The sequence below is a fragment of the Lytechinus pictus genome, chromosome 5 (assembly GCF_037042905.1).
Source record: "Lytechinus pictus isolate F3 Inbred chromosome 5, Lp3.0, whole genome shotgun sequence".
Taxonomy (NCBI): domain Eukaryota; kingdom Metazoa; phylum Echinodermata; class Echinoidea; order Temnopleuroida; family Toxopneustidae; genus Lytechinus; species Lytechinus pictus.
In genome coordinates, this window is record NC_087249.1 from 22,402,900 (window position 1) to 22,463,582 (window position 60,683).

Consider the following 60,683-nt stretch of genomic DNA (forward strand, 5'->3'; position numbering starts at 1 on the left):
TACAACGTTGAACGACACTCGCACGATGATCGCCCGACCGATGGTACGACCCCGGGTACGGTCTGATGCGAGTGAATCGATCGTATTTGATCGCGTTCGGATTTTGAACATGTTCAACGTTCAGATGTGACCAGTCACGACCACCTCGAGTTTGTGCGATCGTCTACAACGACTGCGAGTGCTCGCAAGACACCAAGGGATCGATCGTGCAACAACAAGAAAAAACTGTTGCAGGTGGTCGTAAACAGGTCGTACGTCAATTGTGAAAGGGGCTTAACACACCGTAATGTACAGTATGTAATGTGAATGGTAATAGAAATGTGATTCAGAACGATGTTAAGGCAAAAAAGGTGTTTCTGTTACATTATATATAAATTTATTTAATGAAGTCTCTTGGAAACAGTTATAAGATACACTTGCACTGCAGGTAATAGAGATGAAGTTCTTACACATCAATACACAACTCAAAGGAATATGTCGAAGCTATCCCCACTTTATCTGTATTTTGAATCTATGGCCTGTATTCCTAAATCAGGTTTATCTTCGAACACAAAATTAGTGTCATATGAAAGATGAATAAATTTTCTACAAGTTGATATTATTCATAGGTGATGAAAAGGTAATTCGGCTGAGATCTTAATAAGAAAAATGCATTATGAAATTGTTCCCCCAAAAATGAAAATTTGCAAAATACTTGATTTACCATATATCTAAGGAAAATAAAGGAATTGTCTTGAAACTTTCTAGAAAACTTTCCTATATAATAATATACAATTATTAAGAAATTGAGTTGTTTTTTACTGCATTTTACAGACTTAAATGTACTATATTGTCACTATCTTGACCACCCTTTTCAACATATTGATTAGTTTTTCTAACCTACACCTTTTCAATCCTGGAGTCGTATACTGAATGAATTTATTTTGATCTTCTGAAAACTTGAATATTGTCCCTTGGCCGCCACCTTGACGGCCATCTTGGATTCTGACAAAAAACTCTTAACAGAACTTTTTAATTCGACGTCATAGGAAAACAAATTACAAATGTTTTGAGGGTATTCTGATTATGAGAAATTAATTGAGTGGGTTATCTTTATTCTTTACGATTTGAATTAAACAATTCTGACACATTAAAGTGCCAAAAATGACAAAAACCTCTGTTGACCAATGTAAAGAAGGGGAAGGTCTTTTTGGAACATTGAGATGTGTATGGTTGTGTTATTCATCTATTTAATATTTTCAAAAGTAGAAAATGTGGTGACGAATCAGTACCACGGAAAAGGCCTCCTGTAAATTGCATTTTATAACTTGCAACAATTAACTTATATCATGTCCAAATGTAAGCTTTATGGTTCTTAGGGAGGACTTTGACAGACACGCAGTCAATCTTAGAAGTCATTGGCAGGCTCATGTGCTAGATTTGGGCGATCTTTTTGAACTAAAACTTTGTGCCAATGTGATCTTGGAAGATATATTCCCGATCCAGAAGTTGTAAACTTTGGACTGGAAAAGCAATTTTGCTTGCTGCAAAATTCAAGAGATTTTATTCTCTTTGAGAAAAAAAACCACGGAATTTTCTTGGTTGCCATCCGGGCAACCATGATGGCAGTTTTGGTTGCCAACGTCACCCCGGCAACCGCTGATTTCGAGCCCTGCTTTGGAGTGGGGATGGTGGATGGAATTTCCCTCACGTGTGATCTGTTCCTTCTCAAGATTCCTCCGCTCGGCTTTGATACTTCGTAAGACCTGGGTTCCTCACAGACTTTGGATGCTTTAGCTGGTATCCAAGTGTGTTATCTTGGATGTATAACTCTCACTGGCTGTCCTACATGCAGAGGTGGTAGATTAGAACTTGCATGTCGATAATGCACTTCCTTCACCTTGTCTTGCATATTCAAGAGAAAATCAGTGGTAGTAGAATCTCTCGAGAAATAGTGACTTGATAATGTGGTTCTGATGGGTCTACCAAATAACATTTCTGCTGGTGATCTCAAGTTACTTTCGACTGGTGTTGCTCTCAGGTTCATCATTGCTAGTTGACTGTCTTGGCCAGTCTGAGAACATTTTGTCAAATGATTCTTGACTGTACGAACCATCCTCTGAGCTAATCCGTTTGATCTTGGATAGTGTGGAGAAGAAGTAATGTGCTTGATATTCCACTTCTTTTCTTCTGCTGCCTTGCTTGATGTTTCTGGCATGTTTCACTCTGCTTTATCAACTGGTCGATGTCCTCGTTGATGTTTGACAAGAACTCTGTCTCACGAGCAAGTCGTCTGGTACTTTCGATTCCCATGTGTCCTAGGTGAAGCTGTCCAAGGATATCATTCCTCAGTGACTTCGGTACGATGACTTGACTTCCCGTGAAGAGTACTCCATTAGATAATCCGATATTATCTCTATACGACCAATACTGCCTAAGGGATTTCAATAACTCTTGGATTGTTTCAGGCCAACTCAGGCCAAATATGCCATACTGATCTGGGAATTGGATCACTAGCCGTTTCTCTCTGAAGTTCTGTCCTCTTGTGTTTTCCGAAGAGTAATAAGTCGATCGCATATGCGAATCTTTTTCCTCAGAGCAGATGGATTTAACTATGACACCTAACGGTACATCGCATGCTTCCTTGGGATTAGGAAGTCGACTCAACGAATCGGAAAGAATCATGTCGTTTCCAGGTCGGTAATTGATTTGACACATGTTTCCTTGGACTTTGATTATACGCGATCGCTGTAGATGTGGCGTTGCACTTGTAAGAGTTTTTTTTTCCATATAATTTCCAGTGGTCTGTGATTGATTATGACTGTGAATTCTTTCGCGAACAGATATTATAGCAGCGTTTGATACCAAACATTAGGACTAAGCTTTCACTCTATGTTTGAGTAGTTGGAATGTGCAGTGGAAAGACTTTGGATGCAAACGCAACAGGTTACCTTCCTGAAGCAGGCATGCTCCTAGATCTTTCATTGATGTATCTATCTCGACAGTTCTCTCTCTCTCTATGGGTCATAGAACTGTAGACATGGACCTGATGATACTGCACATTTCAGGCTGTTCAAGGAATGTTCATGATCATCGTCCCAGATAAACGGTACTTCCTTGTGGAGAAGTTATCGAAGTGGTGCTGACTTTTCCCACAAATTAGGAACATATGCTGCTAGGTATTTGAACAATACTGGCCATTTCTGAACATCCTCTTTGTCGTTGGGTAATAGTACTTGGGTAATGTGTTGGCTTCTACCTTGCTAGGATCTGGGTAGATATCTGATCTAGTGCACTTGGAGCCAAAGAAGTTGATAGCTTCTTTCTTGATTGTGCACTTGGAGCTGTTGAACACTGAGTCTTCTTGCTTTGCCGTCTCCATGAACAAGTACATATTCTTGTTGTGTTCCTCCACGTTCCCTGATAGCAGAAACTGGTAAAAATGACGTCATAATTACGTCAGTTTAACGACGAGTGTCACGTCATTTTGACGTCGTAACATGACGTCTTATTGACGGGATCTTGCACCCGCGAATAACGTCATTATGACGTCGTATATTGACGTCATTATGACGTCTCCAAGAGTGACTACGACGTCTTAATGACGTCTTAGCAACGTTTTTACAACGTTTTCCTGACCAGTATCAAGGGTCAGATTGACGTCGTGTATTGACGTGATTATGACGTCTTCGAGAGTCAACAACGACGTCTTTATGACATCCGTGCAACGTGTTCCTGACCGGTTTTAGACGTCATATTGATGTAATTATGACGTCTTTAAAAGTCATCTACGACGTCTTAATGACAACTTTGCGACGTATTCCTGACCAGTTTCAGACGTCATATTGATGTAATTATGACGTCTTTATAAGTCAACTACGACGTCTGAATGACGACTTTGCAACATATTGCTGACTAGTAATAGATGTCATATTGACGTCGCATATTGAAATGAATATGACGTCTTTTGGAGTCAACTATGATATCTTAACGTATTCTGACGTGATAATGACCTAAACATTAAATTCTACATGCAATGTACATACACACATCCCTTCAAAGACCTTGTCATTGAGGATTATCTATATTTGGTGAATACTGAGGTGGTCTGACAATGTCCAGCATTCCCAGTAACAATATAATGATCCTCCATGCCAGGGCCTTGCATAACTTGTCTCGGTCTCAAGAACATGACCCCCCCCCTCGAAAAAGAATATATACAAAAATGGAAAACGAAATCAAATACATGTACGCATTTCAATTACGAAATCGTGGCAAATATTCTATTAATAAATAAAAGTTGCATAACATATTACCAGCAAAAAAAAAAGGAATACAAAATGTTGAAAACTCTAAATAGATTGAAAAAAAAAACACTTTTCTATGAAAATGCAGTATTAGGGTCAAAGGAATGAAATTACAATGTTTGTTATACCAATACATACAATTGTACATGTATAAATACATGTACACATTAATACATAACAGAGGCATAATGATCTCCAAGAATAAAGCTTTTTCGTTGAAATTGTAATTAAATATACCTTCAACTTTAGACAACTATGTAATGTAGGTAAAAATAGACTGTATGTAAAAAAAAAATACCCGAGTTGGAATAGTTTCAGGATTTATGGAAGCTCGCATTTGGGTGAAAGAATCATACATGTACATTAATTCTTATGAAATGTTTGGGTTGTATTACACTATCACTTAGGGCCAGGGGTAAAAGACAGTAGTTGCAGCAAACAATTATTTCTTCGGAAAGTCTTTTAAATTAAGGTTAATTGTCAAAATATTGTACATAATCTAGATCTGGGCCCTGTCTTACAAAGAGTTACGATTGATCCGATCAATCATAACTCTATGGAAATCCATCAGTGTCATAATTTTTTTCTACGAAAAATTTGCACAATGTCCTTTGTATGCAAAGAGAAACGCAGCGAATTTTTGAGAAAACAATGAATGCATGAACATACATCATAGCTAGAAAATATTTTGAACAAACATGCTTAATAGATGTTAACGTTGCTGACCGTCCATGGTTGCGATTGATTGGATCAATCATAACTCTTTGTAAGACGGGGCCCTGGTAAATTAATGTAAACTTGTATCTTTGTAAAATCATGAATTTTGATCTTAAAATCAATAATTCTGATGATCACTAACACAGAAAAGCATATGTGGGACAGGACAGTGTATTATGATTGATTTGAAAAATACCAGACGTTTGATAGAATTACATGCTTATTTTGCTCATTTCTCAGCAATTACACATTTTCTTCCCGAGCTTTTTGGCACACATCTTTTATATATACATACACTTTGCTGGTAATTCTGTTGGATTCTGTTCGAACTCATTTTAAGATAGTTACTACTAGAGGTGCGCTATTAACTTAAGGCAACTATGTAATGTAGGAAAAAATATACTGTATGTAAAAAAAAAAATACCTGAGTTGCAAAGTTTTCAGGATTTATGGAAGCTTGCATTTGGGTGAAAGAATCATGCATCAATAAGTCTGATGAAAATAGTTTGTGGAACTGTTGTATTACACTATCACTTAGAAGGAAAAGACAGTAGTTGCAGCAAACAATTATTTCTTGAGAAAATCTATAAAATCAAAGTTAATTGTCAATATATTGTACATAATCTACATCTGGTACATTAATGTAAACTTGTATCTTTGTAAAATCATGAATTTTTTAACTTAAAATCGATAATTCTGATGATCGCTGTAAACACAGAAAAGCATATGTGGGACAGTGTATTATAATCGATTCGAAAAATACCTGACATTTGATAGAATTACATGCTTATTTTGCTCATTTCTCAGCAATTACCCGGTACGCATTTTCTTCCCTACATGTAGCTACATGTACGTAGGCTTTTTATGTGAGCTGAGAGATTTCATACCAGATTTCCTTAGCTTGATAAAGTTCTTATGATAGTCTGTGTATCAGCATAGTATGTGTTCAGTGTTTTGAACCCACTGGAGATTGTGCATCATATCTTTATGTATGGAAGTCATTTTGCATCTGCGGTCTCCATGGTTTTTTCAGGATCTATGTGTTGACTAGACCAGTCCCATATTGATATTTTCGTGCTATGTCACTTTGGAAGGCCGTCTCTAATTGGTCGACTGGTGAGTTGGCAGATGCACAGCCCATCCCACTTTTCAATTATATCATTACGTAATCTCTAACATGTCTAAGATATCCACCAGATCAAGAGGCCGCTTGCACTCGGCTAACGCATGTACACAATCCTCTGCTTCATCATTAACTGGATCTAAACAAAGCCCAGCATACCTAGATCATATTGATACAGTCGTTCAAAGAGCGGTGGCCGTGGCAATGGAACGCGAGACACAAAAACTCAATGATGACATGGATAAGCACGAAAATAAATTGCGTGAAATTCTTGATGAAAAGCTCACTAGTCTACACGTTCTTGAAATATCTATCGATACTAAATTGAAGCAACTCCGTGATTTTGAAAAATCGGTTTCTGATAACATGACTAACACCATAATGCTTTGTCAAATAGGCTTGACCACATCGAGCAGTACTCCTGTCGCAATAATATCCGTATCCGTATGAGATTGTTCGAAATGTAGCAAAGCAGATTGGTATCGATCTTACTCCATGTGACATTGATCGATCCCATCACCTTTGCCGACCAACTAGCAGTCATGATGTTCAACCCAAAGGATCATACCCCGGCGTGGCCCTGTAATGCCAACTTAGCAGCTCCACCAATCAATGTGAAATTCACTTCATACAGGCCGAAACAAACGATGATGAAAAATAGAGGAAAATGAAAATGCTCAGGAACAGATGACTGGGTGCAGGCAGGCAAGGCAGTTCAGGTGGGATGAAAATTTATTGGCAGGACACCTTCCGTTTCAAATTACAGCATCTGCAAAAATAACAGAAGAGGAGAAACATAAAAACTTTTTCTACATAAACTATTTATTAATCTTCATTAAAAACTAGATGGTTTCAATATTAATTTCCAATTTATTTTAAATGATTAAAAAACGATGTGGGGTTTGTTACATATTTCATACTTCAAATATTAACATGTTAAGTCAAGTCGGGGGGGGGCATGATGCCCTCAAGACCTTTAACCATCTCTGTATATGGAAGGAAATTTTAGAATCAATTTATTTGACACATAAAACATATTATTTTTTTATAATTACAATTTTAATTCATGCCTTTTTTATGTGTTTTAAATGGTTATGGGGTAACCAGGACCGAGAATTCGAACTTCGAGGCTGAAATACAGCCATTCCCTATGCCTGATTTGGCTTAAATTCAGGTCAAGGATCAATTAAATATATATTTTGCAAAAAAAATCTGACAAATTTTGAGGTGGAATTAGTTTTCTGGCATCGCGAGATCGACCAATGCAAAATTTTATTAGCGCCAATTTACCATCTAAACTTGTCATTGAAATTAGAACGTCCAAACCAATCTAGTACCAGTACTAGCACAATGAATCAATCAGCTATGCATGTGCACCAATTCTGTATTTCTTGCATACGTACGTCACTCGAGTTAAAGTTCATGTCATTGCGTTATATAGCGTGGGAATTGTAAGAGAGTGATCCTTCAAAATTTTTACCTTCCAACAATTAACATTTTTTAAGCCTTTGTATGCATTTAGAGTACAAAAGTTTACAAATTGGACAAATTAAATGTTTGCCCCAAAATTATTGTGGGAAGGGTGGATTTTCTAGGGAAATCCATCTTAGTGTACAAAGTTCTACAGGCAACAGAGACTTGTCTAGGCTCCGTGAATGAAAATACAATGAAAAAATATCACAGAGTCCTCGAAGTACAGTCAGGACCATTAACAGATTATAAGGTGCCCCGAGTTTGTGCACACCCAAATCTGCGTGATTCTGATAATAGAGATTCCCAATGATCCCCCCCCCCAAAAAAAGGCTTTACATCTGAAATAGCCTTCTAACTTACCTACTGCCCGATGCCTCCTATCATGTAGGGCAGCAACGAAGGATCTCCACTCCTGGCATCCAGCAATTCTGGGCCTTCTTCTGGAAACTCCCCCAGGCCAGGTCATATTCACTGACTTCATCTCCTCCTCAACTCCTCATGTGTGACACCGAGACAGGTGGTTTTGTGTCTCCCTCTCTTTCTCCTGAAATGTCAAACAGATCTATTCATTAAAAATCTTACTCAAAATGGTGCTTTTGGTAGAAAAATAATGAATATAGGGCATTTCATGTGACGGCCTTAACCCTTATTAAACTGGGGGGGGGGGGTCAATTTGACCCCCCCCCTCAACAAATTTCATCACTACGCTGTCGCGCAAAAATTTGTGATCGCGCCGCTCACTGACTTTTTACTTTCAAGTCTCGCGCAAATTTTGAGACCAAATTTGTGACGCCCGGGTACGCGGTTACGACATTACGCAACATTATGTAAGTGCATGTCAGACCCAAAATTGCTCATAAACATGATTTCATGTACAAATCCAATGCAAGTTGTGTATTTAGCCAAAATTCATAAATTTATCATTATTTCTACTTTTAGTGATTAAACTTAATTAATTTTGCCTTGTTTATGATTAGAATTAAGTCTAGAACGATTTCCATCGAAAATACAATAAAAAACAAAATGTAAAAAAACAAAGAAATAGCCTACATGATTTAAAAAAAAATAAAATAGGCCTACATAAGAAATCGGTCTTGGTACCAGATTTTTTTTCATTCACAATTGTTAGGAATGCTATAAAGAATATTTTCACCCAAAAAATAGCATTCTAGCTTTATTTAGTGAATCAGAGCAAAAAGTATGATTTCATGAATAAATTAGCATAATTAATTCATATAAAATAAAAAAATATGAATTCAGTGAAATTTACCAATGCAACTACGTAGATTACGTCATTCTCTACCATCATGCAAATTTTCGTTGTGATCGTGCAATCCACGGCCGAGATCTTATAAGGGGGGGGGGGGGCAATAATACCCCCCCCCCCGGGAATGACAAGAATCAAAATACCCCGGTAGATTTAGGATTTAAAAAATTGTCAGTACGGTATATCATCGAGTTCGAGGATCTACATTATTTATACATAGTATGGTTGGAACTACCCCTTATCGACCACCTAATCTTCTCAGCATCGTATCTGCGAAAATATTCATCAATTTTACCCAGTTTTAGTCTCATTTGTGCAGAAAATTGAGCAGATCCGATTCCCATGTTTCGCTCGGGACACTGATTCAATCCGCGTATATATCGACGAACAACGAATACGACGATTTTACATTTGCTCATTTGCACCCGTCTTTTGAAACCGACCACCCGCGATACACTAAGTTTACGGCCGATTCTTGTCGCGGTGGCGAAATATTTTTACTCTTCCAAATCAGTTCTATGATGTCAACATGCTAAATGATCATCTCACTACTTCCACTGCGAGCTCCGGCACATGATTCGACGATTGACGACGGATATTTGTTCTAAAGCCGTTTCCTATCGGATTTCTTGGTTTTTCAGCGGGAATTGGGTCTGGTCAATACATTTTTGATTAATTCTACTAAATTTTTACTTTTTGTTGCTTCTTTTTTTTCTCGTAAAATCGATTCTTACCGTTCCTATGGACACTGCGCCTACTCTCCCGCGCGTATCGTTTGTAATACGCAATAATTTTAACGCGCGCAAGGTGGTCGGTTTCAAAAGAGGTGGTCGATATGTGGTAGTCTCACCATACATGTAGATCTGGTACAGTTACATAAACTGAACTTTGTGAAATCTTGAAATCTACACTGAAAAATGTTCAAACTGAAGATCACCAACACAGATAAGAGCACGTGGGACAGTTATTAATATTATTGCTCTGATTAATGTCGGCCCGACGCTTGCCTTGGCTCGAGTTGACCCGAATCCTGTGCTTTTTTTGCTTATTTCGCACCCGGGGGGGGCACTCAGTATATAATGCATAGTGGGTATGTGCCGCGGAGGGGACCCCCATTTTCACACTCAAATTTTCGTTCCGAGGCATAGCATTTTTGTCTTATCGAGACAAAAAACAAAGAAAGCCGCTCCAAGGCATAGCACTTTGTTCTTATCGAGAAAAAAAAGAAAGAAATCCGCTCCAAAGCTTCGCATATTTTTCGTTACGCCGTTCCGGTCGCATTGATCTGCTGCAATTTTGGTGAAAAGCGACCGCCGAGCGCTGTCCGACCATCGTCTCTGCGCTAGCGCACCCAGCGGAGGCCGCGTATAGCTGCATCATGCACGCATGCCCGTTCCATAGGGGTACATATACGCACGTACTCGCACGCTGGCGATCCGTTCCAAGGACCCCCGTTTTCACAAAATTGTAGTTCCGAAGCCCGTTCCGAGGACCCTCCTTTTTACAATAAGCCCGCTCCAAGGCCCCCGTTTTTTGTCTCGCCCGCGGCACACCCCTACCACTTTTTTGGTCGAGTGCCCCCCCCGGGATTTCGCAGCAATTACACAATTTCTTCCAGAATCCTTTGGCACATACGGTATATTATTTATAAATATAGACAGACACTTTGGTGGTCATTTCATTGGATTCTGTACGAACTCATTTTGATATCGTTACCACAACTGGCATTTACCTTAAAGTGTGCACTGTGTCTGTGCAGACTTGGGCCCTGAGCCCACCAGCGCAGCCTGTCCTAGACTCCTATTCAGCATGCCGGCGCTCGGGGCAGCCACCCCGGCCGGGCAGTGTCAGTGCACGAAATCTAAAGCCAAAGGCAAGCCGCGCTCCGAAAAGAAAATCTTAGAAGATGGTTATCTAACTTACTGTTTGGTCTCCTGCGAATGCCTTCGAAGTCGTTATCCAAATCTGAACCGTGTTCTTAAAGTAGTAGAACTATTATTAACGGCCATCTTCGACTTCGTCGCACTTAATTCTCGATCCAAAATTAGGCTGCAACATTTAACGGCGAAAAACGGGCGCATTCCTTTTTCAAATTAAATGGTTGCGAATTGCGACTGCGCCAGTTGCATGCAGTGCAGCGCGCATGCGCAGGCTCGACGCCCGGCGGCGAATTAATTCTGCGGATCATGAATTTTTTATAGGGGGTGAGCCAGGGGGGCGTGCATGGGGGGGGGGGGGGGGGTGGTGGGCTAACTAGATAAGGGGGTTTGCATGACACCGGGGCATGACACCACTTGCGAAAAAAAGTTTTAAAATAGATACAAACTTCTTTGACATATAAAGCTTCCTCTTGTTTGGTTTGGTTGGCAACCAGCTAAGAAATGATTATTTTTGCCACTGCTTTTGAAACTTTTTTTCTTTGAAGAATTATATACTCTACCTAAAATAAAAAAAATTCTGTACTATTTTTTTTTAGTTTTACTTTTCCTTTTATAAGTAGAAATAGCCTTGCTAACATGGCAAGGTTGAAAAAATGGCAAAATAGTATGTGGCTTTGAAATTAAACTTGTAAATTTCCTCGTCGTTGATTGGTAAAATTTGATGTCATAATCACGTCGTAATGTGGTCATATGAAAACGCAAATTTCTTTGTCGTTGTTTGGTAAATAAATGATGTCATAATCACGTCATAATGTGGTCATATAAAAATGCAAATTCATTTGTTGCAGATTGGTCGATAAATGACGTCGTAATCACGTAATAATCTGGTCATATAAGAAAGCAAATTTACTTGTCGTAAATTGGTCAGTAAATGACGTCGTAATCACGTCATAATCTGGTCATATAAGCGAGCAAATTTACTTGTCGTAAATTGGTCAGTAAATGACGTCGAAATCACGTCATAATCTGGTCAAATAAAAATGCAAATGAAAGTTGCCATTCTAAGTCGTCAAAATGACGTCGTAAGAACGTCATAAATACGACGACATGACGAGTATTACCACTTTACGATCAGTTAATGACGTCATTACGACCGTGTCTGCTATCAGGGTTGATCTTGATCTTGTCCTTCAATTAGTGTGCTGCGCTTGCGTGGTGTGTCTATGGTAGGTTTAGCGATGTCCTTGACATGAAGCATCGCTTTTCCTTTGAAACTACCAATAGCATCGAAGTGCTCTGGAAATGCTTGTTCGAGATCCTTATCACTTGTGATAGGTGTTTGTTTAGGTTTAGGGTTAGGTTTAGGTGTGTCATAATTGTACATTGAGTGAATTGTGATAATTCCAAGGTCAGTGCAACCTAACAACCCAAGGATAGCTGAAACCTTGACATCTGGTACATAGAATGTCTGTGTTGACCATTTCGGACTGTAACATTTTATGTCAAGTGTACCTTTACATTTAATTGGAATCTCACCATAAGCTTCAAGTTTTACTGGTGTTTGTTTCACTAATGATTCCCACTTTGAACTTTATATTTCCTTGGCGTACGTACTATGACAGTCTTAGTACTTGCACGTGAGTCAACTCTTAGGTAGAGCTTATGTTGACCGACTCTGTGGGCATATGTAAATGTTAGCAAATGCTACTGTACCTTCTGAATTTACAACTGTGTGTGGCCCATTGGTGTGTATTGTGTCAAATTATGCAAAGTTGGATAGACTGTCTTTAGACTGATAATGATCATGATCTGTGATAGTATCGTGTGCTGTGTCCATTTCGCTGATTGGTTAGTTCTTTCGACATTTTGATTTTGATCGTGATTTCTTTTGTTTTGGTAAACGATCATCAGATATCATGTCAGATCTTCGGTCATCTGAACTAAGTTATGGTTTTCTAATTATGATCACTTTTTGACTGGCGACAGAATTACCCCCAATGACTTTTACTGACGTGGAGAGCCAATTCCATTAATATTGACCCCCTAACGGTTCATAGTTGTCTGAGAATGATAATTGAGGTTTTTTCCTTCATTATGAAAGCAAACGGAACAGAGTTGTAAACATAAGAGATATACAATAAACAGAATTTCGGCTCTTCATAAATTTAGAAAAGAGTTAGAACGTGTTGGAATATAAACCTGATTTTGGAATACAGGCCATAAATTCAAAATACAGATAAGGTGGAGGTAGCTTTGACATGTTCCTTTCAGTTGTGTATTGATGTGTCAGAACTTCATCTTTATTACCTGCAGTGCTAGTGTATCTTATAACTGTTTTCAAAAGACTTAATTAAATAAATTCTTTATGATGTAACAGAAACACCTTTTTTGCCTTTACATCCTTCTGAATCAGATACATTTCTATTACGATGCACATTACATACTGTACATTACGGTGTGTTAGTCATACCTACACAATCGATGCGAGAGGCTGATCCAAGCTATTGTATTATTTGAATGACATACCATTCATCACTTTGCAATCGTTTTCATGGGTGTGACTGCCACACTGAGGTTGCTTTTTGGCATCACTTTAGCGCAAAATCGCTTAATACATTCAGCATATTTTCCTTTTATCTGAAGCAAATGAAGATACTTATGGTGGCATGAAGCCTGCCAATATTCTCGTTGATACATCCTCTTTCATATCGAATGTTGAGATTGTGAATTTATTACTAACATTCATGATAACTCTGATCAATAACAGTGCATGTGCATTTTTTTTACCAAAAACATACAAATTTTGGCAAAAAGTCTTAATTCTTTCAAAAACTATATCAACCTACTTTAAATCGAAGAATAAAGGGATTGTAGTAAATTCTAACAACAAAATAATATATAATTTCGCATTTTATTAAGGACTATCTCCATTTTCTGGGTTAAAAATGTGACAATATACATTAGTGTATCCAAGTCTCCGATATGCAGTAAAAAGCTAAATTTCTGAAAATTGAATTTTCAAGTTTGAGACATTATAAGTTTGTGACTAAAAACGATATCAATTTGGAATTTCGTCCGCTTAATAGTTGTATATTAGGAAAGTTTTCTAGAAATTTTTGAGGCGATTCCTTTATTTTCTTTAGCTTAATGGTAAATCATGTATTTCGCAAATTTTCAATTTTTTGGAAAACATTCTCAAAATTGCACTTTTCTTATCAAAATCTCAGCCGAATTAGCTTTTCTTCACCCATGAATAGTATCAACTTGTAGAAAATTTATTTATCTTTCATATGACACTAATTTTGTGGCAAATGAATGTTTGTGTCGGAATCTATGTACGAAAAACCAAATCCCATGAATATGGCGGCCATTTTGGACGCCATCTTGAATTTGAACCCCATGGGACAATATTTCGTTTTGGGAACATCAAAATTCATTCACTACACATCTTACGGATTACAAAAATGTAGATTTAAAAATTATATCATTCGGGTGCATGGGAACCCTATCTCCCTACCAGACTACTTCATGCATGGCTGATCGTCAACAAAACGGAGTGTCGAGTGCCCGGGGTCGAGTGAGTTTGAACGCTAGCCTGTAAAACCTCTTCATTTTATGAAATTATTGAAATTCAAGCCTTATTTCAAATTACCAGAACTTTCTTATTTCGTGACCATTTTCTGTAATTGAGGTATCATATTAAAGAGCAGATATTGAACTTTTTAGAAATGTGGTTTTCTGTTTGAAACCCAGATACAGCCCGCCAAATGACTTTTTGGTATCCCCTCTTCAAATTGTTTTTGCTCACTCATGCGTGAATGAGAAATAATCTAAGTAATATCAGATGAAAGAGGAGATTCTAAGCTTTACAATGGTAGGTCATTTGTCTATTGTATTTGTGATTAAGTTATGATAAATCATCGATAAATCTCGGTTTCGATTTTTGTGGGTGATTTCAAGTTCGGTGTTCTGTGTTGGTGTTGGTGTTGAGAGCGTAAAAAGGCCGCTGAACCGAGCTCCAACACCGAGCTGGGTTCAGAGGAATGATACCGATTGCGTTATCGATAGCACATGACGTCACGCCTCTGCGCTGCGCTGCTAAATCATCTCAACTTCACGCGAGAAGTCTCGACGACGAAAATGAAATCGGAGAGAAATGCATTAAAATTCTCATCGTACAGAATACCAATGTTTTAATTAATTCAAGAATTCGAAAGAGTGAACATTATCATTCATTAAAATATATACAGCTCAAATGATTTGTACTCATCTTAACTGTAAAAGCTAATTTTACGGGGATGTTTCATCGTGTTCGCCGCCTGTTCACGAGCTTGAGATTGCCAACACCAACACCAACACCGAACTTGAAATCATGATTTTCCCAATCCCTGGGGATTGGTGTTGGTGAATGGGGAAATTGCACGTAGATCGTCAACACCAGCCGCAGTGCTGGGTTCAGCAGACGACTTTCAACACCAGCATTCAACACGAACTGCCGGAAATACGTCATATTTTCCGAGGTCAATCCCAACACCAGCCTGATTTCAAGTACGGTGTTGTAGCTGGTGTTGGTGTTGTTACAACACCAACACCAGATTTCAACACCGTACTTGAAATCACGATTTGATTAAAAATAGCGGCAATCTGCGAATCCCAACCGCATAGCACTGCAGTATGCGCCAGTGTGTTGTTATCGTATTATACTGATGATTCGATGTTGCAATTATCGCAAAGTGTAAGCGCGCCACCTTGTGTTGGTCTCTTGGCCATGGTTATTAAAGACAGTTACACGTAACCTCAAAGTTGTCTAGTATATTTACTTCTTTTATATTAAGTTGTGCCTTATTAACTCATGGCGTGGTGGCAGCTGGATTGTATCCACCCATCGAGTATAAATAAGCCTTCCCAAGTTAATTTAACCCTATAAATTGGGGCTAGGCACGCCGTGTTCTATCGGTGGTAGACGAGAGGTTGGGTTTCTTCCCGAATATAAATTTGTGTAGTCCCACATATACCATGGCCAGGGCCGCGTTGACCGCCGCGGCAGCCGTTCACGATGCGTCGAGCTGGCGTTCGGCTAGCAGGTCGTCGCAACCAGGGTTGCGCCAGTTTTCTGCTAGCAAGCAGATATTGAATAAGCCTTGTTTTTGTGCCCGCACAATTGATAATTCGCGGATTAATGTTGAATTGAAGAGCGGATCACAGCTCAATTCTCGCTACCCCAAATAGCGATTTCGCCGAGATCCGGGAAAATCCCTGTAACGTGCATTGCATTATGGGGTAGCTTTTTCGGTATTACAACTTCCTGTTCGGAAGTCCAACGCACTGTTTTGCCATTTAGATCAACAGTGCCGTCATGCACAACAACACAACGTAGCTTTCCGTCGCTCGGAAAGTCTTTCTGCTAAAGTCACTAATTCTACCTGACGCTTTCCATTGCACGGTATTCATCCGTCAGTTAAGATTTTTTTAAGTTCCGAAACTGATTTTTATCCATTTTGTGGTCGACGAAAAATTGAACGAAATGAATGCTGAATATATTAAGTGTCTAGTTGAATACGATCGTGATGTCAGGCCGGTCGCTAAATGCAAAATTTTAAGATATTCATTATTTGTTGTTTTTTATAACCAAATAAAAACATGAATAAAACTTATTCTCACGTGAAATATATTTTTTATTTTTATTTATAATTCAAATGGAATCAAAACTGACCAAATGTAATAAAAAGTATTATACTCTGTACATATTACGCTGATTGGCATCGATTTCAGCGTGGTGGAAAACTCAGTATCGCGAACCTCGCGCGAGCATGACTCTAAACCGGAAGTGGTGATGACGACCCGACGGAGTGAAAATTATCTCGTCTCGCACATTATGAGATTTTTGTTCCTATTTGGGGTAGCGAGAATTTAATCACTGAATCTGTAGCAGATGATATTGGTGTCGAGATTCTTGTTGATGATTTTGGTTTTGATGATTATTTTGTTGATGATGTGTCCATTGTTAGTCTCGTCGGTCAGACCCACATTGTGGGTGTGGCTCAGTTCACATTATTTTACGATGGTTGTGAACTTTGGTTTGATGGTGTGGTAGTCCAAGATGATTACTTGAGAGGTTCTTGTAGCATTGTTGCTGGGGCTCCATTCATGGAGCAGAACGATATTTCGGTTCGCCCCTCCAAGCAGTTGATCATGTTTGGAGACGGTGCTACTTTCTGCTATGGTTTGTCATCTCGAGCAGCTCCTCCATGTTTTCGTGATGTTGATCTCGCCGGCATACATACGGTTACGAATCTCATTCTAAATGATCAGGAACGCGAGAAAAATGAGAGTCCAATTGATGATAGTCATGGAATTCATAATCATGTTACATTAGGGACCACAGTCACACCAGTAAACACTAACATACACAAAGAAGATGATGGATATGAGACGAGTGATAGTGAGATAGATGAATCTGAAAGTAATGATTGTAAATCTCGGAATGAAGACCGAAGAGATGAGACTAGTGATGGTGAGGTGCATGAAACTAACAAAGGTGAAATGACACCATGCAATGTAGATGATGGTTATGAGAGTAGTGATGGTGGAGGTAATGACTCTAACATAGTTCATGTGAAACAATGTAATGCAGTTGATGGATACATGAATTGTGATGGTGAGGTGAAAATAACAAACAGTGCTGACATGAAAGGATGGAATGAAGAGGTTGAGTATGCAACTAGTGATAGTCTGGTTCATGAAAGTGACCAATGTGATGTGAAACAATGGAATGAAGAAATTGGATATGAAGCTAATGTTGATGTGGTTGATAAAGCTAATGGAGATGATGTGCTTATTGGTCACATGAGAGATGTAAAAGAAACAAGGAAAGATGATGTAGGGTCTATTGTTAGTGATGTAATTGGTCAGGATACCGATGCCAATGTGCCTTCATTGTTCCAAGAGTGTACAGTTACAGACACTTATGAAAGCAGTTCATGCTCTCCTCCACTTTTACGTTTGAGTGATTTCAGAACTTCTTCACTCCATTGCATTGATTGTTGGCATGGTAATATTGCCTTTACTACTCTGAGTGGATTGAGTTGCTCTCCACTTTCTGCCGATGAGTTTCAGCCTTTGGTAATTTGGGATTGTTGCCAATCCAATGTGACCTGCAGTTTTACAGAGTCCCTTGATTTGGATCCTAGTCAGAACCATGGTCCTTGCTTTTTGTCAGATGTGACAATTTCACCTAACATGACTTTGCCTGATGTAACAGTTTTGCCTAACTTATCTTTGCCTGATGTGACAGTTTCGCCTACCTTGACGTTGCCGGATGTGACAATTTTCCCTAACATGACTTTGCCTGATGAGACAGTTTTGCCTAACATATCACTCGATATGCTACTGGATCGCTGCATAGGTAGCAACCTTGTCGTTGACCGTGGAGGTACCGTACTGCCTCTTGATCACATGTTTGACACTTCTAGTAGTGTTGATACTGTGTCCGTTACACCATCGGCCGATTCGGTGTTACCCTTCAACGCGAGTAACCGCCACAGAGCAAACACCGGGGTAACCGCTATGCCTCCGTGCCAGGCTAACGTCAGCAGCAGTAGCTCTACTACGCAAGTTATCCGTCCGGCGCGGGTACAATGTTTCGTGAACGGGTTGATCCCGCAGAGCTGTAAGTCGTTCATCCCGCCAGCATCGTATCCTACCGAATGTAAGCACTCACCTAGCATCCCAGTCTCTAATAGCCATGTTCATTCAATCCGGACTGTCGTCGCTCCTCGTACTCGCCCTCCAGATCAGCCCCTTGCTACCCTAGAGCTTGGTCCTGCTGATCTGTCTGTCCTTGAAGGTGTTCATCATTGTCGTCCTCCAGATCAGCCCCATGCTATACCAGGGCATTGTCCTGCTGATCTGTCCAACCCTGAAGGATGTCTTCACACTCGTCCGCCAGACCGGCCCCATGCTACTCAGTCAGACTGCAGGTCCCAAGAAAGTGGCTTCTTTCATCCAAGTGATATTCATGACTTGAGATGTTTTGCATATTTAATGAGCTTGATGCGGACCAAAACACCTCTTTTCATTCGGTCATTGCTGCTCTAATTGTGCATCGAATTTCATGAATTTGGTACCATTGTAAAGAAAAAGAATCATTCTTTCAGGTCATGTGTTTGGATTTATTCAAAGATTTTGTAATATAGGTTAAAATTTTGATCTAAAATATGCTACAAAATAAATATTTTCACCTGACAAAAGCTGCTATTTTCACACTTTATTTTTGTTTGAGCCCAAATGATTTTTATATCATGATAAAGCTGAATATGTATGCTTTGAAATGATATAGGTTTCAAAATAAGAATTGGTTTAATCGGGTCAAGATCACACTTTTCATTTGCCAAGTACATAAAGCAGCTTGAAAACAAGAATACTGCACTCTGATTGGTCAAAAAGACAACACAATGGCAAATTCCAATGGTTCCAGTGCCTGGGTTCGTGGGAAGGTCACACTTCCCATGTGGTAATCTCCTCAAATACCCCGCGCCTGTTGTTCTGTGAACCTTATCCAGCCAATCAGAACTCTGGAATTCATGCAAGTACAAAATTTCAGAAATCTCGTCTTGTACCTTGGTGGGAAAAGTGTGATCTTGACCCGATTAAAAGGTGCCGCATATCAAGAGTGGCATTGTGAGAAAGTACAGAAGTTCAGCTTTATGGTGATATAGATATTATTGAGGCTCAAAATAAAAAGTTTTGCACAATTTGCAAAAGAAAACAGAGGAAGAAAATTCAGTTTTGAGGCACATTTTCAGGCCAGAAATTCACTTATTTAACAAAATATTGTATACAAAATAAATGACCAATATGAAAGAGTAACTTTTACTCTATCTGATGGTGCAATAATATTTCATTTAACTTGAGGTTAAAACAGGTAAATTCTTAGAGAAAGAAAATCTCACGAATCACGAGATTTTGCAAGGAGGAGGATTCAGCCACGAGATGATTTGGATGAATCTGGCCTTTTTGCTCATTAGCATAGGGACCTGCGGTCTGACTGTACTCCAGGGTATGGTCCTGCTGGTCTGTCTATCCCAGTGGTAAAGTTTCATAGACCGTATGATGTTGGTCCCTACCTAGGACTTTTCTTCATGATTCTCGCCTATCAACGCTCCAGAGACATTTATTGTTTGATACAGTGTTCGCTCGCCTTGCTTTCAAGACCTATGATTACGTAGACATACCTTCTTTCCATGGACAGTGATTACTCTACATCTTTCGTGAGCTTGGACACTGTGCTTTTATAATTGGACTGGCCATATTATGTGATTATGAAGAACATTCTATCAGGACTTTTATACATTTCATCACTTGATGTTGTTAGCCGATATGGACAGCATGCTTACTTGGTTTTATATGTACGTTTGTGTTATGTTTATTTGCAGGTATATTTCTGTTCAATCAGGAAGGTTAGGAGTGCCATGTAAATTTTATGACTTGTAATTTTCTGTCAGGATATTTTATTATAATTATTTGCAGGTATTTTGGGGTTCAATGATTTTTTTGTATACAGTATAGTATGTTATTTTGATTGATCACAATAAACAGTTTCATGATGTAATTTGTGATGTGCTTTGGGTGAGTGATTCTGCCAGTTATGAGTGTTGTTGATTTTGTGGATGTGTATTTTTATGACGTTATACTGGACAGGTGATGATCATCTGACATTTGCTGATTCTTTAATGTGTGCCTACAGTGATATTTGAGAAGATGATTTGTGTTGTTTTGATATTAGTTAGTATACTTTTGTTCTGAATAATGATTTATATGCCTTGTTTTCAGACATTGTGTAAATTGTGTGTATCATGCATTATACCTAGTAATGTTACTCAGTTCCTTGTGTCAATTTTATGTAGTTAAACAGTCATACGTTGTGGGTAAGTGGCTGTTTCCTCTATTTGATCCATTTCCGTTTTTGCAAGTATTTTCTTATCTCATTGAGATGGTATGAGACTGCTCATAATTCAGTAATTTTTGTCCTGTTTTTTTTGTGCCATCCTTTTTTATCGTACACAGATGTTTTTGCTGTTTAGGGTGACACCGTTCAACTGTGCATTTAATCTATTTGCTATGTGGAAACTTTGCACTGAGGTCATTGTATTGCTTTTTGTCTTATTTGCCAATATGCATGTTTTCTTTTTTAATGCAGGTTTATGCTTGTTTAATTTGTGTCGAGAATTGGCTATTAGTGCACAGCCTTAATTGAGCCTTGTGTTTTGGAGTAGTTTTGGGTCCAATTTTTGCAATCCGCTGTCTAGACGGGGATAATGATTTGCTGTCAATCCGTTTGTGAGCCCACCTATGTTTTTCGTCAATTTATATGATGGAGAGAGATGAGAAGTGGTGCTGCCATTTGATGTTTTTTTTTATTGTGACCTTTGTTGTGGTATGCCTGTTAAGTATTCAACTTGTTATGATACATTGGTGACTAGATTTAACAGAGTCTTACACCAGTGAAGGTCTAACCCTTTTTATGTAATAGTGATTTAATTACGAATCATCATGATTTTGTCATACAGTTTTTATTGTAAAAAGATGGGAAAAGTAAAAGGCAGTCACGCCAGTGTGTTGTTATCGTATTATACTGATGATTCGATGTTGCAATCGCAAAGTGTAAGCGCGCCACCTTGTGTTGGTCTCTTGGCCATGGTTATTAAAGACAGTTACACGTAACCTCAAAGTTGTCTAGTATATTTACTTCTTTTATATTAAGTTGTGCCCTATTAACCCATGGCGATGTGATTATGTAAAGGGTTGGGCCATGGCCCCCAAAAGTTTTACAACCAAGAAAAAAAAGGGAGGAAAGAAAAGCAAAGGAAAAGTGTAGAATATGATTTTATCTACTCAATATAATGTCAAAAAATATTCTAAGTTAGATTCACATGAAAAGGCGATTTTTTTTTCGGTCGCTTCGCTCACTCGGGACTTATATTAAGCAGCTTTTTAGCACATGCGCCATACTGCGCCCCTCGTTTTTTTTTACTCTTCACGCTACTGCCGCATAGTGCGTAACAATCATAAAAAAGAATCCTGTTCACGGTGGCGTACAGACCAAAAAAAGGGAATGGAAAGAGAGAAGGGTAAAATATATTATTCTCTGGATATCATGTCAAAATCTATCACAAAATTTGATTTTTGTAATAAAAGTGTCAAAATTTCTGCTCGCTCGCAACTTCTTTTTTAAAAGATAAGTTCTGCCTAATACGCAATATCTGGCCCTCTTATGATTTTCGCCTCATTACACCATTATGCCTGTTCATACCATGGTACAACCGGGGAATTTTTGGCTCTTGCCCCCCCCCCCCCTGGCCACCGACCCCTGTTACGCCCCTGACCGTTAGCCTATTGTCTGATGCTTTGTTGGAAAAACGAAATACCTATTTTTCAACGATCTGTCGAATAGGCAGAAATCATGCAACTTTTTCTCGTCCATGCGTCATTCACATTTTATGCATGAGATCTGATATGGAAGAGGAAAATACGTATATTTAAGTTATGAACTCTGTTTTCCGAATAGAAAGCAGTAAAAGCCATAACAACTCAAATGAAATTGTGGCACCACCACTTTCACTTGTTCTAGGTCAGTCATGCATGCATTATGAAATTGGCTTCAAATAAACATAGAGAATCATATTTCCATTGATATACATTACATGAAGCAAATTTATGATTATGACAGCAAAAAATTTCACTGAATTGAGGTTTCGTTTTATTTTTGGGACGAACTTTATAGGTTCCTGATTCTATCTGCTTGAAAATGGTACGAGATTCTCTGATTAGCACGACATCAAATGAAAAGACAAGAAAACGAAGATAACAGGTAATTTCATAAATACACATGACAACATTGACGCGCCATGTGGACTTTAATCACTTCATTTCATCATACCCCATTCAAATCATTACATTGTTATCTTTATCATAATAATGCATCAAAAAGACACTTTTGAAAACACAATCCTCCGGAAAAAAGAGAAGAAAAAGAAAATGATTTGTAAAATATAGTTGAGAGACATGAGAAATATTTTGGGACATGCCACAGTTTGGAGATTGGTTCATGGATAGAATAAGTAAATAGCATTTCAATGATAGCATTAATGTCACTTTAATTTTCAGTATCTAGGCCATGATGAGGGGCCAATGTACTCTTAAAAGTATGTTCACATACTACTATTTCATCGATGACAAGACTACACAAACCATAATATGAAACCAGACCTGCTGCACAAATTGCATCCATGATCAACAACGAAAGAAAAAAAATTGAAATGATCAGTATCAAAGCATCTTACAGGTGGAAGAAGGGTAACAAAGTGGTATAAAACGTGTACACAGAGAATTCCAGCAGCTTCATTTGCTTAATAAATAATTAAAAAATATGTGTAACTCTCCTACAGATTATTGACCTAGTCTATAGCAAACCATGAACTAAAAGTTACAACTGATTACTTAGAGTTACAATTGATGACTTACAGTTACAATCGATTGGATCTCTTCATGCTACTGGGTACAAGATTAATTTACCCGATTTAGAATGTTGATCATCATTTATCCTAATTTCATTCTGCAGGAAAAATAAAAGTGTACCGGTTACATGTACATGTACATCATCACGAAAGCTGCTCAACAGTGGTGTTATCATCACACCAGTCAATGTTCTGAGCACCAAATGCCATTCCAGTGTAAAATTCATGGTGTCATTGGTAATCAAAATAGCACATTCTTTTTTTTATTTCAGCACTATTCAGTGTTGTGTTCAAATATTACTGACACTGACTAGTCGTTTTTAACACCGTTTTTAAAGTGCAGTACCATCTCATGTTTTTGCACAAAAAGTACTAGTAAATCAATACCTGGGTACTCTTGTTTACAGGTAGCACAATGACAGTTAAAATAATGTTACTTTGTATTCCCTTTCCAGTATATCAAAGCAAAACATGGCTTTCCCCATTAAATACTATATAATATTTCACTATAAATACTCATCAAATAAAACACCTGAAGCCCTTAATACACAAATCTAGGCAAGCGATCTGCACTTGATTTGGATGCTTGATTACCCATAAGGATAAAAGTAATCAGGTAAAAAATCAGCCAGACAATGGTTCAATGCTTTGTGTTACGATGCCTTGATTCCTCCTTAACCAGAGCTTAACAAAACTAGCAATATCAATACTGATAGACTCTCTCCCTTAGCTGATCCCTCCACTATTTGGAGATTCCTAGGGTCCAAGGAAAACAGATTTGTTCCATATACAGTCATTCTGGCTTAGGAGGTTTGAACCATATCAGAACGGAATACGTCAATTTTGTGGAGAAAATATCCCATGAAAAATGAACTGTCTATAAATATGGTAAATCTATTTCGAAAATAGATCCTGTAAAAATACTTGCCCAAGTGTAGAGCTCAAAAAAAATTGTGGGGAATGGATATACATAAGAAAGTCAAACAAAAAATATTTCAAATGCACGACTTTATCTTTGTCGACATCATGAATTTTGCTATGCTCTAGAAAAAGCAACGAAACATTTTCCTGGTCCATAAAATATGCACAATACAAAAAAATTGGAAATATTGAAGGACAAAGGTTATACATGTATTTCTCTAGAACTTACAGACAGAAACATGATGATGATACTTTACCAAAACTTACCTATGTTCAATTCATATTAAATCTTATTTATATGATCATATGCGGGCAGAAGGTATTTAAGAGAGTGGATTTTCTTTGCAAATGAACAGTTTCTTCCCAAACATTTGTTTTTACTCAACCTCCATATTGCACAAAACCTTACTGAGAGAGGAAGAGGGGGGAAAACATTAAGAAGACAATTATCATTATGCTTTATACAAGGAAAGATTAGTCATAAATATTACATGGGAGATCTCTTGTAACAAAGTCTGTTGCTTAGAGAAGAACATATATTTCAACAAAACAATTATCAGCTTTAGAAAGTTTACAAAAACTTTTGACTTTCATACAACTTTTTCAGATTTTCACAAGGAGAAAATGATTATTGGAGATAAAGAAATATTTTTTTTTTCCTGAATAAATGACTTGGGGTCAATGTTCTTATGCTTGGTGTAATAACATTCTATTCACTAGTAATCTAATGAAAATTATTCTATATAAATACTGACCTTATGAATATTGCTACTATTGTGTGTCTATTCAACTCTTACATATGGTGACAGGCAATTTTAGGAGGTATGAACAAATAATTGCAATATAAAGCTATCGCAGGAGATACACAGAATTATACACCTGTATTTGCTTCCAGTTGATATAATAAAATTATCAACAGGAGTAATAAGCAAAGGAGTCAAAAGTATGAGTGATAGAGTAAAACACAAGTACTTTGGGACTTATAAGGTATTAAATGTACTTGTAACATACATGTATTTTTAATTGGTTGTATGATAACTGATTTCATCACGTGTGAATGTAATGATGTAATTCATTTTAACTTAATGTAAATTAATGCATCTACAAGTTGTATGTGATGATCAATGTAATATATAGTCTTCTCACATGTACATGTAATTTATAATTCATCTGTGTGCATTTGAGTACCATATAACTCTAGCTAAGGTTTTGATTTTAAGCTAATAAACATGCCAATTATATTTATATAAAACTGTATCCAACTTACAGTAAACAAACGCTAGTCGACCTTGCCCTGACATCAGCACACCAGTCTTATTTCATCACACATTCTATCACATGTAGGCAACCTCTTACCCTTCACCTATATATGAGAATGGGTCACAATGCAATATTTGATGTGAATATTTCCTAACGTTGTACGCTACTTGCCCCCAGACAAAAGCCAAGAAATGATCTTTTGATGCACCCCAAATTTGTGAGAACATCAAATAATAGTGGGAAGGAATGAACTCTTGCGCCGTGAAACATTCAATACAAACACATTGGCATTAACAACGTTACTTGTAATTGTCCCATTCTAACGGTTGTACTTGCACATGGAACAATACTGGTACCTGCATGCATGGTTGTCGATCATAGGGGGGAGATGGGGGGGGATATATCCCCCCAATATTTTAGGTGGGGGGATGGCCTGTGTAACCATCCTCCACACAGTCAAACACATCATAACATTTTTGATGAATCATATGAAAAGTGTGATCACAAAGACAAGGAAGGAGTACAAGATGATCGTTAGTTATCATGATGGTAGCATTTACTGTACAAATGATGACCATCATTTTTTTCCTCTGAATTTTCTTATTTTTCATTGGTATTGAATGAAACTATTCATTAAAAAAAACTGTTAGCAACAGATGGGTAGAGAAAGAAAAAATCTAGGGTGAAATAGAATATTGCTATTGTTTAATTATGATATTTTTCCTCAACATGACATCACCCCTCCCCGCAGCCAAGCACATGGGGTGTACCCTGTTACCACCCTTTTGAATGTCACGTCAATTTTAGCATTCTTTGTCCAGGTTTATGATGCAAACGAAGTGGAGATTGTCCAAACGAAATTAGAATTGAAATGTAAAAGGGTGTATAAAAGGACAAACAACCATATGAATTAACAAGAGTCCTCAAAATGCTCATTTTCAGGTGAACTTTTCAAAAGTTTCAGCTCATGATTCGTGCTCAGATTATTGATCTTTCCTTGCATGATACTTAAAACTTAAGTATTAAGGACTGCCCCCCTCTCCCCCACTGGCATACAGATGTGGGGGTTGGGCCAAGTATGCCAACCAAGAAGAGAAAGAAAATGAAAAGAAAAGGGGTGAATCAAAATCTATCATGAAATTAGATTTTTGTATTAACAAGGTCAAACTTTTTGCTTGCTCGCAGCTTTTCATAAATTTGCCCTGAATCCTACAAGTACATGTATATAGCCCGGTGGGAGGGGGGGGGTCCCTTAGATCTCGGCCATTGATCGCGTGATTGCCCATGAAGTAATCTCCACAAAAGTCAACTGTACCAACATATTTCAATTTTTCAATTATTTTTTCAATTTAATCAATTATGCTAACTAATGCATTAAAGCATAATTGCCTGTAAATCTTTTAATATAGCCCCAATGCTGCTAGATTTTGTATGTTGGTGATTAATGGCGATATGAAATTTTTTTCTTATGTATTTGTTTTTTATATTTCTCATGTATTTCTTTGTTTTTTCAATGGAAATCATCGGCAACACTATCAGTCATAGAATAATCTATTGCTTTTTAACCAGTAGAAATAAAAATGATACATAATATATGAATTTTGGCTACAAACAGTATTTGCATAGGATTTGTACATGAAATCACATTTAGGAGCAATTTGGGTCTGACATGCACACAACGTACCCCAACGTCGCGATTCAGTCTTGAAAGTCACGCAAGACTGGTAACAAAAAAGTCGTGAAACGTAGAGGCGAGATCTCTTTGTGTTACAGTTCTATCATGAAAATGTTGAGATGGGGCTGTTTTTACCCCCCCCCCCCCCGGGCTGGATAGGGTTAAGCCATGTCTAGCCCTCTAAAAATTATGGATTCATCATAACACTAACCCACCCTAAACTAAGAAAAAAAAATCCCTTACAGCGAACAATATTTTGTGTCAGTCATTCCCCCAACCATGAACATCTATTGACACCCATGCATGAAGAAATATGAGGGTTTTGAATGAGACATCACACACAATTGTCGGAATAGGACAGGAGAGAATGTTTGGAAGGATGATATGCTGTGCATTAGTATGCCATAGAGGGCAGTATTTCATAATCAAAGGTAAAGTTTCATGCATTCCCTTACAGATTTTAATGGTAATCATCCTGTATTCACTAGCACTAGAGTGGCACTAGATATTCATTGTTCATTTTGTTGTTATTTAAATTTTGATGTCAGCTGTTGTTGCTTTATTTCATTTCTGGGGCCTGTTGCATAAAACTTTTGCCATAAAAAACTCTGGCAAATTTTTTGCCAGAGTTTTTAAATGTGTTATTTTCAATGGCATAATTTTGTTTGCCAGCGTTTTTTTTATGGCAACAGTTTTATGCAATGGGCCCCTGGTCCTTTTTTTTTGGGGGGGGGGATGCTGTCTTTTTTTTTTATTCTCCTACCTGAACACTGAATATAAATAAAATATAGTGTATGCAGACCACAACCCAAGTATCACTGTACACCAATAGTAAGCGAATGGAATATCAGCAAGATTTCAAGAACAATTCTGTGGGGTGTGAAAACAAATTTGCATTAGGATTTTGGAAATTGTGCACTTTTTGTGCTTGATTGAAATGAATCCAATGACCGGGGTAATAATATGCTGTAACGCGCTTTGGGCCATTCTGGGAAAAGCGCTTTATAAAAATTTGCTATTATTATTATTATTTCAAAGACCTATGAACTTTGCTTGCAGTGAGATGGGGATTATAATTACCAAGTATTGTATTTTTCTTTAAAGACAGTTACATACATGTACTTAGCTCACCATGCACCATTTTACAAGAAGGAAGAAGCACGAGAAAGTCTCCAAAATATTCAAGCAGACGTGTCTGACACCAACTTTTTCTTGACTTGCTGTCATGCTGCCAGCCAATAAGATGCAAGGATCTTCAGTAGCTTGTAACATTTATAATATACATGTAGTTCATGAAATGCTTTCATGGACTTGATAAGCATCGAGAAGAGGGTGGGAATGTCAGTGAGCAGCTAGCTGGAAAAGGGAGATGCTTCATGAACTGATCTGTCAATGGTTTCCACCGAATCAATGTCATCTGTTTGGCTTAGAATATTTGTCAATGAAAAATCACAGATTAAAATAGATGCTCTGAGAAATGCCCCCTAGCTGAGTGTATGGAGTTATGCAGCACCCGTGTGAAAGGGGGCCTGTTTATCTCAATAATTACAGGCTAATTAGCGATCAGATAATTGACTAGCTTACCCCCACCCCTCAATTACAGTGATCTGATTTCTTAACTTCAGTTCTACTAAATATGGGAGTTGATTTTTAGCTGATGAATTAGTTCAATGATTTCTCTCAAGGAACTCTGCAACTGCAAGTAATTTTCATTTCAGAACTTTAGACACCAGGAAAGTGCTGTCTTTACTTTCAGTTTAATAGTTGAGTAGCTGTGCAAAAACAGAAATGGCCGTTTCATCAAGAACTTAGTAGAAGCTGTAATTTTATCATTACAGTATTACCATGGTAACATTGCTCAGCAGCCAATGAAATCAAGGTTTCTTTTTAGTCAACATAATGGAAAGTTTTTTGTGAAACAGGGGTACCTGGACTTTCCGCTTTCTTAAACCAAGATCACAATATGAACATGATGATCAAGGAAGTTAAAAAAGTGAGCCTGATAAGTGCTTGAGAATTAACCTGGTACATGTATGTTTACTCATTGTTAAAGATTAATATATGTAGCAACAAGTATAAAACGTGTCTCTTGACGCCTGCCTTAAAAACAAAGAGACATACATGTAGATATAGGTAATCACCTTCAAATTTGCTTTTCGAAATTACTGAGTGGTAGGAACATGAATGTGGCATTTGTATATTCCTTTTGCCCTCCTTTCTAATATTTAAAATGTACAAATGCACAAACTCCTCAACAATTAGCAACAGAACATCCTCTAAAAGGAATTGAGAGCAGTTTTAAGAAGGGCCTAGATGAAGGATTCACACACTATCCATCTTGTGTGAGAGAGGAATGGAGAAATACTCTTGATTATCAATAAAATATTTCTTGTGTACAGCAAAAGCTAGTCTACATATCAGTGGATCTATAAAAGGATGATTTACATGAGAAACTAAAAAAAAAAAAAATTCTATCCATATAATAATGATGATAATAGGCATTTATTTAGCGTTGTCCAGCAAGAAACAATATATTCAGAGGCGCACGATTATCATAAATCCAAGGAATTAATCTTGAAGGGTACCCAGTCACTTCACCCGGGTCGAGTGCAGTATAATGCAGAAGAATTTCTTGCTCAAGGAAATGAACACCATGGTTGGGATTTGAACCCATGACCCTGTTTGGGCAGCAAAAGTCCAAACCACTAGACCACGATGCGTCCAGGTAAGAATCACATCGTAGAATCATGATTGAAAAAGGAACTCTATGAAGTTGGACGACAAACAATGCATGATAATCTCCCAAACACGAACGCAATCATTGTACAAATAACAGGAATAGAAATCCACAGGATGATTCAGTTGGTTGTGACTCCGTGTAGCGTTTACATGTTCAAAGTATAAATCAACAAGCATGAATGATGCACATCCAAGTTTGGCTTGATACAAGTCTCAAATACCAGCTGATGAACTTACACGTACTAACACATTATAAAACTAATAGCTTACGAATCCTTGTGTATGGTCACAATGTAAAAATCTCCTCCAAGCTCAGTTGGCACTATAATAATCACTCCTTTCTCGGTCTCAAGCTCTGCTTGATAAATAAATGCCACATACGCGGGGTCAGACTGCTTTCTATCTTGCTTCCAGGAATGGCAAATGTTATCACTGAAAGTGCTCCACGCAAATTGTTTCCACGAGATGATAACGATGATGATGATGATGAGTTTACAAAATGCTGTATTATTTCACTAGTAATGTAATATCCATGTTCATAGTTTATCAATCAAAGTCACAGTCTGCCACAAGGAAGGCAGTACACAGTCCAAGAAGTTTGTTATTCTTTGTAGATAAACTGTTTTTTTGCATTAAACAACATCCTAACCATCCTCCTTAGGCGGTGTAAACCATCCTAATGAAAAAAAACAGCATTAATTAAGATTGTTAGAAAATGCAACAAGTCAATGACAATTGAGATGTATTAAATAAATTTTTCATCGACCAGTATTCCATGCAGGTGTTTCGTTACAAAAAGCTACCACCGGACATTCATTTACTGGTCAAAGTTTACACCTAGATCAGCTTCTACTTCAGCAGAAGGGATAGGTGTTTTCTTTTCCGACATGTAATGACTGTAGGAAGGATCTTTCTCTTGGTTCAAACAGTAATTGCTATTTAAGAGACTATTCTGAGAGTGAGTTTGCAGATCGCAAAGGGAAAGACAAAAGCTGCAAGCCTCCATTGAGATTATAGGCAACTCGTCACCCTGCACATCCAAAGTAGTATACCATATTTGAAATATGTTGTTAGCAAATTTTATCATACAATATCCCATTTAGTTTAAAATCTGAAATGGCCTAAAATGATTAAGTAAGGTCTAATTGCCAATAGCAAGACAATAACTTTTTTATCTAAAATGTATCAATAAGCACTCTGTGAATTGTTTATTATCACTAAAACAGTACACATTGTGTATCGCATACAAGTGTTGATATAAATTCATTCAGGATTGTTAAAGATAACACCTTACCATTCTTTTCATGAATTTGGACTAGTGACCTGAAAGACTGCTGCGCCCTTGCGAGACTATATTGGCTCTGTGAAAGAAGGTGAAAGAGCAAAAAAAAAAAACTCAAACATACATCATAATTATTAACAGGATAATATAATATCTACCCCAAATGACATTTGAAAAGAAACCATTAATGACACCATTCAAACAGTAAATTGGGAAATGACATTTTAATTGCTTAGGTTTTACAAACCTACACCGAGGTCCCCTGTAAAGACAAATGTTTCGGATGGAATACAAATATGAAAGAAATTTCTGATTGCAGTGTTTTGAACAAAATGTACTGACAACAATGAAATGGATTGGTCATTGTCATTTAGCAATTGTTTGCAGATCTTTTTTTCTCATCCTCTCCTCTCCACTCATTCTCCTCTTCTTTTGTCTCCTCCCCTCCACTAATTTTTCTCTTCTTTTGTCTTGTCTCTCCTCTTCTCCTATCATACTTCCTTCTCCTCTTCTTTTTCTTCCCCTACCATGTCATTATCAACACTAAAACCATCACCATCATCATTATCTCCTCACCTTGCCAGCATCAAAGTGTATCCTGGCCTTTCCCTTGACTAGCGTAGCAGCAATCTGGAGGATGACAGCCTCGATGGTATAGGCGCTGCTCCACCCCTGCTTTGTCAGCAGTTCCATACATATTGCACCACCCCCTAGAACGTATCCACCCATTAAGATGGGCCAAACCACCCGAACAAATGGAGGATTGTAGGGGAAGTGCTCCTGCATCAAAGGGTTGGGGAGACAAGTGGAGAAAATATGAGAGATTAACCCTTACTTAACTGGGGGGTGCATCAGTTTGACCCCCCTCAACAAATTTTGTTATTATGCCGCCATGCAAAATTTGTTTGACCTCGCCGCTCGCAGACTTTTTCCTTTCAAATCTTGCGCATCTTTTGAGACCAAATTTGCAACGCCCAGGTTACGGTTACAAAATGACACAACATTTGAAAGCGCATGTCAGACCCCAAATTGCTCAAAAATGTGATTTCGTGTACAAAGTCAATGCAAATTTAGTTTTTCAGCCAAAATTCATAAATGTATGATTATTTTAATTTTGTTTGTTTAAATGGATTTATTTTATGCTTTTCATGATTGCATTAGGGTCCCCGACAAAGTTCATAAAAAATAAAAAACAAAGGTTTGAAAAAGCAAAGAAATACATAAGAATTTGAAAAAAAAAAAATACATTAATTAATCATATTCAGCAATTTTTTGTAGATATTTGTTAGAAACATAAGGATTGATATTTTCACCAAAAATTAGTATTCTACTCGTAATATAAAGTGAGTTAAAGGCAAAAACAAATTTAGGGCAAATTTCATACGCTTATTTCCATTGTCAATTGATACAAAAGTGTCAACAATTAATTTTTTGAAAACTTTACTATATAGTCTTGTAGTTTACATCTGGCTCTGCGCGCATGCAAATCACGGAATCATGGGCCAAGGTCTGAAGGGGGGTGTCACATTATAATGCATGTATTTTAGGTATAGAGGTCTGGAATAGCCCACTTAAATTAGGGTTAAGGCTGGGCTATAGGCCGGGGCGAACATCCAGGCATTTTAAATCTTGAGCCCTAGCAACTGACCGGCCAATGAAAACGATGCACTGGCACCCCGTACAGCAACACAGCGTTTTGGCATGCCTACAACAATGCATAATACACAAACATCGCACTCATACTTTGTGCTGAACGTTGTGATAATCAAGTTTTTCGGTCTTTCTGAAATTTTCAGTGCTGTTTCCGACATTGTTTCATTGTGTTTCTTATACTTTGTTTTTATCACACTAAGGCCAGTGCCGTCGTCATTAAGCGGATGTGAGGTCACTCTGCCCCTGCCTTTATGGCACATTTATCATGAAAAGGCAGAAGAAAATGTATTATCTCATTAAATCGTCAAACAGTGATTACCACTCTATATTATAAACCTCTTTTTAATATTGTAAAATAATCCAGTCATCTAATTGATAAAAGGCAGAGTCATATATTTAAACATACCTGACACACAACAAACTAGGGTCATTAACAGAAGCAACAGGTACATGTATAATAGTTAGCAAGGAAACTACCCACTGCCACATAGTAACAGGCAATGTTAACTTCTGCTATGGCAAAATTTTTGGTAAGCTGAAAAAGTCAAAACTTTTTTTTTCTTTGTATGTTGATCACTGTGTTATTTCCCCATGCCTCAATGGAGAAGGAAACTATTTCAGTTACTATTCCATACAATTATTAAAGATTTGAGTGCCAAATGTGCTCATAAATTGAACTGCTACTGACCAAGTTTCATGTCACATTTGGCTATCAAATCGAATGGGGCGCTGCAAGAAACTTGTAATCAATTGCAAATCTTATTTGGGATAGCCAAATCAATCATATGTCTGGCAATTAATTGCAAAATCAGCGATTACTTGCTGATCTGCTTCTGGGGCCAGTTTCATGAAGGACTTGCAACTGTTGTAACTTTGCCATAATGGCAACTACCATGCTAACACGGCTCAGCAGGCAATCCAATTCAAGGTTACCATGGTAGTTGCCATAATGGCAAAGTTACAACAGTTGCAAGTCCTTTATGAAACGGGACCCTGGTGTTAAACTGATTTGTTGATATATCAATTATTAAAACAGCAACAGAAGTTTGCAATTGATTGCATTTTTGTCTTGAAACACCCCCAAATATGATCGTATAATTCTGGATGATGTGGTTCCAAGTGTTTTGATCTTACATGGAAGGTCATATTGAGGAGTATATGATCCTTGCCTTCTTTCTCTTTGAGTTTACATAGGTCTGCATGGAGGAGACTATCAGAATCAACTCTGTAAAGAAGAATGGAGGAAGGTGGTCAATTTCATCAGGGAAGAAAGAATTTTGGCATTCCAAATCACTAATCTTTCCAGATGATTGCCAAATTATTATCATTCTTCCATGTAAAAATACACAACTGAAACAAAGAATGTTCACAAACACAAAATATGAGGAAATCTGTAATTAAGCATTAATTAATCAACAACATCCTAGAAAAAGCAATGTGTAAATGAACTGTTTTCCTAACACTCAAAACATTATGAGGAAAACGTCCCATTTTGTTTTTATAAAAGTGCATAGAATAGAAACTGTACTATCTATGAAACATATGTTTGCTAGTAATACACTCTCGCCTGCATGCAAACTCCAAAACAATTTCAGCAGTATGGAGGCTTCACCATTTTTTCTTTTATACCCATGTATTTTGTCATGAAAAGGACGACCCAAACTTGATGTTTCGAAGAGAATTAGCAAATTTTGGAAAAACAGATTATTTTTACTCTATCATGGTGTTGTATTGTTTGCTTATTCTCTTGAAGACAGTAAGAACATTGCCTAAATGTCGAGTTTGGGTCATCCTATTCAGGACAAAACACATGCCAACAAAGAAAAGCCTCCATACTGATTTCTTCTTTGACATGGAAACCTTCAGAAGTTACTTCAATTTTCTCAAACTTAAACTTTATTCAGGAAAATAAGTCATTCTATTCTTTTCAACAGAAATATTTATGTCTCGATTTCAAAAATGCCCCCAAAGAAATTCTGCACACGAAAATATATTCTTCCAACTCAAATATTTGGAAATGTTTTAATTCAATGTTAAGTTGAAATAAATCAATGAACAAATATGCAAAGTCTGTATCAAGCATGCTTGCTTGTTTAGGGACCTTTTCAAAAGTCAGAGCCACGTCTTTTGCTTGAGAATCTCACAAGCAAACTTTATCATAGACAAAATAATATGGAATGTAGAAAAGCCAGTAGGAAAGATGCTTATTACTCAGGGTTCCCAGCTTTTAAAGAAATCCAAATTCCCTGGTTTTTCCCTGATGATTATTTAAACCCATTCCCAGTTTCTAAGTTGTTTCAGTGAATTACATGTATTTTCAGTATGAAAACAATAATGTAAAACTAATAAGTACCATCATAGCCAGTCATTCAATGGATGTTGTTTGATATGCAACAAAATATAACACAGTCTGACTGAGTATCGTGCTTTCGACTTTTGGGCTAATCAAAATTCCCTGATTTTTCCCTCATTTGAGGCATTTTCCCCTGATTTGAGGTATGTATTTATCAAATTCCCTAATTTTTCCCTGACTGGAAAAAGGTAAAATAATTTTCCCTGATGGTCTGGAAACCGTTAGTGCCCTTATTGTGGGATTGCTGCTTAAGTACACGACACAGACTTTTGACACGGTACCTTATTATAATTATCCCCTGCATACACATTCTCAATACCAATAATATCTAAAAGAATTATATAGATATTTCTTTTAAAGCTTAACAACACATCAACCAATGTGTGTTATAATATTCCGACATCTACCACAGATGAAATCTTACGTGTATATCTTGACCATCCAGTCATATAAGCTATCATTGACCAGATCCACCGAGTACATCTTTTTCTTTCTGTAACTGTCTGATCTGTAGATGTCTTTCAGTTCCTTCATCAGCCTATCTGTAGCTCCAACGGATCCTGATACAGAACCCTGAAATAAAAAACATTTAAAAATCATTTAATCATTTAACATTCAGCAACAACATACATTTCATAACCAAGTCCACCAACCCCCTGCCCCCCAACATGACACACAAGTTGAATCAATCACTTATAAGTATATCAATTAGACAGCAAAAGTACACTTGAAACCCTCGCCACTGGCCCCCGAAACAGCATAAACCGCAATTTCAGACTGCTACAGTGGTTTTCAAATCACACTCATACCTGTCTGATCTCATTCATGTGTGAGTCCAGTTATAATCTAAGATCAAACATCAATCAGTAATCCATATCCCAAGATGCTGGCAAACAAGAAATTTTAGCCGCTGCTCCAAAAAGTATAGTCAACACTTTTCTAAAATTTTCACTATTCACAATTGACTTATTTGATTTGTACATTCCACTGAAGAACACAGAGATTAGAAAAAGGAAAACTAAGAATGGAGTGGTGGTGATCTGAAACACTTCATGATAGGTCCAGCCACGTTTTACATGTAAGGCACAACCATTTACATGTATTGCTCAGAACAGAAATAAAAAAAATCTTTAGGTTAACTTCAAAAAATAAAACATATGAAAGCAGTGGCGTAATGAACCAGAAATTTTGAGGGCACCAGATATGCCGGATGGAGAAAAATGCTCTGATAATTATGATGCCAGCAAGCAAGCCAAAAATGACCTTCTTAATACCAAAATCTATTTTTTAATATACTTTCCCAGTGAAGTGTTGACTCTTGTTCTCCCTTTTTTCCCCTTGGTCTTGAAACTCTTTCTGGGGGGATGTGCGCCAGTGTAGGAAAGGTTGAGCCTACATGTACTCAATGACATCAGCTCGATACTTTTATCAGCCGTCTGCGGCTTGTGATTGGTCAGTTGCACTGACCAATCACAGTGTGATAGTTCCGGCACCTTCGGCACGCAGCTTACACTATAAAAGGCCATGCAGAGGCAATTTTCCACATTGCCTGACGAAGACTAGCAGGTGCAGTCGAAATGTCATAATGACAACAGTTTGCTTTATCATGAGACAACAGATCAACTCCTACAGCGAAAAATACAACTATTCAAAATATTGCCTGCAATAACAAACCTTTAAGTAGTCTTTCCTTTGATTTGATTTCAGTCTCGCTAACACTGCAAAGTTTTCTTCATCTATTTCCTTGTCTTCTTTTTCCTTCTCCACTTTGCTGCAAAATGAAAGAAGAGGAATAAGACTATGAACAAAGTCAGGAGTTATGATAAAATAGTAACATACAATTCAGGAAGTATGGTTTGCTTTGTGTAAATATAAAACTCTCTAGAAATCCATTCCTAGAATATGAAAAAACAAAACAAATTCTTATACTTTCTAAGCTCTATTTTAATATCAGTCTACCAGAAAGTAAGAGGAATAATTATATAATATTGACTGGCCTTGAAATATGTCGCCCGCAACAGAATCATATTGGTCTGAGTCTTTAGAGGAGGGCAATATGGTTCTTTTAAGGGCGACATATTTGATGTTTTCCGAAAGAAGAGCCAGTCAATATTATTATTATTACCTAAAGCTGTACAATGTGTAATTCAAGCTACTATTCGGAACAATTAATATGCCTGTTGCTTATCACTACTTCTGATTTCAGGTTATTCACGACCTTTAATAGCGAAGTAACCTTTAATAAGCAATTGTGACATAATTGTTACCTTGCAATCGCGCATCATGCATGGCGCGCACATACACTCAACGCGTAGAAATCTTGCGCTTGGGTTACGTTTGTGTATGCACTGGCCGCGCATTGTCTACAATGCGTTGTACTTTGTTTCATTAACTGGTTCCAGCCAGATTTCTGAAATACTGAAATTAGCGATCAAAATCGGCTCCAACTGCGCAAGCGCATTAGCAGAAATATGGCCAATATTGCCCTCTATTTTGTACAGGATTCCGATGAGCACAGCCCGGGGTGGGCAACATGGCAAATGTTCCCCTCGTTAGTCTCGGATTGAAAGTAGCGGGCGAAATATTACTTTTATTTATCTGCTAAAATGCCTTGTATAGGTAATAATAATTTTTATTGGTGTGAATTTCAATATTCTACCACCCCAAACATCTCAGCTCTTCACTTCAAACGTCTGCAGAGACCTCATTGGACAGAAATCTACTTCATACTACATGTTAAATATCAAAATAAAGGCTACAGCACACCTTACGACCAGTCCACGATCCGATTTTGGATCAAATCCATTTGCATATTTTCCGAAAATGTGAATGAAAAGCATTTTTTTACTTAGATTCAAATTAACTGTACGAATACTAATCTAACAATTGTGTATTGGAGAAATGACCAAATTTGTTTCGAATCGCAGCCAATCGTGCGATTGCTATGATGTCATTACGACTTGATTTTTGATTTGCTTTTATTCTAGTATGGATGGTAGCATAGTCACAGATTTTCACGTAAGTATTTGCACAAATAGAACTTCAAAGATTCAGATGTTTCATGTATCAATATTCACATCAATTTTTCTATTTTATTCCAAAATCAGACCAATCTTAAGGTGTGCAGTGTCCTGAAGAGTTTATATTTCCAATATATTTGACATACAAGATACGTTAATTCCCCATACCGTTTATTTCGACCTACCAATTTCTAAAATTTTGTTGAATTTGTTGGTCAAAATTTTAAGATTTAGTTTTAATTGTATTGCCAATTTAGGAATTTTAAGGATTTTTATTTTCATACATCTTTTAATGCATTGCATGAAAGGAAATTGATTTATTGAAATGGACTCGGTATGTGCATCACTTTCTCCCAAAGTAGGCCTACTTTTAGCATATTTCTTTGAGGACTCAGTATAGATATTTATTGGACCAAACCAGAAAATGTGGGCGATTGTTATAAATGGGTTTTACCCAAATAAAGTCTTACCTCGGTTCATCTTCCATTTCATAATGATCTAAGCAATCATCGACCTCATGAACCTCTTCCTCTTCTTCATCATCATCTGGCATTTCCTCTTCGTCTGCACTGACCATTTCCTCATCATTTCTCTAAAAGAGTGAGAAAAAAAAACATACTAACCACTTTATCATTCTTTCTCTTTGAAAAGAAAACCAATGGAATCAAATTAACATTAAATAACTTCCTCAGAATTTATCTGGTAGATTAAGAAAAACAAAAGCTACATTTACATGTAATTCAAATCTGTGTAGGTTTATTCACACATGGCATGACAAATCCTGCAAGAAACCCTGCAATATTTTTGTTTGTATATCACAGGTACGGTATAAAGTCAATACTGCGCTGGCAAAAATGAATACTGATATAAATGGAACAAGTTCATTCAACCAACTCTGGATAAAAACCTCACTTTGTTAATGGAAATGCATGCTTATACTATCATCATATGTAAAAGTGTGAGCTAATTTGCTGCGTGATGTGTACATCATGAGCTGGAAAAACTTTTTGCAGATAATTTACACTATGTGTGAGCAGACCGTAACAATGAAAGGAACTACTGGTCAACTTCAATTGACACATAACCCAGAAAGTAATGATGTCAAACATCATACAATAACTCATTGGTCCAGGGATTTTTTTCAGGAAATGAAAATTGGTGTTGTTTTTGTTGGATCTAGTGAAAACAAGAAATTGGGCTTTAAAAAAGATGTATATGTACATCTTTTTTAAAGCCCAATTTCTATGTAGGAGAAATTTCTTACACGAAAAAAAAAAAAAAAACACACAGAGAAAAAGGCAGTGCATTTGTGTACCGTATGTGTATACACCACATACAACATTAACATAAATGTAAATCAAATACCCAGACCGGACCCAAAAGTGAAATTGACAAATCATACACTAATCATAACTCTTAAACTGTAAAACACTGTCATTTAAGGTTTATGTATAATTACAACTTGTCAATTTTTGCCAAAGAATAGCTGACAATATCTGGCTATGAAAATACATGTATGTAGGCTCATTGTGCTTTTCACTGGCCCCAAGACCGCGACATCATTCTGTATTAACAGCGTTGTGATTCCATATAGGTTTGTACACAGAAAAACTGAATTTTTTTGCTTTTCAGTTTACAGATTTGGTTTTCTTCACTTCTATCACATACAGTACATGTAGAGACCATAAAAAGCTTTTCCTGAATGCTTAAAATTTGTTGAAATCTACAGCTTTTTGGAGTTGTTCTTATGTTTTATTTCCAGCTTATTTCACACAGCAAAGTCACAATCTGGAAACCAAGAAAATAACCTTTTCAACATACAAACCTATGTAATTACAACCCTCCTTTATAAAGCCTGTTGTCGAAATCCGTTCATTTGAGTTTAAAGCAATACTCAGCTCAGCCTTTTAATTGTGACTCGTGTGACATTAACACAAAATTTCAGCTTCTTTTAAAGGTTAATTGCTTGAAAATCATACATTGCAGACTTGTTTTTTTATTCATTTTAATCAAAGTATTGATAACACACATTGTCCTTCAAAAAATTTGAGTTTACAGCAGTTTTTGTACATGTAGGAGATATATCAATTTGTTTGTTGTGACTCGCGTGACGCGACACCATTGAAGATTCCTGACCATATTTGTCTGTAATATCCCCAAAAGATAATCACCAGATTTTGATAAAATTTTCTGAAGAGTATTTATAAACATCTGGAACTTTGTATTAAAATTCATTGATTAACGCCTGTCTTTTTGGTTTGAGTCAATTGCCATTTGAAAATATGACTTGCGTGACATACATGTAGGAGTGTGACTCATTTTAGACTATAAGTTGAACAAATTATGATTTTATAAAGTAAAATGGGCAAAATTTCATTCAAACAGAACAGTTTTTATTTGCATCCCATTTATCTTTAACACAAAGGAATTATAAAATCAAGCTGTGATACATCTACTTGTACATGTACATGTATGTTTACATATATGTGAGACTACATTGTAGTCCCATACATGTATGTGTAAACATTTAACAACATTTTTCTAAATAAAACCTAATCATTCAGGCCTAAAGAATTGACATCTGCCAAAAAATCCCAATCATTATCCTTTTCCCCAAAAATATTGCTTGTTTTGTGATATGTGACTCGCGTGACATGTGACTTGTGTGACAGCACTTAAGGGTGTCTTTTTCATAATGAAGGAGTCTCCAGTTGGCAATCTTATTTGCTTGTTTAATTTAGGACCTTATGCTCCTGACTTTTTATAACTTCAAATTTTACTACTAAATTCCTTTTAAGTATTAAAACTAAAATATGGATGTATTTTTGTGACTCGTGTGACACATTTCGACGGTGTTTTTAACTTGAAATATTGTGAAGCTCGCTTAAAAAAGTGCAAAAAACAAAACAAAGTGATTTATGGCTATGGGATTAGGCAGAATAAAAAAATGATATTCACAGACAACAGAACACGTTTTTCTTTTAATAGTGTCATTTAAAAATTTACAAAAAGACATACTTTTTAATGCAAATTTGACATCTTTTTAGGATCGTGCAACTCAGTCATTTATAGGTGAAAAATCTGATTTACACCTTTAGGACATGTACCTAGCCAAAAATAAATAATATTCTTCATTGATTGGTTTAACTTGAAATTTGAAGCCTAGGGTGTCTAGTTACATGGAATGGCTGAGTTGGTAAAAGCAGTGAATATGCATAAGGGCAATTCCAAGCAAAGGCAGAAATTATCCAAAAAAATTATATTGGCTCTATTTCAGATCTGGATCAAAATTTTCTATTAAAAAAATCACATGGAAAATCATAAATACAAAGGGTGATCATAATAAGCCTCAAAATTTTTTTCTTACCCATCTCCTTATAGGAGAATCTGAACCATGCAAAAAATTATATACATGGGACTTCAGTTATTCATTTTTTTATACTTAATTTCAATTTAACAGAAAACTATTGTTTGTTTTGTAAAATTTTCAGTTGGATAATCTGAAGGTCATCATTTTACATCATATTAAAAGAGAAAATTCAAATATACATGTAAGTTGTGGGAATGGTTAAAAAGGTCAAATTTGTGGTACCTGACAAAATGTAATGCAACTGACCGTAATGCGACTGACCAGAGTTTATTGTATCCACAAAAGAAAGTCAAAGTTGCTTCCGAAATTCAAATGTCTTATTTGAGACTTCTATGTACATGTAAGTAATGTTTTGCAGGTATTGAAAGTGGTAAAAAAACAAAAACAATTTGGAAGAACTATTAAAAATTAATCAGTTACTTTTTTCCATGTCCTTTTTGTGTAATGCGACTGACCGATTTTTAGGACATCATGGCGTCCACAAAATACAGCATACAACCTTTCTCTATGTATTGTCTTAAAGCCTTGGTTGTCAAGATAAATTGACAGCATAAACTTGTCAGAAAGACTCACCCCTGTAAAACTGACAGCACCAAGTATTAGAAAAGAAACGTATAAATGTAATGCAACTGACCGTGGAATTGCCCATAAAATCGTCTTTCTTTGTAGCCTACAACTGTTACCATTTGTCAATTTCACTTTTTAACTCCAGTCTTTACTATAAACTTGAAAGGGGTGGAATATCACACTCTTACCTCTGGTGGTAAATGTCGTTCCAGATGAGGCAGGCTGAGTGGCAGATTTACATCATGTAGCTTACACAGTTCACACACTAAATGTTTCACGTGCCGTAACAGCTGTCAACAAAATTCAAATATAAATTACTTTGATTATGATGTAAATTTCAATCCTGACATTTTATTTTCATTATTTAAAAAAAGTAAATGTAGATTTGATTCTTACCATTTACATAAAACAGGACATTATAAATTCCTATATACTGTTCACGTTACAAAGTAAGTGATAAATAATCAGTCAAGAAATTCTACTTAAATTATTGTACAGTGTACACGTACCAGTATACAAATACATGTACACGTAGATGGATAATTTCGAACATCACGCTACGTGTAGTATGGGACAAGTATTTCCATAACAAAATGTAGAAACCATGGAATTTGAATATGAATGTTATCAATGCAAAGAATTTCTGTTGACCTTTCGAAAAATGAGAGGTTTGAATTTCAACTTTGAAAAATACTCTTTTACATCTGGAGCAAGAGTTGAGCATTTTACAAGGAGAAACTATGCATGCAAACCTCATATATGGAAGGCGAAGTGTTCCAAAATATCCCAAAACCCCTGATCAGAAGTTTTAACCCCTCATCGGGGGGTTCTACTCTGCGCAAGCAAGAATAAAACCCCTGATCAGGGTTTTACTCTGCACGTCTCTCTGCTCAAGCAACAAGAAACTACTGATCAGGGGTTTTTACTCTGCACGTACATTAGTGTCTAAGTAGGACACATGAAATGTGTGCTGCCAGAATTCTTGCTAACAATGTGGTTGGCAGAAAATGCAGCTAGTCCGTTGACATGGTCGAGGTGTGTTATATTTCTTCGTTTTCCAATACAAATCATTTCTCATATCAAATCTATCGCGAATATGTTCATTGCTGTTTCAACTGTTAAAGATATAATGTTTAGATTCCCGGTTTTGATTATCTCTGAAACTGTATTTCTATGTGTTTAATTTGTATACTAAGATCGACATCATGAGGTTTTGCAGGTTATTTCGTTATATTTTGTGACTAGCACTTCTATGTGTATGTGTTCATGTTTGTGTAACAGATATTGAGATAGGCCTGCACAGCTCAGAAAAGAAGTAAATTAAGAGTAGGCCTAATAATGTCTTGACCGCTGATCATGTGACTGCTGCAAAAATTTGCAACCATTTAGAACCGAAAGTAAATGAACATACACTGTATTAACATTAATTTTGACATTTGTAACATATATATATACAATTTGCCAAAACAATTAATTTCCTAGATAAATTTTTTTTGTAAATTTCTCATGTATTTTTTGTCTTTTCAAACTTTCCTTTACTGTTATTTTGATGAATTATGTTGGGGACATTTCAGGGGCCGCGGAAGCGGGGGGGGGGGGGGGGAGGGGGGATGGGGCAGGGCTTCAGCCCCCACCCCATTTTTTTTTCCAAAACCGTGTACAAAAACATAAAAATGACCATAGGATTGTGATTTTTTGCATGGTTAGCCCCCCCACTTTGAAAACCGTTCCGCGGCCCCTGCATTTTTGCGATCATGAATAGCATAAATTGAATCAATTCAAACAAGAAAAAGTGAAAATAATTATACATTTATAATTTTGGGATAAACACACAATTTGAATTGACTTTGTACTTGACATCACATTTTTTAATAGCAATCAAGCAATCATGGGGGGGGGGGGGGGGGAGTTTGAACCCCCTCCCCTCCTCCCCAGTTAACTAAGGGTTAAATAAGGAAATCCTTTCATATTTAGTAACATACCTGTTGCCTAGCGGGCAGAAAGGCATTAGAAACTATGCCTACATGTATGTCAATTCCCATTCCTATGTTAACTTTTGCACACTGTACATTTCGCCTGGCATGTGCTCGAGCCAACACCCTTACATGTATGCCAGCCACATAGGAACTGAAAATTGCTCTGCATTCGTAACCTACCGCCTTCTGCCAGCCAAGCTATGAACTGTTGTCATACTTACCAAGCAGTCTGAACCTGTTACATCACCTAATTGTTCTATCACTGTTGAGATAACGGCATCATCCACCTCTGAGAACCAGACTGGAGGCGATGAGGGGTAGGAATCCTAGATAGAAAAAACAAATAATGTATATTACATGTATCTCTCCTCAGGATTCATGCTGTTAAAGGTCAAGTCCAACCCAGAAAAATGATGATTTGAATAAATAGTGAATAATCCAACATGAATAACGCTAAAAATTTCATCAAAATTGGATGTAAAGTAAGAAAGTAATGACATTTTAATGTTTCGCTTAATTTTCACAAAACAGTTATATGCACATCACAGTGACATGCAAATGAGACAGTCGATGTCCATCACTCACTATTTCTTTTGTTTCTTATTGTTTGAATTACACAATATTTCTTTTTTTTAACGGATTTGACAATATAGGACCAACTGACTGAACCATATAGTATTAAAACAATGCTAATTCCACATGTTCAGGGAGGAATTAATCTTTGCTTCACTTGACAATGAGGAAAAAATTAGAATATTTCATATTTTATATAATGAAATACAAAAGAAATAGTGATTGGATGACATCATCAACAAAGAATAGGGCAGGTGAAATTAATTTTCCAGAATCAAATCTACAAGTATGTTAGGGGTATTTTGAACAATGGGAGAAGAAAACAGGATTCCTCATAACTACCTAAGGTATAAATAATATTATCATCATCATCAGCATATTATACCGTCACAAAATCTTTCCAATGGGCATTTTTACATCATTAAAATTTGTACTGTACTGAGGGTGTAAACATAATAAAATCTCTGATAAAGGTGAAGTCAATATCAAAAAAAATATTTTGAAGAAAAAAAAAGAAGAAAAATAAAAAAAGTATAACATTGAAAATTTCATCAAAATTGGATCAGTAAAATCAGTAGGTTTGTGAGTTATGAAATTTGAAAGTTCAATATAATTTGACAAACAGTTCTGCATATCCTGGTCAGTATGCAACTTAGGAAACCGATGACATCACACACTATATTTCATTATCAGGGGTGTGAGTGGTCACAAATAAAAAGATCTGAAAAAAAGCTGAAACTTGTAGAAAGTCTGAAATAGAAAGAGCTCACATACTTTTTTTACAGAGGAAAGCCAAAAATAAGCTGAAAATCAAAACAAAAAAATCTGAAATCAGATAAAAATATGAGCTCTCACACCCCTGCATTATGAATTGTATGAAATATCTCAATTTGTTTCCTCATGGTATAGATCTACTGTGTAACAAAATCTGATTCCTCCCTGAATGTGTGTAATTGCCACAACTGTAACCTTTTGAATATTGTTATACAATAAAGAGTGTTCATAATGACAAATTTACGAAAAATTAAAATGTTGTGTATACAACGTAATTCATACAATACAATACAAAAGAAACAGTGTGTGACATCATTGACTCTCTAATTTGCATATCATAGATGTGCATAACTACAGGAGTGTTGTGAGTGAGTGAAGGAGTGAGTGAGTGAATGAATGAATGAAACTTGTTTGGATGCAATTCCAGCATGAAGTTTGTGTGATTTTCATTTATTCATCAAAATCATTTATTCATCAGGGTTGACTTGCCCTTTTAAAATTCAAGGCAGTCCACCTTGAAAATAAGGTTGCTGAAAGAAAAAGAAAAAAAGTGTCAGTAAAAAGTATGAATTTATGTACAGTTCTAAGACTCATGCTATGTCCGGATGGGAAACTCAGACTGGATCCCAATTGCAAAAATTCTGCAAGCAATATATCATAAAATTGATGTGATTTACATGAGTAGGCTATGGGTGATCAGTAATTTTTCATTTTGCTTAAGCTTTTACCTGTTCATTTTACCATATCTCAACATGAAATGACAATATTTAAAAAAAAAATTCAGGTCACAGATAAAAGTGTGCCAGCCAAAAATCCAAAATGACCACCATTCCCCCAGAAAATCAAATTTTTTGCATTAACTTCAAATGTTATTTCATGAAATTTTAATATGCTTTTGGTGTCTTTAGAATCTATTAACATGGGAATCCGCAGGAAGAATCACAGATGATTAACGTTAGAAGTTGACTTCATACAATTTTGGACTAAATTAATTTTTCTTGCAGAAATTTGCATATTTAATCAGGGTGCTAAATAAATGGAAACTGTTAATATGTCGAAACCATGATATTAAGTCAATTTCCAATTATCTGTGACTCTTTGTCTCTCCCTAAGGCTTTTTTACACATAGAAATTAATCCACTGCACAGACCTGGGAGGCAGCGTAGCTCAGGCAGTTAGAGCGCAAGTTTCGCATAAGATCTTAGATCTAAACGTGAGGGGTTCGAGTCCCGCTCATGCCGAAACAAGTCTAACGAAAAATCTGATGCTATATATAGCGTTGTGTGTAAGCATGCCTCAACACTGTAATCAGTGCAGGTGTGAATGCAGTTGGAAAACACTCCGTCCATTGGAAAGGATGCAAATGTTGGTCCCGTGTGCATGTACATGTACCTGTATCATTCCCAAGGATGACAGTACCACTCTGCATTCCAGAACTTATCAAGCCTGGCTTTGAAGGAGTTTATAGATGGAGCAGAGACAACTTCATTAGGTAGTGAATTCCAGTCACGAACTACTCTAGCTCCGAAGGCATTTGTTCTAACATCCAATCTGCTTCTTTTCTGGAAGAGTTTGAAGGGGTGACCTCGAGTTGCCTCAACAGTAAAAGATGAGAAGAACATATCCTTGTCGAGCCAGTCGATTCCATGTACTATTTTAAAAGTCTGGATCATGTCACCTCTTCTCATTCTGTATTGGAGGGATGGCAGTTTTAGGGCTTGAAGTCTGTCTCCATAGTCTAGCATTGCCAAGGATGGTATGAGTTTTGTTGCTCTTCTTTGTACCTTCTCAATCTCCTTCATGTCTGCCTTGTATCTAGGGTGCCATACAGCATTTCCGTATTCAAGGATTGGCCGTACAAGGCCCTTGAAGAGTTTTGAAATTGTATCCCTATCCCTGGTGAGGAAGGTTCTCTTGATTATTACCAGTACTCGGCTAGCTTTCAAGACAGCTGAAGCAACATGCGTGTGAAATTTCAGTTCAGAATCCATTATAATTCCCAGGTCTCTGTCTTCTGACACTTCCTCAAGAGTGGTTCCATCAAGGTTGTAGTTGTAATGTAAACTGTTTCTGCCAATGTGCAAGAACTTACATTTTGCTATGTTGAACTGAAGCTGCCATTCCTTTGACCATTTGATGAGCATATCTAAATCAGCTTGCAGGGTTTCACAATCGACATTTGTGACTATTTCTCTGAAGATATTGGTATCGTCTGCATATATCCGTACAATACTCCTCACTATTTCTGGCAGGTCATTGATGAATATCACAAATACTGTTGGACCAAGGACACTGCCTTGCGGTATTCCACTCTTGACCTCACTCCAACTTGAAACTTGACCATTGATGGCAACTCTCTGTCTACGTCCTGTCAGGAAAGCATGAAACCACTCCTCAAGATTGCCAGCTATTCCGTATGCTTTGAGTTTGCTTAAGAGACGCTCATGGGGTACAGAATCGAAAGCTTTACGAAAGTCAAGGTATATTGTGTCAACTTCATGTCCACTGTCTAAGGATGAAGTCCAGAGCTCCATAACTTCCAATAATTGAGTTACACATGATCTCCCAGGGAGGAACCCATGCTGGGCATGACAGAGCATGTCATTCTCATACAAGTGTTGAATTATGAAGCCTCGGATTGTAGATTCAAGAATCTTGCCGATTACAGATGTGAGACTGATCGGCCGATAATTTTCAACAGCATTTCAATTTCCTTTTTTATGCACAAGAGTGATGTTTGCATCTTTCCATGATTGCGGGAGTGCTCCTTCTTTTACAGATTTCCTAAAAATCATAGTCAGGGGGGTACATATCGTGTCAGCAGTTTCCTTAAGTACTCTAGGATGGAAACCATCTGGTCCTACAGATTTGGAGCTCCTTAACATCTTGAGCTTATTCTTCACAGAACTGGAGGTGATGTCAATGTCAGTAAGAGTGATACCATTGTGTCTTTCCTTTAGATCGGGGACAGTTGATATTTTCTTCAGTGAAAACACTGCAGAAATACCTATTTAGGAGTTCAGCACGTTGTTTGTCAGTATCGGCAGTAAAACTCTACACATTCTTTAAGACTCCCAAGCTTCTACGGGACTTAAGTGAACTATTCGCATAGTTCCAAAAGGCTTTGGGGTTATTCTTAATATTTCTTGATACATCTCTCTCAAAGTCTTGTCTTAGTTTTCTGAGCATTTTCCTTAGTTTCTTTGCTTCAATACTAGACCTTTCAAAATTTCTCCTGGAACGACTTTTCCTATATGACCTCCATGCCCTATACTTCAGTTTGTGCTGCCTAATTGCAGTTCTAGAGATCCAAATCTTTTTCTTTCTTCTCATTTTAGAGTCAGCCTTAGGGATGTTCATGTCTATCTCAGTCTGAAATTTGGATGAGAAGAGGTCGTCCCATGCTTGATGGACATCCAAGTTTTCAAGCTCTTCCTCCCAGTTTACATCCAGAATAGCTCTGTTTATTGCTGCATAGTCTCCTCTGTGATATCTATATCCAGTTTGTTTTTTGGTTGAGATGTTGGGATACAGGTCTACATTGAACAGCAAGCACACATGGTCACTTAATCCTAGGTTTGAGAGATAAGTCAAATCACTGATCATTTCATCCTTGTTTGTGATTAGTAGATCAAGGATGCTAGGATGCTGCCCATCCCTAGTCCGAGTGCTCTCTGTGATATGCTGATGTAAAAAACAATCTCTTAGACAGTCAATAATTTTTTTTTTCATCCATAGGTTCCAACAAATGGTAGGGTAGTTAAAATCTCCTACGACAAGCAAGTGTGATGGGTTACTGCTTACAGCCTCATGGAAAAGTTTGCATAATTTATCAGTATTGGAGTTTGCCTGCCTCAAAGTGGGGCTACGATATATACTACCAACTGTCAATATCAATATAATGACTGTGGGCATTAACGGAAAGACAAGACAAGACCCCTAAACTAACACTAACAGCAACACCAACATGCCTAAACTTGGTTAAAAACACCAAAAGCTTCTGAAAATTCCACAAAGTTATGGAGCCAAAGCTATGCCAATCAAAACATAAACCCAGTGGCCCGTATTCTGAAGTCGGGTTTAACTTGGACCATGGTCTAACTCTGTGCTAAAATTATGGGAAGCCAAATGTTTCAAAATGTGATGGTGGGCCAGATCATAGGTACAATTTCATGTCTGTGAAATTGTCACTTATTGCCTTGTTCCTTGAGCTAAACCTGGATATGTTGATAGCGCTACGTACAGCTCCGAGCAATTCGTGGGCTAATCCAGTGGAAAGGATAATGAGCATTGTGAACATTGGACTCCAGGGAGTTGGTGTGATGCGACGGAAAGGGAGTGACAACTTTGAAAAAGCTATTGGTGAGTAACTTTCCACTCTTGTAATGTTCAACATTTTATATTGAGCAAAAGTCTCATACCTTAAATCGCAACAGAAACCACACATATTACTCAGATTGAATGACTTTTTTCTTTCAGGCACTGCATCCAACATGAAAGAAATGAGGAAAGGCCAAAAACAGATGAGCTAAAGCAACAATGGCATGAATCAGTAGAAACCCCAAAGGACCTGCTCAGAGACCAGATGAGGAGGCTGAGTTTGAAAGACAGACCATTCAACACATTTCTGCCAGCTGAAGATGCCTGCATTGAAGAACTTTGGGAAGTGTGTTTGCAGTTAGAGGATCAACTGCAGGTATGCAAATTTTTGTATTGTTACACCACTGATCCTGCATAAATGGAGTTTGGTACTATGGCAGTTCTAATCAATTAAGATTTAAATGCAATTGCATATTCTAATAGAAAATGGATTTTCTCCTTTGCAGAGGAACCACTTGAGAGCCAAAGACGTCCAGAAACTTGACAAACTTCAAGCATTCCTAAGTCACTGCTGTATCGAGGGTCATTACGGGGACTACTTGCATGACGTGGAAGATGAAGATGAGTTTTACCCACAATGTACTGAGTGCCAAGATCCACCTATTGTGAAGAGGCCAAACTGAAGTCATCCCATGGGCTACTTAACAAACTGAAGTCCGCAAGAGGCTGAACTGAACTGATCCCTACTTCCCTTTTTTAGGAGAGAAAAAAAAGGAGTCCCAAGTTGTTGAGGCTCAGCCTCTAGAACTTCAACACAAAATTTAGGTTTACTGTACCCAATCTGTGGTACTTTTGCACTGACTTCACTCAGTCTGTTGTTACCCCGTTTCATGTTAGGGCTCTAGAGGTTGAGCCTCAAGTTTTTTCTTTCTGCACTAAACAATGCGTCTGATTGGTTGAAATACATAATTTATTTGAGTGACAAGTTAAATGAATGAATGTGTACCCCCCCCCCTCCGCCGCCTGTGACAACAATAATTCTTGTGTAAAAATAAAAAAATAGTGAACAAAATATTGAGTGTCAGGCAGTGGCGTACCCAGGATTTTCCAAAGGGGGGGGGAGCAAAATCCGTCCGCCAAAAAATTTGACAAGAAAAAAAAAAAAAAAGGTCTTCAAGTTCAAAAGAGGGGGCAACTTGTGGCTCGTCAGGGATCAGTTGTGACTCGTCAGGGGGGCAGGGGTACGTCCCTTGCATGAGTTGTGACTCGTCAGGAGGTGCAGTCTGCCCCCCCCCCCTGCCCCTTAGGTACGTTAGTGGTGTCAGGTGAGAAAGAGACTACAGTCCCGGATCACGGAGCTTCCTATTATTATGCTTCACCGGAAACAGGTAGGAGCTTATTGTAACCAGCTCTGTGGTCACCACTGCACTGTTTAGTGGCTAGCTTTCTTTTATTCAGCACAAGAGGGCGTGCTGAGATACTTACGTAGGAGACTACGGACCAGACGAGAATAAGGAAAAATTTCCTTGTGATTTTACCCGATTTTAAAAAAAATCTTCAATTCAAGGACGATATTTGACTCATTGGACATTGGAATCCTGTTTAAGTAGAACCAAAATCTGCGTTTGGGTCAACACAAGAATTGGTAAGTCAGACTCTTTTACTTCGCGCCTTCCTACATAGAAATGACAGTGTTAGCGGCACTGGTCTCAGTCCCACCCCGTACATTTTCCTGTATGGCGAATGGTCGGGGTGAACCAGTGGAGGAGGGGAGAGTTCCCCTTAAGTCTTTTAAGAATTAAAGATTAAAAGAAACAAAGGCTGAGAAAAAAAGAGGCAATAAAAAATCAAAAGAATTTAATTACGCTCAGAAGAAAAAAGAAAGGGTTAGGGAGAGGAAAACAGACATATGATGCTCTGGATATAGTACTAGAAATATTATAGATAAGCCCAAAAAAATTGCCATTTGGAGTTTTTGGACTTTTTTATTCTTTAAACATGTTTATCTAGACGAAACGAAATTGCCAATCTGTCGAGGCTATCGAGACATGTTTACCAGAATGCATCACGAGTAGTGTTTCATCCATCCGGGTGGAAGAACCTCTATGGCTTCGTGATTTTTTTTTTCTTTTTCGATTTGTCACGATCAAACACCATTGAACGAACCAGAGTAGTGACAACAATATGCATGGGTGACCTAGGCATTTATGTCCGAAAAATCGGCACAATGTACCGTGCTGACCGGTATGATTGCATCTTTGAAAGGGCAGGGCAAGCGCAACTAGTTGGAACTGAGCTGAAGATAGCGGTTTGTTTTTGGTGAAGACTCGTTTATATGCCATTTTGACAAGAGTTACGACAAACTTTTGTACATACTATAATTATCCTTTTTTAATATTAGAAGGATGCACAAAAAAAATATTCATATATGGGCATTTTCACCACAGATGTACACAGAGGCAAAAAAATCAAGTAGATATTCATGTCAAATGCTTTATGTTTTTTAATAAAACAAGACCTGAAGTTTCTGAGACAAATTTTTTTCCGACTCTGGCAGCCATTTTTTATTTCAAAATGGCTGCCAAAGTATGGATACAAATTAGTGTTGAAAATAGTATATTGATACATATTTTGTTTTGACAGATTTTTAAAGAACAGGTTTGATCATGATGTTTTCGCCTGTGATTTAGCTTGCTATTATAACACTTTTTAAAATCCCACAGAAAGGAACACCAGTAATTCATTCATCTGATAAAAAAACATTGATGAAGTATGTGATATGGTATGTAATGTCAGTTACCGAAAACATGAACTTTTTTTTCTCATTTCCTGGAAAAGAGGATATATTATATGAAACTTGGTAGATTTCCTCTCTAGGTAACACCCCTCCCTTCTACACCAAAATTAAAGATTACCAATTAACAATGAAGCCATAGGGTACCATTAAATATATGTAATGTCAGTTACCAAGTGGAAAATGTAATGTCAGTTACCGAGATGTAATGTCAGTTACCATGATAAAACGTTGGTTACCAATATTGAAATGCAAATATGTGGTAAATTTTATGGTGAAGAAATATTGTATACTTGTTATTTAAGTCTTTCACTTTAAAAGTCACACCAGAAGGAGCTTGCTATTGACTTTTAAAAGGTATAGTTCACAAGGAATACTATATGAAATTATGAAGGAAGTTGCATTCCCATCGTGCAAAAAAAATTACTGTGAAATTGTTTTGTACATGCACTTACCAAGTACCTAATTGTTTGTATCAGACAATTTTTTGTTTGGTTTTCGGGGGGGGGGGGGGGTAGGGGGTACTTTTCCCAACCTATTGCCTAAATCTGCAACATTTTTTAAGCTTAACATTGTGATGAAGGGGATTTCCAGGGTCCCTTTTTTAGTTTCTAGGATTCTTTTGAGCATTGCCTCGCTAAAAGTAAATTCCTGGTTTTTATACCTGTTAGTAGTGTGGATGTGTGATACAATTTTGTTTTTGGTTTACAAGTATAGATGAAAAGTGAAATTTGACAGTTCTGATCAATGTTGCATGGATCTACTAAAACTGTGGTTTTTTTTTTCAATTTTACAAATAGTTCAGTTTCAGTTTAGAAGCTGGAGTTTATTTTTTGTTGACAGCTTATAAAACAAATTAGCAAAGAAAATGATTAAACAAATTATGAAGAGAATTGAAATTGCTTGCACTGACCAGAATAGAAATCAATAAAACTACATGGCTGCATGAGATTCGGGGGAGGGGTACATGTAGCCTAGGGGAGGAGACCCTTATTCATTTTGCCTTTTTTGAGGGGAGGGGGAGGTTGGAGAAGGAAAAGGTTTAAAAAGTCAATATAAAACTGATGAATATATTATGGGTGTATAATCAGAAAAATCCATGTGTACAGTCAATGCAATATTAAATTACTATAGGAAAACATGTAGCTGCTATGACCCCCCCCCCCCCCCCCCCGGAGTAAGTAAAACATACATTTCTTATCTTTGGATAATTAAAAATGTGAAGTATTATGAAACTTTTATGATTTTAAAAAGCCTTACATATAAGTACCAAGAAAATTATGCCTTTGAAAATCATAAAGCACTAGTAAATGTTAATGTGTATATTGTCAGTTACCGACTAGTAATGATAAAAATGTTCAAATCAAAGAAAGGAATTAAGAAAAAGAAAAAGTTTTTTCATTGGATTGTTCCTAAAAACTTGGGTATACTTCCCCATCAAGCTCACTTTCATGTGAAGCCCTGCACAGAAGATACAATGCAATGATTCCACACATTTGACTTCCATGTGTTATCTCTATGGCAAATTAAGTGTAATGTCAGTTACCGTAATGTCAGTTACCAGCATGGTTGTGGAAAAATTATCATAGTCCCCAAAAGACAAAAACGAATTGTTTAATATTTTGACACATCTTAACCTAGTAACTGAGGTATATTTACATATTCAAATTATTACTCTATCTACTCAGGGACATGAGATATTTCAATTTTAATGAACACCCTGAAATTGCATGTCCTTTTGCGTAATGTCAGTTACCGACACATTTTTGCTTGCTGATGCGTAAAAAAATGTGGTTACATAGGAAAACTTAGTATCAGAGTATACAGCAAGGTTCACTTTATTAACTCTATCAAAAGCAAACTCCCATCATTTGTTGTTTTAGAGATACACACAATGAAAGGTGTGAAAACATTGTGCTGTGTAATGTCAGTTACCGTGAAAATGCCCATATGTATACCCAGTTGTTGTGTGTCCGGACAGGTTGTGTGTCCGGACGATCAATTTTAGAAAGTCATTCTGAAAAAATTACAAGCGAAGTTTCATCAATTTTTAGTACAAAATGTTAGGAAATATTATAGAGAACAAAATAGTAGATGATTAAAACTATTGAATTCACATTTTTAGTGTAATCCAAAGACAAAAAAGAAGGCTTCAAAAATATAAAGTGTCCGGACACCCGACCCCCCATCCTACATGTATACATCATATTGGTAATAATATCATTATGTGAGAAGTGAGATTTTTTATTATTAATAGAGTCAATGGCGACAATAGTCAAATATGACTAATCGTCACTCAAACCAACATAAGAAGAAGAAGGTCACCGGAGGAGGAAAAATCGGTGAGTTTTTAGTCATTTTTCATATTATTTTCAGCAATTAGATCATATTTCTTATAATAAATTTATGTCAAGTATCACACTAGACCAAAAGCTTCGGTCTCTGTTAGTGTTATGTTGGTTGTTCAGCTGAACTCCGTTGGCTTCACTCACCAAATGTGTACGAGGAGAAATAAAAAATAATAAAAAAAATGTTAAAAAACTCCTCGAAACAGACGGCTGCCAGCTGTCTAGTAATAATACTAGTAGTATCACACCTGATCTAGCTAGTTCGATAAGGTCATGATGTTTGGGGTGAGGGAAGGGGAGGAAAATAGTCGATGTTTTTTTTGGCCATGCTAGTGACGTGTATACACCCGAGAACGAGGTTATTTATAATATAACCTCGTTCGTAGGAGGAGTACTACTACTGGGAGTACTGCTACCGTCGGTGAATGGGGATATTTACACTTAAGTTACAGTAGGCTAATGACCAGTAGAGGCGCACGGCCAATATGGGAGACTCTCTCCAATAGGGGAGACAATCTCCCACATTGGAGACTTGCTTTGCAAAAGGACAAAAGAAACAACACCAACAAAAACATGATTTTTTCCACCCAAAATTTTGTCTCACAGGTCAGAAGCCCATTTGTTTTGTGTGTGATTGACAACAAAAATCCTTATCAAAACAAAAGTAGACGGTGAATTTTTAAAGTAGACGGTGAAAAGGGGTAATTTTTCATGAGGAATCTGCTTATCACATTTTTATTTGCCGCCAAGGTAATCCTTTTGCAGCAAATGTAAACAAAGGAAATTGATCTCCAAAACTGGAGACTGTCTCTGAAATTGGATACCAAAATTCTTTACAAAAGTCTCTGATATTGGAGATAATCTCCCACATTGCAGACAGTCTCCAATATTGGCCGTGCGCGCGCCTCTACTGATGACAATGTAATGAGTAAACATAAAATGTCAGAACTCAGAAATTGTTGAATAAATCCCCAGAAACGACGGTTATTCCTGTCTAACCTTAATTTTGTTTGGGGATTACAGTAAAATGTCAGAAATTGTTGAATAAATCCCCAGAAACGACAGTTATTCCTGTCTAACCTTTTGTTTGTTTATATTTTTTTTATAAACTTACTCTGAAATTGCAGTGTATGATAAAGACTTCGTCATTCGAACCGATGAACTTGCACGTCAATTCATCCATGTTCGCCGACAGGAGTTGGAATCTCTCATTGTCTTTCGGGAAATGAGCTTCTAAAAGCTGGAGTTCTCTCTTCAGAGAGGCAACACACGACATTTTGTGGCTTTTAAAGGTAGCTACGACAGCGTCAAATCACGGTCTCTGTCATTTGCAGCGGCAGAAGATCCCCTTTCTCTGAGTGCGAGAATTAAAGCGACGATCTAAACAAAAGTTCCCATTGAATCGCATTGACTTTCGTGAAGATGGCGGAGAATCGTTCAATTATAAACACAGAGGGAGCTTTTTAAGAAACACGGCACAGTACAGCTAGCTGGGCCTGAAAGTATTATCTTGCATTTTCTTTGCTTCAAAGGTTGATAGCCAGGTATCAGTAGCATGAAAATATTATCAAACAAATCATGGGTGGTGCCCCACCCCTCGAATTTCAAATTCTGTATAGCAGCATATGTGAGAGGGTAGTATAATCCTCCCGACCCCCTCCCGACCCCCTGCATGTAGATTATCATCATACTTAGTTTGTTAGCTTAATTGTTAATCCATCTCTACGTAATAGAAAATCCTTTCCCCTACAGAGGAATTTGGAGATGAGCCTATATAAAACAGGACTCACTTAATTTATTTTCTGTGACAATAAGCAAAAAAAAAATCCATCATCCCGATCCTATTGATACTCTTTCCTTCTTGACGGCCCACTTTTTTTCACTTTTCAACTCACTTTTATTGCTCTCGTCATCTGTCCCCTGTTGCATATTAAGTGGCATTACATTCGAAATAGCCTATCTTCCATTATTTCTCTAACCGATTCCATAAGATAAAAGCAAAATTTATCAAACTAAACACTACAAATTAAAGTGTCGTGACAAAGAATCGTGTTTGTTTCTGTAAGCATTTAAGCCAGTACAATGAGCAGAGGCGTGCACCAGGAGGAGCGGGGGTGTTTCTAGGCCCTGGAACGATTTTTTATTTTACAGTGCTGATTAATTTGAAAAGCAAAAAAATACAAAAAAAAAAGGTTTCACTACAAAATGATGGTCTTAATGGTTCCGAGAAATTTGGCACGCAAAAAAAAAAGGTTTATAAACAAAACGTAGGTCATGTTGGTTGCAGTTCTCCATTTTATCACACACACCTACCAGGATTCAAGGGGGTGCAGTTGCCCATATGGAGAATAATACACGCAGCACCCCATCCAGGATCACCGCTTCTAGGCCATTATTGTTTTCACATTATGAAAAGTGATGCTGTCTTACCATCTAATAAGCTTGATATTTTTAGCCTTTTCCATTAATGCGTCGAAAAAGAAAATGAATTGATCGAAGATCCCATTTCATTTGCCTTTTTAGTGGGCCCATTTTCGTATCAGATATAAGTTGCCTTTTTTACAAACCGCTCTTAATTTTCATCGAGATCAGCAATCTCCTTATAATTTGCGTTCATGTGATTGAAATCCCTTTCAAAAGTGTTTATTGACCCATTTAGCTTTTTTTTCATTAAAGAAATTATGATGAAAGTCTGCACTTTGTGACTCTTTTTATTTTTACTCTCATATGTGCAATTTTCTCCGATGTTTGTAAACTTTTTCCTTCTTTTTCATCCATTTCCCTTCTTTCGCCCCTGGAGGGGGCACATGTGCAGTGCAGAGAAGACACAATTGGGTGAATTTTATTCAATTGTTATATATGCCTAAGGGGTTTTAAGGCCTTTCATCTTACTTGGGTGGCAAGAAAAAATGACTGGGCCCCTCCCAGTCATTTTCCTTATATACCTGGCCCGTTCTATTAGGTCCTTCGCGATACAGTGACCATCCCAGAAGGAAAAACCAGTTCCACTGGACCAGTTAGACCAGTAGAATTTTAACTGGTAACTCTGGAAATTGGAACATCGGTTTACTGGTCTAACTGGTCATACTGGTCCAGTTAAAATTTTACTGGTCCAGTTAAAAATTAAACTGGTCTTGAATTACTGGAATTTTATACTGGTTTTGTTTCTGGTGCTTGTTACTGGTTTCACTGGTCTCCATACTGGTCTTCACAGCTGGTCTTTTACTGGTATTTTCTACTGGTCTTCGAATTGGTCCTCGAACTGGTCAAACTGGTCCTCGTACTGGTCTTACTGGATCAATTTATTATTTTCATTTGGTTTGTTATATACCATGGTCAGTGAAATGTGATGGAAAAGATGGTTAGTAAATTAATCTTTCTGCTGTTATTTTAAATGTGATACATGAAATTACACATTTTCATTGTGAATTAGTTCACACACTTATTTGGAAAGTTTTTAAACAACAATGAGTGCCATTGTAAAGATATTCCATTCTAAATCCTGATTTTTCTTTTTAAAATAGGAAATATGCAAATGAGGTAAACCACGTGATCAGCATCATCAGAATTACTGGTATTACTGGTCTTGACCAGTACAATTTCAAACAATGAATTACTTTAGACCAGTTGACTATATCAGAGGAATATATCTTGCTTTGATCTTTATCATAATTAAAGGAAATAATTATTTTAATGATAATGTTAATACTAATTGGTAATTATGATATTAATAATTATAATTACAATATCGATAACAATGATAACAGTAATAAGAATAATAATAACAATGATCATAATAATCATAATGATAATAATTATGATAAATATAAGAAGAATGATGATAACAATGATAACGATAATAACTTTCTCTGAATTGCAAGAATCATTTTCCATAATTCGTGATGATCTGACTTGAAATAAAGTCATTATTTATTGGACCAGTAACACCAGTTTGATGAAAAACAATTTAACTGGTATTACTACTTTGCTTCAACTGGAACGCAATTGTTTGAACTGGTCTCCAGTTGATTTTTACTGGTCCAGTTAAAAATCAACTGGTCCAGTAAACATATACTGGAAACCAGTAAAAATCTACTGGAAACTATTTATTGGACCAGTAACACCAGTTTGATGAAAAACAATTTAACTGGTATTACTACTTTTGCTTTAACTGGAATGCAATTGTTTGAACTGGTCTCCAGTTGATTTTTACTGGTCCAGTTAAAAATCAACTGGCCCAGTAAAAATATACTGGAAACCAGTAAGATTCTACTGGAAACCAGTAAAAATTCTTACTGGTCTTACTAGTTTTTCCTTCTGGGATGCTCTTTCTCTCCAACAGACCAGATTTTTCAAGGGGAAGAATTGTCTATACCTTAAAACAATACAAAAAACAGAGTTGTAATTAATTATAATAATAATAACAACAATAATAATAATTAATAATAATAATAATAACAATAGTAATGATAATAATAATAATAATAATAATGATAATGATAATGATAATGATAATGATAATGATAATGATAATGATAATGATAATAATAATAATAATGATAATAATAACAACAATAATAATAATAAATGAGATAAGCGGCAGTAGCAAATTCTTATTAAAAAAAAACACCCTTTTTATATTGGGCAATCTTTTACTCAATCTTTTAGCGTATATAGAAAGGTAGAAACTGCATGGCGTATATATCTGCGGAAAACCTCTTACAGGAGAGATAGTACGATAATTCAAAATTCGGTCATGAGAGCTGGCGTTCATCTGTGTTGGTTGAAAAAAAATAATACATTCACTTTTGATCTCAACACATGATAAAAATCTTCGAGAGAAAATTGTGTTGAGATAACACTTATAATATTTTGTTGAATCATAATTTTGTGATTTTCGAACCTTAAAGTAATGTATGTTTTATTTCAAAATTTCAAAATATTTATATTTAGATATATAGAGTAATCGGAATAACAATCGGATAACAAAATAAAATAAGGAAGTTATTGAATTTTAAAGTTAATCAATATTTTGTGGAAATAATTATATCCACATCGTCATGAATATTCATTAAGTGGGCTGATGATGTCACATCCCCACTTGCCTTTTTCTTATGTTATTATACGAAATCATAAATGTTTCATTTTTTTCATACATGTGTAAATAATGAATATTCATAAAGACATGCCTAGAACTGTTTCACCGCGGAATAATGCAAATCTTTAATTTGTTATCCGATTTTGATCAAATTTTCAGCATTTTGCTTTGTGAATTTTACTCTATTTATTGAGATAGAAATACCTCCAGCCTGGACCATCCCTTTAACTTTAAATCTGATAGCGCCATTTAGGCCTAATCCTCTTGAAAGGGATTATGTATCTCTGATTAAACAGACAATGTGAGCGCCAGGTCCTAAGCAAATTATGTTTCATCGAATTATAACAAAAATCTTATATTCCCCCTTTTCTTTTTGACTATGGCTCTCTTTCTTTCTCCCTCTCTCTTTTTTTGCCAGCCGATGGGGGGGGGGGGGGGGGGCACGCATAAAATTTGAAGTTGAGATGGCATATTGGGCAAAATCTGTAAAAAGTTGCGAGGTAGCGAGCAAAAATTCAGACATTGGTCTTTTGCAGGGGCCGCGGAACGGTTTTCAAAGTGGGGGGGGGGGGGGGGGCTGAGTCAAAAGTGGGGGGCTGACCATGCAAAAAATCACAATCCTATGGTCACTTTTACATTTTTGTACACGGTTTTGGAAAAAAGTGGGGGGGGGGGGGGCTGAAGCCCCCCCCGGTTCCG

At 36.9% G+C, this 60,683-nt stretch overlaps 1 protein-coding gene and 1 long non-coding RNA gene across 2 annotated transcripts; both read right to left on the minus strand.

Moving 5' to 3' along the window:
* Positions 1 to 5,412: 5,412 nt before the first annotated feature.
* On the minus strand, positions 5,413 to 10,961 carry LOC135154262 (uncharacterized). The gene is made up of 3 exons (XR_010293696.1): positions 10,790 to 10,961; positions 7,960 to 8,143; positions 5,413 to 6,895 (listed from the first exon to the last, which is right to left on the minus strand). It is a non-coding gene; the product is annotated as an uncharacterized LOC135154262 (long non-coding RNA).
* Positions 10,962 to 22,616: 11,655 nt separating this feature from the next.
* Positions 22,617 to 46,825, minus strand: LOC129261658 (ubiquitin-conjugating enzyme E2 Q1-like). Its single transcript, XM_064099447.1, has 10 exons — positions 46,817 to 46,825; positions 44,299 to 44,403; positions 42,290 to 42,391; positions 38,635 to 38,756; positions 36,819 to 36,915; positions 35,569 to 35,717; positions 33,926 to 34,016; positions 31,715 to 31,918; positions 31,151 to 31,217; positions 22,617 to 30,532 (listed from the first exon to the last, which is right to left on the minus strand). The coding sequence occupies exons 1-10, from the start codon at positions 46,823 to 46,825 to the stop codon at positions 30,501 to 30,503; spliced, it is 978 nt and encodes a 325-aa protein (XP_063955517.1). The 3' UTR covers positions 22,617 to 30,500.
* Between the last annotated feature and the right edge of the window lie 13,858 nt (positions 46,826 to 60,683).

Coding starts and splice junctions, on each gene's coding strand:
- LOC129261658 (XM_064099447.1), bottom strand. Junction 31,218..31,714: donor TACACTTTGATGCTGGCAAG/GTGAGGAGATAA, acceptor CTTCTTTCACAG/AGCCAATATAGTCTCGCAAG. Junction 30,533..31,150: donor CCAAATTCATGAAAAGAATG/GTAAGGTGTTAT, acceptor TTTTTTCATTAG/GATGGTTTACACCGCCTAAG.